At 35.1% G+C, this 72,089-nt stretch overlaps 1 protein-coding gene across 1 annotated transcript; it reads right to left on the bottom strand.

The window, feature by feature from the left end:
* Positions 1-33,194: 33,194 nt before the first annotated feature.
* LOC141509778 (vomeronasal type-2 receptor 26-like) lies at positions 33,195-64,907 on the bottom strand. Its single transcript, XM_074219567.1, has 6 exons — positions 64,828-64,907; positions 58,265-58,559; positions 56,060-56,863; positions 43,449-43,676; positions 40,512-40,635; positions 33,195-34,138 (listed from the first exon to the last, which is right to left on the bottom strand). Exons 1-6 carry the CDS (start codon positions 64,890-64,892, stop codon positions 33,195-33,197), a joined length of 2,460 nt encoding a protein of 819 aa, XP_074075668.1. The 5' UTR covers positions 64,893-64,907.
* Positions 64,908-72,089: the final 7,182 nt, after the last annotated feature.

Here is a 72,089-nt window from a genome sequence, read left to right as displayed (position 1 = left end):
AGACTCAGCTATCTTTGACATGTCAGCACCAATTGAGTCAAACTTTTGTTTATTCAAGATCCTAGCAACATACTGAAAATAGCAATCTGAAACTCGATGCCTCAACATCCATGTAGCCTGAGCCAAAGTCTATAAAAAGATAGGAGCAAGTGATGATTGAGAGAATAAATGATTCCAACTTGGGGACGGATCTAGAGGAAACATAATTTGTTACTCCTCTGGTATCCCCCCCAATGAAAGATTTGATTGAGAAAGTTTAGCAAGCAGATAAAGGTTTTTTTAATTGCAAGAACAGGATGTAATATGTACACAAGGAACAACATGCAAAATTTGCAAAATTACTTGCTATAATACCTGCCAAAAATAGTCATAGTATATTCCCCTATCTGTAAAGGAAGAGTTCAGTAACCACCTGAATGACGATCTCATCATATTCTACAATAAGTGTTACCTATTGTGGTGGCATGGAAGAAACTAGAGAAGATGTAAATGTATGCAGACTATTAAACATCAAATAAGAGAAATAAAGTAAACCAAGAATTCAAGATGCCCTGGTCTTCTTCCTGGACAATCTGAGGTTATTGGTGTTGGATTTAAGCTGTGAACACTCCTAGATTCAGATAGCATAAAAAGATTAATTGCTTCGAGACAAAAATTATGTTTCCTCTAGATCCGTCCCCAAGTTGGAATCATTTATTCTCTCAATCATCACTTGCTCCTATCTTTTTAATAGACTGGCTCAGGCTACATGGATGTTGAGGCATCGAGTTTCAGGTTACTTTAAATATTGGAAAAGGTCACGTGAAAGATAACCTTAATGAAAATGTTGATATACCAGTTGATTTCATTGTCTTCAGAACACAAGGAATAGTGAGAAAAGATTGATGAAAATATTGGATCAGTTAGGAGACTTTCTTAATCTTTTTTGGGTCATGGACCTCTTGGATGGTTAATATAGTTAAAATTACTGATCCCCTCTTTAAAAAAGTGTTCTTAAGAATTTAAGGGAAAATACATAAGACTACAATGGAAACCAATTATATTGAAATTATTAAAACATTTAAAAAATAAGTTTATATATCTTGCATTAGGAACTACCCAAGTTATAGGAAGATGATTAAAGCTGTCCATTGACATTGGAGACTCAATTTGTTTCATTTGAGAGGTAAGTCAAGGGAGGATTATCAATTAAATATCTGTGACCTCAGCTCCAATAAGCTGACAGAAACAATGGTCATATGACACATTAGTTTCTACCATTTTCTCCCTGTAACAGAGTTCTTTCATTTCTTAAAGTGGATTTCTTCTAAGATATCTTGTGCATGGAACAAACTAGTTAGCTGATTGACAGAAACTTATCCCATAACAAGCCTGAGCAACTTGTCTGTTTATAAAATAGTCCCAAAGAACGGTCCGGGTCTTATAAAAGACATATCAAAACTGCTAAGTACCTGTTGGGGAATTGGTTGGATTTTCTTCATTCATTGAAAAATAATGGACTATGAAGTTAGCAGATCGAGGAGAGGAGTCTTAGCTAGCTGTAGAGAGACTATCAGAGCTAGATAAGAATTCAGAAGATGATGCTTCCAGGGACTGCAGACTTGTCTGTTGTAACCAACAAAGGAATTAGAGAACTCAAATAAATATATTTCCATTCTAGAAGACCTTGCAAAATTGTGAAGCCAAAAGCAAAGCCCAACTGGTAGTCCGGATATGGAGGTTGCTATGAGACTTCAGGAGACAGATTGAATTCATGAGTCGTATAACCAGGGCTGCAGATTAATACAAAGTCACCTCTTCCCCAACCTTAGTAGTCCAATTACAGAGGCTCCTAATGGAACAGTAGTTTGTGATGTACAGCCTGAGACATCTATAAGATACACATCCAATCCAGATTCTAGGTTGGCAGACCTTTGCATTTTGATAGAGGCAGTGCTATATTTGGTCAATTAAACTCCTGATTATTCAGGAAAAATAGAATCGATGGTTATTTACAGTCAGATGAAACCCAATGAAAGATTTTTTTCCCCACTGCTTGGGAGTCATGTTTCACAAATGTGAATGCAGTATTGATAAGTGATACTTTGCAACATACATATAAGTAACCTATGGGAGTCAATTAAGTGGCATATTGAATAAAGTAGCAGATGTGAGGATAATCTGAATTTGAATTTTAATTCAGACATTTAGTAGCCAAGTGACTGTAGTCAAGTTACTTAAGCTCTCAGCATCAGTTTCCTCTATCACAAGGTTGTTGTGATATTAATAAAAGTATATAAACTATGATTTTGCTTGTGATATTGAAGAATAGACATACTTCTCAGAACTGCAAGGTACCTTTACAAAAACAGACCATGTGCTATGCAAATATAAGAAAAGAAAAAAAAAACCTAGTATTTAAAAAATGTCTTTTAATCATAAACAAGAGATAATTAACCCAGGAAATAAGAGCAAATTCTATAGACTTAAATAGGGTTTTAATAATTCCGTGATAATAACTGATTTAAGAGGCAGAAAAGAGGCATGTTTGTGAATTTGGATTTAAGGGAGAAAGGATAAGTCAAAATGAACAAATTAAGTGGAATACATAAAACTTTAAAATTTTATACAATAACACAATATCATAAAGATGGATAACTTTGAAAACAAGGGATGAGGGAGAAGAATTTATTAAATACTACTGAACTTTGCAAATACTATATTTCTCAACAATTCTGTGAGGAAAATGCTCTTATTATCCATATCTTATAGCTAGTCTGTGTCTCAAGCACGATTTGAACTCAGGTCTTTCTGACTCCAGTTCAAGGGTTCTTTTCTACTGAACTGAATCTAAGGAATTCTGCTTAAAACAATGACCAACTACAATGCATAGGACTCATGTGGAAATATAGTATCTTCATTCAGATAGATAGCTGATGTACTCTTCCCCCCTTCCATTTGTCTTTTTATGTATTTCTTGAGTCTTGTATTTGAAAATGGAATTCTCTGTTCAATCCTGGTCTTTTTATCAGGAAATTTCAGAAGTCTTCAATTTCACTGAATATCAATCATTTCCCTTGACAGAATATGCTGAATTTTGCAGGGTAGCAAATTCTTGGTTATAATTCAAGGTCCTTTTCCCTCTAAAATATCATATTCCAGGTCCTTCCATTCTGTAATGTTGAAACTGGTAAGTCCCATGTAGTTCTGACTGTGTTTCCTCTGAATATAAATTGTTTATTTCTGGGTGCTTTTAGTATTGCCTCCTTTATCTGAGAATTCTGGAATTTAGATGTGATGGTCCTTGGAGTTTTTATCCTAGGTGCTCTTTCTGGAGCACTTGTGCTGTCCTCCTGTGATGATGATGATGTCCATCTGTTTAGACATATATCTGCATTATAATGGAGAAGGAAGGTCCCCCCCCCCCCCGCCATAGACATGAGTAATGAGATTTGTTTGTTTTTTTTTTTTTGACTATATATTTAGAATGGTTTTTTCCTTGCTTTTTCAATAGGTGAAGGAATTGGAGGTAGGAGAGAGAATTCAGAAATTCTGAAAATAAGAAGAAATTGAATTTTTAAAGTTTTTCAATTTAATTTCAAAAATAACTCAGCATTTGTGAATGGAACAAAATTCTCTGAGAATCTGTACATTTGGTCAAAGGTACATTAATATCCCAACTCTCCCACAATCTCTCCAATGATCAGTTTCCCTTTTTGTCATTTTAGCCAATTTGAGAGGTGTGAGGCAGTACTTCAGATGTTTTAATTTGCATTTCTCTTAATGATTTGGAGAATTTTCTCATTTGATTATATAAAGCTTTAATTTCTTCATCTGAAAAATGCCTGTTCATATCTTTTGATCATTTATCATTTGGGAAACATCTTTTAACCTCATAAAACAGATGCAATTCTCTTTATATATGCTTTAGAAATGAGACCTTTATCAGAGCACCTAGCTGTGAAAATTGTTTCTCAGCTTTCTGTTCTCCTTATGATCTTAGGAACATTGGTTTAATAAGTACAAAATAATTTAAATTTAATATAGTCAAAATCATCATTTCGCAATTTATAATGTACCCAATTTCTTGTTTGACTATAAACTTCTCCCCTTTCCACAGCTCTGACAGAGACTATTTCTTAATCTGTTAATTTGTCTATGGTATCACCCTTTAGGTCCAAATCCTGTACCTATTTTGAATTTATTTTGCTATAGGGTATGAGATGTGGGTCTATGCCTAATTTTTGCTATTCTATTTTTCAGTTTTCAAAATTTTTGTTGAATAGCGAGTTCTTAACCCAGAGGCTAGAGTCTTTGGGTCTGTCCAAATAATAGATTATAATAATCATTTACTACTGTTTCTTAACCAGTACCAGGCAGTTTTGATGACTGCCACTTTATAGCATAGTTTTAGATCTGATAGAGCTAACCTACATTACTCGACATATTTTTCATCAATTCCCTTGATATTCTTGATCCTCCATTGCTCCAGATGAATTTTGTGACTTTTTTCTAACTCTGTAAAATAGTTATTTGGTAGTTTGATTCTTATAGCACTCAAATAATTTAGGCAGAACTGTCATTTTTTATTAGCTTGGCTTAAACATGAAGAATTGACATTTTTTCCTAGTTGTTTAGATCTGATTTGTGTGAAGTATTTTTTTTTTTAGTTTAAGGCAATGGGTTAAGTGACTTGCCCAAAGTCACACAGCTAGGCAATTATAAAGTAGCTGAGGCCAGATTTGAACTCAGGTACTCTTCTATCCATTGCATCACTTAGCTGCCCTGTGATAAGGGTTTTGTAATTGCGTTCAGTTTCTCAGTTTGTCTTAAGATGGAGATTCCAAGGTATTTTATGTTGTCTGCAGTTACCTTAAATGTAACTTCTTTTTCTATTTTTTGCCCTTGAATTTTATTATGCATATATGGAAATGCTGATAATTTATGTGGGTATATTTTATATCCTACTACTTTGCTGAATTTAATTGTTTCAAGTAATATTTTATATGATTTTCTATGTCATCATCTTCAAGGAGTAAAAATGTTGCCTCCTCATTGCCAATTCTAATTTCTTGACTTTCTTTTTATATTGATAAAGCTCAAATTTCTAATACTATATTGAATGATAGTGGTGATAATGGACTTCCTTGTTTCACTGTGATCTTATTGGAAATGTTCCTAGTTTATCCCCATTACATATAGCATTTGTTGATGGTTTTAGATAGACACTGCTTACCATTTTAAGGAAAACTCGATTTATTCCTCCATCCTGTAGTGTTTAAAAGGAACCGATATTGTATTTTTGACAAAGGCTTTTTCAGAATCTATTGAGATATTCCTATGATTTCTGTTGGTTTTGTTCTTGATATGCTCAATCATGTTGAGGGTTTTCCTAATATTGAACCATTCCCTGCCTGCCTGGTATAAATCCTATCTCATCATGATGTATTATCCTACTAATCACTTGCTATAATCTCTTCGCTAAAATTTTATTGAAGATTTTTGCAACAATATTCATTAGGGAGAATAGTCTATGAATTTTTTGTTTTGACTCTTCCTGGTTTAGGAATTGGCGCCATATTGGTATAATAAAGGAATGTGGCAGAACTCCTTGTACTAGTTTTAAAAACTATTCATGTAGAATTGGAATGCATTGTTCCTTAAATGTTTGGCAAAATGCACTAAATTATCTGAACTTGGATATGTTTTCCTTAGGGATTTTATTGATGGTTTCTTCTATTTCTTTTTCTGAAATGGGGTTGAGTATTTTATTTTCTCTTGTGTTAACCTGAATGAAATGGATGAATATTTACAAAAATGCAAACTCCCCAGATTATCAAATTCATTGACATACAGTTGGGCAAAATAGCTCTGAATTCTTTTTAATTTCCTCCTCATTGGTGGTGAGTTTACCCTTCTCATTTTTGATACTGGTAATTTGGTATTCTCTCTTTTTTTCAATGAACTTATAAAAAAATTAGATAAATCTTTGGGTAAATTTTTTTTAGTTGTTTTTTTTTTTTTTTTTGCAAGGCAATGGGGTTAAGTGGCTTGCCCAAGGCCACACAGCTAGGTAATTATTAAGTGTCTGAGGCCAGAGTTGAACTCAGGTACTCCTAACTCCAGGGCTGGTGCTCTATCCACTGTGCCACCTAGCTGCCCCTTTTGGATAAGTTTTACAAGATTTTATTCACCTTAGCTTCCTTGTTTATTTTATGATTAAACTGAGGGAGGTTGTAGTCTCCCACTATTATAGTTTCTCTGCTTGCTTCATTGTATGCTACTCAGATGCTCCTATGAGAATTTGGATGCATACACTTGATCATGTTATAATTTCATTGCCTTTGGTGCCTTTTAGGAAGATGTAGTTTCCTACCTTGTACCTTTTAATGAAATCTATTTTTGCTTTTCTTCTGTCTGAGATCAGGATCACTACCCCTTCATGTTTTCTGCTTCTGCTGAAGCTTAATATATTTTACTCCACTCTTTTACTTTGAGCCCTGTGTATCTCTCAGCTCCAAATGTGCTTCCTTTAAACAACATATTTCAGAATTATGGTTTTTAATCCATTCTTTTTTGCTTCCATTTTATGGCAGAGTTCATCCTATTCACATTGATAGCTAAGATCACCAACTCTTTTCCAGTTATTTCCCCCCATCTGTATTTTCTGACCTTTCCTTTTGTTTCTCTTCACCAATGTTTTGCTCTCTTTCCCCTTTAACTTTGCTTTTAAATTTTAACTTTAAATTTACTTTTACTTACACCATTGCCTTCCTTTTTATCAGTCCCTTCTTATTCTTTCTTTCCTTCTTCCTCCCCCTTCCCTTTAGGGTAGAATACTCTACAGATTAGGATTTATTCAGTGTTCACACCTTCACTTCCTTCTGTCTACTGAAGTAGGTCTTTCATCCTCTTCACCAGGTTTCATTTATCCACTAAAGCCTAGTCTTTCCCTAGCATACTCCTTTGTTTCTTTATTTTACCCATGTTATATTCACATTCTCTTAGTCAAAATACATTCCTTTTGTCTGACCTGATTGATGTACTATTCTCAAAAAATGACTGACTGATAAGCAGCATTGCTCTTGATAATATTTTAATGAAGGACAAGAACCAAGCACACCCATTTCTAAGGACAATTTCCTCAACTATATTCAACCCATTAATGATCCTTAGAGAAATACAGTCCTCAAGAGGCACAAGTGTTAGCCACCTCCCTTGTAAGATGGTAGGCCAGTTAATGTCATTGACTCATGTGTTTTCTCCTTCCTCTTTATACTTTTAGGTATCTCTTGGGTCTTGTATTCAAACATAGAATTCTACCCTTTTTATCAGGAAATCTCTCAAGTCCTCTATATCAATGAACATCAAATGTTCCAACCATCAGAATAGGCCAAATTTTGCAGGTCAGCAAGTTCTTGGCTGTAATCCAAGGTCTTTTGCCCTCTAATCCCATAATGCTAAAAGTGATTAAGTCCCTTTGCAATTCTGATATCACTCCCCTTGAACCTAAGTGGCATTTGTGTTGAGTGCCTGCAATATTTTCTCTTCTATCTGGGAATTCTGGAATTTGGCTGAGATACACGTGAGCTTTTATTCCCTTCCCCCATGATGCACAGATGCACAGAATAGAGCCCAACTAGGTATGTATCTGATATTGTACACATTTAAACTGGAGTTCATATGCCATCTGACCTGAGATGGCCAACCCAAGACAGTTCATTTAACCTGTTAGCTGCAATTTCCTAATCTGTACATATTATATATATATATATATATATATATATATATATATATATATATATATGTATATATATACATATATATATATATAATTTTATAACACATATATTAATATGACAATAATATAACCAAATAGCATTTCTAACAATTTAGGTGACTCAAATCACTTTGATAATAGTTAACAATGACAGTTTCTTTTGAGCCTCATAATAAGCAGGGGAGTTGAGTCCCATTATTATCTTTTTACTAGTCAAGAAACTCAGGCAGATCAGAGGACTGAATTGGTCAGGGTCATATGAATAGTATAATTAGTAGGTGACTTAGTTGGCCTTAGAACTCAATTCTTCCCTACATCAGGTCTAGTGTTTTGACCCTTGTTTTAGTTGACTGATTTGCATCACATGAGTTTTCACTTAAAACATGATTCTGAGATGCAGTTAATGAGTACCCCCACCTACTAACAAGTCAGTGACACATTAAAGGATTCCTAAACATACAACTTCAGGATCATCATAGCCAATTCTCTAACCTTGAACATTTCCAATTATCCCTTGGAGATTTCCAGCAGCAAACCCATCATGTTCAAAATCAAACTCTCATGTTCTTTCCCTGAATCTTAACTTCTTTACTTTGGATTGAAACCACTAAACTTCCTATCACTCAAGTTTTTAAACTCCAAGTTTAAGTTAACTCCACTCTCACCATCTCACTTTTCAGGAGCTATCAGTTTTAACAGTGTTTCTTCCTTGGTTTCTATACTCCCAGAACCTCCATCATGATGTATGCTTTCTTTAGAATCTCAATTGGACAATATCAATAGTTGTTTCAATAGTTTCTTGACTGGTTTTCTGAACTCAAGTCTCTTCCTTTGACCAATCTGTCTTCCACATAGCAGTCAAATCATATTTCTGAAGCACCACTTCAAATATTTTCTTGGTCAAAAATGCCTCCTTAAGCCCTCTAGGATTAAAAAAGCAAAACTCCTCCATTTGATGTTTAAAGTTGTATATAATATGAAGCTAAGCTCTGTATTGCATAGACTCACTTACCCAGAAGATTGGGTCTCCAGAAGTCAGATGCTGTTTCTCCCCTCAGGTTCCTCAAGGAGAAGGAAGTAGAGTATTTTCCAGCACAAGAGCAATACTACAGATAAATAGACAAAAAAATACTCTCTGATCCATGTATGGAAAGGGGATACATTTATGACCAAACAAGAATGAGAGCACATTATTGATCAATGGTCAAAGGATATGAACAATTTTCAAACAAAGAAATTAAAGCTATATTAGTCATATGAAAAAATGCTCCAGGTTGTTATTGTTTAGAGAAATGCAAATTAAAACAATGAGGTATCATCTCACACCTATTAGATTAGCCAAGATGAGAAAAAGGGGACATGATTAGTGTTGGAGAGGCTGTGGGAGGATTGGGACATTGACGCATTGTTAGTAGAGTTGTGAACAGATCCAACTATTCTGGAGAAAAATAAGTAACTATGCCCAGAAAGCAATAAAACTGTTCATACCCTTTGACCCAGCAATTCTGATTCTAGATTATATCTAAAAGAAATTATACGAAAAAGGGAAAAGCCCTAGATGTTCCAAAATATTCACAGCAGCTCTTTATGTAGGGGCAAAGAATTGGAAATTAAGGGGATGCTCATCATTTGGGGAATGGCTATACAAATTATGGCACATGCATACTATGGAATATTATTGTTCTATGAGAAATCAAATGGTCAGACTCTAGAGAAGCATGGAATGATTTATGGGATCTGATGCTGAGTGAAGGGAGTAGAACCAAGAGAACAATGTATACAATGTTGTGAGATGAACAAACTTGATGAAAGCAACTCTTCTCATCAGCCCAGAGAGTTAGGGCAAATGTCTTCAACTGGCTATGGCCTATATTATCCCCATCCACAGTAAGAAAAAGAAAACAAAAACAAGCATTCTGAATCTGATGAACACCTTACAAAAATTCTCTTATGTATCTCCCTTAATCCTAATTCCTCATATCAAAAACTGCTGATTTGTAAACCTGCTTATCAAAATACATTATATACATATATACATATATATGTATAATAATGCTTACCTGTTTGCCCTGGGGGGGGGAGGGGTGGAAGAATTGTGTCACTTAAAATACACATGTGCATTTGCATGAAAATAAGTTTTTAAAAAGTTTTTTAAAAAGGAAAAAAGAAAAGGCTGGTTAGAATGGGGGAACCATAGGCATGAGGACTTCAGGTAGCTTGTCTACAAGAAATGAAGATGAATTACCTTTACAAACTGCAGGGAAGTATTCCTAGCACAAACCATTTTTCAATATGATCCAAAGCCATAAACCTTCATTATGATTTTATTCTTCATTGAAGAAAATCTTTGAGAGTAGAGTATAATAGAGATGGATGTGTCACCTACAGCACCTCATCTGCTAGCTAGCCTGAATAAGAATAATTAATACAGTGTTATCAGGAATCAGTGCATGCAGATAGACTATTCAGCAATAGTGAACTCGTTTTTCATTTGAATTTTAAACAGAATCACTGTTCACCATCATATTGCTCAGCATATATCTCAGATAACTACTAAACAATGTTTTCTCTGTATTGATATCTTGTTCCATAAATCAAATCCTATTCTAAAATCAATAAACATTAGGCACAACAAAATAGTGTATTTTCTATATTTGTAATGTGAGTACCTTTCTAGGAGAGAGAGAGAGAGAGAGAGAGAGAGAGAGAGAGAGAGAGAGAGAGAGAGAGAGAGAGAGAGAGAGAGCGCAATAATGGGAGGAAGGGGAATAGAGTGAAGGATAAAAACGGAAATCAGAAAAAACAGAAAAACTTATGTTATAAACTGATTTGAATAAATGAATATTTTGTATACATGTGAGATTTGTAGTTCATGGAAAGCCATACTGAGACACTTAGGAGTTTCTGCTTTTGTATCTTTTCGACATTGTAAAGTACCATATAAGTCGTGGTGATTTAATAAGTAGTGAATGACTAATAAGAGATATGGTTAACAGACTGGATGAAGAATCTGGGTGAAAAGTGGGGGGGGGGGGATCACAATAAACCAGACCACTGGACCAAATTGAATTAGATATAATGTAATAGGGACAAGTGAAGAATGTTAGTGTTGGGTTAAAAAAAAATTAAGTGTAAGGTGGGGAAGAAATGGCAAGAAAAAGCTCATTTCAGCAAGATTTTGGAATTATTTGAGTCAATCATTTAGTATCAGCAATACTAAATTAAAAATAATTATCTAAAAAACAGGTTAAATTGAGTATTAGTGAGAAAGATTATCTATACCTTTATCTCTTTCCATCTATATCACTATCTTATGTGTGTGTGGTGGGGGGCAGCAAGCATGAGACTACTGTGCCAACTTGATTTCTAGGCTCTGTCCTTTCCGTATCTACAGTGCCAGTATCTTAAAGGAAGATAAAAAGAAAATTAGACTTTCTATCTTCTGTTGTGTCATTTCCTGCTTAATCCTCAGCCTTTGTGTAGAAAGAAACAAACAAAGCCTTTCATTTGAAAATCTGACTATTCCTTTCTAACCTGAGCTAGGTATGGCTACTCAAGCAGTCCTGTTCCATTTTTCCTTCAGGCTAAAATCTGAATCAATCAAACTATATCTGGACTTATAAATTCTTAACTCCTTGTATCTATCCTCCACTTTTCTTTGATCACAGACTGACCTCTAAAAAAACAGAGCAATACAAAAGAAAAAGCCTTTTTTCTACAGTTTTTAATTGAAGCCAAGATACCTATTTAATTAGTAATTCTCTAATACAGAATTGAAATCTTTAAAAAAAACAATGTCAGAATAGAATTTTCAGCTTCCATCCTTTATTCTGAAGCCAAACACTTGATTCTTTCATGAGAACTCACCCACACAGTACTATGCTCACCTTTATAATGCTAGGATTTAATACATGAACACATCTAAATCATTTCAAATCTGGGTTACACACTCCCAGAAAGATTTCATAACTTCTCTTTTGAATTACAGTTCTAAGACACTCACATATATGCTCACACATACACATCATTTTTCAAACTCCACATGCCCAAGACCATCTTATTATTTTTAATATAATATATCCATTTAATCATATTTCAGACTATCCATTCTTTCTAATCATCATTCCTTTTTATGTTTTAGTATATATGGTCATTAACAGTTTTTTTTACATCTACAGCCAAACAGGAATCAGAGACAGAACAGCAAACCTGACCAGGCAGAGACAGCTGAGAGTTCGATTCTGCCTGTCCCACATAGAATACAGAATTCAAACACTTAAAAAACACATAAACTGAGTCAGAGCACTTCAAAACAAATTTTCATTCGAGAGAGGTTACAGAGACTTCAGGGAAAACCCACTTTGCTCTCACACTAGAGGGGCCCAAAAACACAACACAGGCAAAGGCAATGGGGTACCAGACAGGGTACCTAAATTCCAGATGCTCTCTGAGGTGCCAAAAACAGACCTAGTATGCTACTTTCCAAAACAAATATGCCCCACTTAGGTCTAGGGACAAGTCCTCAACACCCATCAAAAGACAATAATGCCTAAAACCAGAAGTAAAATCCAGAGAATATTTGATTTCAAAATAAAGCAATTGAGTTGAAAATGTAGTATTTCACTTATTTCAAGACCAGTTTTGGCTAGGCTCAAAATCTGCCTTAGTTTTTTTAGGGATTCCATATCCAGCATTATTAAAAGGTGCCTCATTTCTAAATCAAAATTGTCTAAACCCACATCTGTGACCTAAAACACTGGTTCAGAACAGAGCTAGGATTTGATAAGTTACAGACCTCTCTCCTTCAAAGGAACATGTCTGAATGTAGCCTGAAGACCTGTCCCTTCTCAAAATTCCCACCCATCCTGTCACAGTCATTTTTAAACTTTAGTCTCTAACATCTCTCCAAACCTTAAGGTTGAGGTCATTAAGAAAATGATCACTATGAACTGGGAAAGAATTGGATTTTTATGCAAAAAACAGAAAATAGGGGAAATTAGTCATGTACTTTGTGGCCTAACCATGAAAGTTGTACAATATCCCTGCCCAAAACTGCTCGCCAAAGAGTACCATCCTTGTACAATAGTCTCTTGTCTCTTCCTGGCAAGACCAGCCTCCCAGCATCCTGATCATTGTGCTTCTGCGTTTATAATTAAGATAAGAGTCACAATTTCTTATTAGTTTGGATGAAGTCTGAATATTCTTTTTATCAGAATTATAGTTTTGAGAATCTTATACTCTGACAGGACTTAATTCAATTTGACAAGGCGGGTTGAGATTAGGCTGGGTACCTCCTGAAGCAAGTCGGGATCATTGCCAATATTTGGAGTGAGGGGGTACCGGAAGATAATGGGACATTTCTAAGATGTGACAACTTTTAAATCTAGTATTCTGTTGGATTAGAACCCATGCCTTTCATCCTGCCTGCCAAAGTGAGATAGCCTTACACATCTTGTCCTTCAGAGAGGTATTTATGCTTAGGAATGCTGCTGTTAATGATGCATGGAATTTCTGCAGTTGCTGGGAAGAGGAAATTACTTCAGGGAGCTAAAGAAAAGCAGAACTTATCCATTGAATCTGAAAAACAGAAACTTAACCTTTAGGCAAAGCATCCTAGCATTTAGCTTAATGCAATGATTAATTCTACAAATAGTTTAAATTATCCACTATTAAGTAACCATGGCTAATAAAAGCCTCATTAATCGATTAATTTTTTCACTTCTGATTCCCAAGTTATGAGTTATAGGCTAAATGAATTTTTTTAGGGTTTTTTTTTTCTTCCCAAGGCAATGGAGTTAAGTAGCTTGCCCAAGGCCACACATCTAGGCAATTATTAAGTGTCTGAGGCCAGATGTGAACTCAGGTACTCCTGACTCCACTGTACTACCTAGCTGCCCCTATAATTTTTTTCTATATCTTGCTAGAGTCCAGCCATTCATGGTTTCTTACTGAACAATAGTACTCCACAATATTCATATACTTGCTCAGTCATTCTCCAATCAACAGGCATTCCCTCAATTTCCAATTCTTTGCTACTACAAAATGAATTGCTATGAATATTTTGGAACATATGTGGAACTTTTCCTATTTTTCATGAATTCTTCTGGTCATAAGCTAGTATTGGTATTGATGGGTCAAAGGGTATGATCAACTGTTTTGCTCTTTGAGCATAGTTCCTTATTACTCTCCAGAATGGTTGCATCAATTCACAACTCCACCAACAATGCATCAATGTCCCAATCCTTCCACAACCTTTCCAACATTGATCATAATCCTCTTAGTTGTTTTAATTTGTAATCAGTAATATTTCATATCATTTTGTCATATGATTATATATAACTTTTACTTATTCATTTGAAAACTGGTCACATCCTTTGACCATTTATCAATTGGGGAATGACTTGTGGCCTTATAAATTTGATGCAATTCTCTACATATTTTAGAAATGAGACTTTTATCAGAATCCCTAACTGTGAAAATTATTTCCCAGATTTCTGTTTTCCTTCTAATTTTGGCAGCATTAGTTTTATTAGTGCAAAAACTTTTAATTTTATATAACCCAAATCATCCATTTTGTAATTTATAATGTAGAATATTTCTTGCTTGGTCATTAAATATGTCCTCCATATATCTCTAGATAAATCTAATTTTCATGGCACTAGATTATTCTGGCAATTTATATTCTCCAACCAACTGACCCTAGGTTTTTTGTTTTGGTATTTATCCAATGATACTGGTAGGAATGTTTTTGTATAGGCAAGGTGAGGAGGCAGGACTGGTGAGAGTTAGACAACTCCATCACAGGATATGGTTCCACACAAACAAATGAAGGAGTCCTTACCTTCCTTCCTTGTAGCAATCAGCAGATCTCCTAGCATGCCTTCACTCAAATCTAATTCATGTGCTTGTCATGGCATGTGACATGGTCTTCTTTGATAATGAAGGACAAACATCAGCCAGATCTCTGGTGTCATTATGACCCATGTGTCCTGGTTTCACATCTCAGACGATGAGCTCAAATTGACTGACCTAAACTCCAGCCCTGTGACTGAGAGTGCTTCATCCACAGTACTTGATTGTCTTTCTCCATTTGATTTTCATATACCTATTCAATTTTACTTTTTTTTTTATCAACCTCAGATAATCTTTCTGCTTTTCTTTGCTGATCAGTTTTTTACAATATCAAATGATTATTCTTTTTTTTTTTAGGTTTTTACAAGGCAAATGGGGTTAAGTGGCTTGCCCCAAGGCCACACAGCTAGGTAATTATTAAGTGTTTGAGACCGGATTTGAACCCAGGTACTCCTGACTCCAAGGCCGGCGCTTTATCCACTACGACACCTAGCTGCCCCCACATGGTTATTCTTTAGAAATTTCCTTTTCTAAAATGAGAAATAAGTTTATTCTTTTTAACTGTTATGTAATAATACACATCAATACTATTCAATGTATATGTAACTTTACTTAGAGTCTATGAGGACTGGCTGATATTTGCCAATTGCTGCACATATACTAAATGTTCATATTATTTGATTATTAATTAAATCATTAAGTATAGCAATTTTCCTGGTGAACCTTTTCATTCTTAATTTTTCTGTTGTTAGACTTGAGATCATAACCTGACTGGCAGTCCTATTTTTTTGATTCCGCTGTGGCATAAACTGTATTTTTAAAGGTTTTTTTTTTTTTTGCAAGGCAAACAGGGTTAAGTGGCTTGCCCAAGGCCACACAGCTAGGTAATTATTAAGTGTTTGAGGCCAGATTTGAACTCAGGTACTCCTGACTCCAGGGCTGGTGCTCTATCCACTGTGCCACTTAGCCACCCCTATGTGGCATAGATTGTTAAGATAGTCATTATTCACATATTTTTTAAATGTGTGAATAACTCCAAACTGCCATCATATGGCATAGAAAGATTTTGGTGCTTATTCGGTAATTATATGAAAGACAGTCTACGTCAGTCTATGTGCAACAAATGCCTTTAATTTCTCAACCTGACATCAAGTTGTTTACAAAATGCCACCATGTGGATCAAACAACTGCAAATCAGTTCCCAATGAATGGTCACATCCATGCACATATCTTGATTTACTTTTAGTACACTGCATCAAGTAGTCCTTTCATTTCAAGATTATTTTGTGATTTATGGTACAGGAGATAGAACACTCCCCTTGGTTTCAGGATGATGGGAGTTGGAATCCAGCCTCGGACACTTGACTCTTAATAGCTGTATGACCTTGGACAAGTCACTTCACCCTGATTGCTTGGCATCCAAGATCATCTCCAGTCATCCTGATTCATATCTGGCCACTGGACCAGATGGCTGTGGAGGAGAAAGTGATGCTGGTGACTTAACACAGCCTCCCTCACTCAAATCCAATTCATGTGCTTATGGCATCACCTCCTTGATGTTGGAGTCTTCTTCAAGAATGAAGGACAAACATTATTTTGTCATTTATATTTGTCATTATTTGCTGTAATCCTACATCAAGATGTTACAAAGGACTGTGTTCTTACAGAGCAGAAAGTAGACCCTGGAAACCATGATCACTAGCCAGGCACCTTACCAACCATCTTGAAACCATCATGAAGCATCCCAAACTTTGTAAAGAAAGAGATCTGACAGAGCCTCTTCTTGCAGTGTTAAGGCTATTTTCTGATTTGAACTTATTTTCTGTTTTATGTGATTCTTCTTCCATGTTATTCTGCTGTTATGTTATTCTTCTATTATGTTATTATTCTAGTCTATTCTTCTTCTAATCTAGTAGATTTTTTTTGTTTTGTTTGTTTTTAGGTTTTTGCAAAGCAAATGGAGTTAAGTGGCTTGCCCAAGGCCACACAGCTAGGTCATTATTAAGTGTCTGAGACCAGATTTGAACCCATTTACTTCTGAGTCCAAGGCCGGTGCTTTATCCACTATGCCACCTAGCCGCCCCTAATCTAGTAGATTTTTAAGAAAATAGTTTAGTAACATATCAGGCATTCCATAATGTTTTTATGAGACCATAAACAGTGGTAGAATGAAGAAAGTGATGTCTCAAGAGTTCTTCATTACAAAGGTTGCTAAATTCTGCCAACCAGATAAAACCCACCCCTCAACCTGCAGAGGAGTCCAAGCTTGGTTGAAAGAAGAAAAGTTTTATTAGGAGGAAAATCAGACATTATTGGCCAGGCCTCCAAGACAAGGTAGGAAAAAGAAGCCCAGAGTCCAGGAAAGGTTGATTTATGCCAGAAAACCACAAAGGGGGAGTTCCAGAAGGGTTAGGGAAAAGAATGGACAGTCTTTGCCAGGATCAGGTAGACATAGAAGCAGGAAGTTTTTCAGGAGTTTGGCCACAAAGCTGGTTTGCTCCAGTTTGGGGGAGCTCGGAACAACTCAGCAACATCAGCCAGTGAATAGCAGCAAAGACATGCGGGAGTGAGTAAGACTTTGGCTCCCTGAAGACTCAGTTCAACAAATAGGTTTCCTCTGTTTCCAGTGCAACTGTCATAAAGTAGCTCATAAAAAGTCCATAGAAAATCTCAGGGCTACTTCCACACCTGTCAAGTTCAAACTTTGTTCTACCTGCTCAGCCTCCTCCTAGTCCAGATGTGGGAAAGGTAGATGAAGCGATGTACTGAAAGTCCAGAGGTCACTTCATCCAGCCTGGGTTAGTCAAGTGCTGGGGTTCAGTGCTGCCAAGCTTGCACCAACAATGCAGAGATGTCTCCAAGCAAAGAGACCTCCTTCCAGACCTACTCCCTCCCCACATGGATCAGATTCAGGACTTCACAAAGAGAACTCAGTCATTCTTCTTTGGTTGGGAGAAGGAGACAAAGACCATTAGACTGCTACTCCCCACTTACCCATGTTCTCTTATTCCCTATAAAATAATGAATTGTAATCATTAACATTTATATTCCCCTTAAGTTTTTTAATAAACTTTCAACAAAAATTTCTTTTCATTTCAGTCCATCCTCCATTCAATCCCTTAGTCATTTTGCTCAAGTCTAGGTCTGACTGTGTCAGCCTTCTCCCCCACTCAACAAACACCCTATTGCTTCCAGGAAGAAATATAAAATGCTCTGTTTGGCACTCCAACCTTGTCTAATTCAGTCATCCCCTACTTTTGCAGTCTGCTGACATCCTTTTCTTCCACCTGTCCTCTTGGATCCAGTGACAAGGAATCCTGGAGTGATTTAGGACTGAACATGTTATGAATCTCTTCTCAAATTCATCAAATTCATAGTCACTCTTTAGATTTGCTGTTAGATTCATGGATTTCTCTCAAACTAAAGTCACAGGGACTATTATTCATAAAGCTTTGCAGGTTATGTCCTTCCACAAAGATTCCTAGCTTTGTAGTCATCTCATCTTCCATTACCAACTTAAATGCAACAAAACTCCTTGGATGTACTCTTACAGCAATCACTGGCATTCAATAGAATGTCATTGAAAAGATCATACCAGACAATATCAACAGATTAGAAGAATTCTCTATTAGAATAGTTTGTGGCTAACCAGGTGGGAAAGTTGGATCATCAGAATATGCAGTTTTTGATCAGAAAAAGAGTGGGTAGCTTTAAGAGATTTATTGTACAGTATATTTACTCATCTGGGCCATAATACTCAGAAATGTCTAAATTGGTTGGATGAAAATGTAGGAAAATTCAGAAGGTACTAAAGAAAAAATGACAATTGCACTGGACTTAGTAGTAAGTTACTCCATTCATCTCTAAGAAAGCAATCTTTAACTCTCCCAAAAGTTACCTGTAAGCAAAGTTTAGAGAGATGCAGGGTTTTGGACTCCATCCAAAGACAAATGAAATCCAGTTTCATGCTGGTAGTTACAATCCAAAGTGCTTTGATGAAACTCTAAAGCTTATTTAGGGGACAAATACCTCTGGAGTCACATTGATTAGAGTGATAAGGTTAGGATCTTGCAGAAATGGGCTAAACAATTCTAGCGTATTCTCAACAGACCATCCTCAAACATGCCTGAAGCCAGTGACGATTTACTAAATGTTGTACTCATTCTCTCACTAACTATTCCCTAATTGATGGGCATTTGTGAAATTACCAGTTCTTTATTTTTCTAAAAATATTTTAAAATATTAATTTTTTTTTCCATTTTCCTTAACCATCTTGGGAAATAGATCTAATGGGGTTTTGCTGAGTCAAAGGGTATACACATACTCTTTGGGTTAATTCCAGATTGCTTTTGACAATGCTGGGATCAGTTCACAATGCCACAAACAGTGAATAAGTATCTGAAATATTTCCTCTCCCTTTCCTCTTCTATAATTCTGTCATTTTAGCCTGATCATTATGAGATTGTGTCAGAGTACATTGATTTTCATTTTTCTAATCAAGAATGATTTAGAATATTTTTGTAAATGTAAAGAGTTTTAATTTCATCATCAGAAACTGCCTGTTTCCATCCTTTGAGCACTTGCCAATTCTTATACATTTGACAAATTTTTTTAATATAGTTGAGATATGAGATTTTTATCTAAGAAATTATCCTCAAAAATTTCTTCCCAAATTTCTGCTATCATTCTTCTCTTCGCTACATTGGTTTTATTTTTTACAAACCCTTTTTAATTTAATGTAATCCATCTTCAATCTCATCATACTTTGTATTTTGTTTATTCTTATATTATTCACTTATCTATAACTCTGGTGGTTAATGTACTCCAAAATTTAAAATTTTTTATGTCTCCCTTTATATCTGGATCTTGTATCCATTTTGACTTTATTCTGGTAAATGGGATAAGATATGGATCCATGCCCAATTTCTGCCAGACTGCTTTCAAGCTTTCCCCACAAATTTTACCAAATAATTCTTACCATAAAATATGACTTTTTATATTTTAGAAACACAAGATTACTATAATCATTTTCATTTTGTACTGTATGTCTACTCAGTTTCCCTGATCTACCTTTCTATCTCTTATCCAATACCAGATGGTTTTTAATTATCACTAACTTTTATTACTTTTGATTTACTTTATTTTTAATGTATAGAGTAAAATAAACACTTCCAAAATAGTGTAATAAAATATTATTATATGAAACAGCAAAATTATATAAAAAGAACTTTTGAATATAGAGTTGTAAGGTAAATTATTTTTCCTCTGGCTACCATTTTTCACACACATAAAATCATGCTTTACCTACTTCTATTTATGAGTTCTTTCTTTGATTGCATATAATGGTTTTTTCATATATTCTTATAGTTAATATGGGAATTTATGATAGTCAAAATAATATATTTGCTCAAAGCTGTTCATACAATATTGCTGTTTCTGAGTAAAATGTTCCCTTGATTCTGCTCATTTATCGTTTTTATTTGGTTCAAATCTATCCAATTTTATTTAAGTGCATCAATTCTTATAGCACAGTAGTACTCAGTCACTATCACATATCACAACTTGTCCAACCACAGCCCAAATTGATGAACATCGCTGAAATTTCCCTTTCTTTGTTACCATGATGAGAGCTGCTTTAAACAGTTTAGAACAAATATTTACTTTGCCTTTTCACCAATCCTGTCCAAGAAAAACAACTAAGAGTGTTATTGCTAGGTCAAAGGGTATGGGTAGTTTCATAGCTCTTTGGGTATAATCCATTTGAAGAAAATTGTTGGATCAGTTCACAATCCCCAAAACAATGAACTGTATATCTGGTTTGTTCCATTGCTCTTCCCTTTTGTTAGCCAGTATCATTTTTGATAATTATTGCCTCATAATAGAGTTTAAGAGATAATACAGCTAAACCTTTCCTTTATATGAATTTTCATTAGTGCTTCAATATTTATGACCTCTTGTTATTCCACATGAATTTTGTTATTTTTTCCAACTCAACAAAATAATTTTTTGATAATTTAATTGAAATGCCTTTGAATAAATGGAGTAGCCCAGATAAAATTGTCATTTTTATTATATTGTCCCTGTCAACTCACAAACAAGTAATATTTCTTAAATTGTAAATTTGATTTCATTTGCAATTTTTATAATTAATGTTCAGGTAATCCTTTTAATTTGTTTGTTTAGGCAAGTGCACTCCCAAGTATTTTACACTGGGATAATGGGATATGGCTTAGTATTTCTGCTTACAGGGATTTATTGCTGATATACAGGAATGCTGATGATTTACATGAGTTTATTTATATTCTGCTATTTTGCCAAAATAATATTTCAACTAACTTTTTAGTTGAGTCTTTTGGAGTTTCAAGTATTTTAATGTCTACAAAAAAGAGATGGTTTTGTCAGAATTACCTACAAAATTTTGATTAATATTGATGACAGTGGACATCCTTGTTTCTTACTAGGAAGGCTATTATATGAATACTTTTCAGGGTATTAAACCATCCCTACATTCCTGAGGTATATGGGAGGACACCACAGGCATCAATCCTTCCACTGCCATTTTCACAGAGCTCTGACTGAAGATCCAAACTTCTCTCTATCCCTGAGCCATGGTCAGGACCCCCAGCCACACTATAACAGCAAATGCTCCCACTACCTGTAGTCTGCAGGGGTAAACCTCAACTCACTTGTATCTAGGAACCACAATCAGGGACTCTTACTCTCTTCAAATGCCCACAGCTAGCAGGATCTCCACCCCCCTTTTACAGAACACACTCCTCCCTAGCCACAACCACAGCTGAGACCATATTTGCTCAGTACAACTGGACCTGGTGCCCAAGAACAAAGGGTCTTTCAAGTTTTCCCCTCAGGTGGCTGACCCCCACACACTGTTCTTGAGGCTCCTAGACAGAGGACACAGGCCAATGTACATGCCCACAGTGCTTGTCCCATATTGATTCAGCAAAGTCTTCTTCAACTGGAGCCAACCTTTGGGAGGTCAGATTCTTCCCAAAGTTGTCATAGGAGGACAATTTCTGGACTTTTAACCATTTCTGCTGCTCAAAATTCACTTTGGGGCAATAGTTCTTTTTTTGTTTTGGGAGATTCTTAAAGAGCCAAGTATTTCTTATCCCAGTCCTATTCTGCTACCTTTTCAGAATCCCTTCCCATACTTTCTAGCATGATGTTTTTAGAGAGATCAGAAAACCTATATAGCCACAAGAGGAGGGGAATAGAATATTCATAGCAAGAGTAGACAAAACCTTAAACTTGCCTGGAGACCATTCTATTATGAGATCTCAGGAACATTCTTCTACAAAGCTATTTTTCTTGAGGGAGGTAACTTCTGGGTCTTTGGGAATGTAGTTCCATTCTCTTAGAGATCAGGGTGAATACTTGTTTTTGAAGTCTAAAGGTTGGCTAAGTTCTTTTCTTGATTTAAGGTGGGTCAGACAAGATTTTCTTTTTAAATTGTGAAGGGATAAAAGAGGGCAGGACAAGTCTTCCTTTCCATGTCTAAAGAGGACACATTCCACTACTCACAATAGCTAAGAAAAACAACTTTTGACCAGGAAAATAGTTTATAAAAACTTAGGATAATTATTATAGTTAACAAGGGAAAAATAAAAAAAAAATTATAGATGGAAAATAGCATACTTTGGTCTGTATTCAGACTCCATGGTGTTTCCCTGGGTGGATGGTATTTTCCATCAAAAGATTTAGGAATATTTTAAGCAATGACCCTTGGATATAAAAAAACAAAATAAGCTTTATAAAATTTGTTATAAATTGCTCTTGATTACTTAGTCCAGAATGATTAAAATGTTTCTTTATTAAGACATCTTTATACTTGGCATACCTCTCTGGTGCAGAGGGGCCACAAATCCCAGAAATGTTAGGTCTTATATGCACTTTGAAAGGCCTCTATTACCTGCCCCTTCATGTCTATCATTGGTTGGGGTCACAAATCTAATTGATACATTCGTCCCCATATGTTTTCCCCTCCCTGCTCATTATACTAATGAGCAAGAGCAGCTACCTCCTTGGGCACACAGACCCTAAGGTTAACATAGAACTACATTGGAAAGACCTCAGCTAATCTCAGGTTTTGATCAGATTGAGGCTAAATCTTTTGTCTTAACTCACATACCTGCCCATAGGCAACAATACAGGCAGATCCCAGTCTTTGTAATGTAAACTACTAATTCTTCCTTCACATTCTGGAAGGACCCAAAACCCCCCATATTCTTCACAATTCCCCCTTTCTTTTTTTTTTGATAAAAATTTGGGTTCCACACCTTATTGTGATTTCTTAAATCACAATCCCTGTTATTGACATAACTACTGGCTTTTTCCTATCAAGATCTTACCTCTTCATTATCAGGCAAGGACCCATCCTATTTTCTAGGTTTGCCAACTTTCTGGTGTCCCTGCTTATTTCTTTTACTTCTTGCCTGTTGTCATCTATCTTTAGGCAACTACTTGATAGATTCTTACCACAACTCCTCCTTCTTCAATCAAAAGATTGTCTAATACAGCTCTATGCTGAATAACTCTCTCTCTCTCTCTCTCTCTCTCTCTCTCTCTCTCTCTCTCTGTCTCTCTTTCATTTGTATGGCTTAGCCAGACAGCAAGTCCAGTGTCCTAGCTGTCTATTTGGTAATTTTTTCCATTACAATTTAGAATCTGATCAGGATATAAATTGGTGATCCATAGCCCTAACTCCCATCCTGTGCCCAGATAGCAGAACCATAAGTCTGGACAACAACTCTCTAACCAATCCTTGACAGTTGGGTATATGCAGTGGTAATCACAATTTTCTTTACCATAATGCATCTTCACAAGGGATCCAGGTACTATCATTACATCTCACATGAGTCTCAGTTCAACTATCTCTGTAAATTGTCCAGTTCAGAAAATGTACCCTGCTTCTATACATAAGTCCACAGCCATTTGCTACTCCCCAGGGAAAATACCCCATCTAGACTGGTATAAACAATGGTTACCCTGAACTGACTCAGTCATATGCCATTGGTGCTTCTCTTCTCTGGACCAGAATCCTGTGCTACAGTGCACCCCTGACCAAGGATGGAGAATCTAGGCTGGACCCTGGGGGACTGGGACCCAAAGCCAACTGCTGTGGACCACCACAAGTCCAACAGTTAGCTACACCAAAAGATTTCTGTCAGTTGGATTCTCCTCCCAACATTATTAATAATCCATTTTCTAAATCAGAGATAAGACTCTCCCTAGATGGAATATACAGACTCACATAGGATATATTTTTCTCAGTGAAGAACAACTTCACCCTGCCTCTCCTCCTCCTTTTCATCAAAGCCTTCATTATCTATAAGGAGAGGGAAGGGGTATCAAACTTACAGAATCAAGGGGAAGTTACAGGTATCAAAAGGGGAAGATCTCCTGTCTAAACAATGTACATATAGGTGAGAGATGCTGGAGATGAATTGGTCCAGTGTCTCTCCTTTTCTTTTCTCTTCTCCCCCTTCTGCTTTTTCTGGTCCAAAAGGTCCTCCCCAACTCAGGTGATTTGCTGAAACCTTCTCTTCTGGTAAAAAAAAACAAAAACTGCCAAACATTTTACTCAGTTCAAACCACATGTTTTCATCACAAGACAATGAGATTTTGAAGTTTATTACAATTTTCATTTTGCCTTACTCACTGTCAATATTGACATACATAATACAATAAACTTCCACAACTGCTTTACTGCATGTGCAAACTTTAAGAATTATCACGTGAACTTAAGCTTGTAGCATATTCATTTAACAATTATCTTAGTTCAAAGAGTATCCAGCATATGGTTTAAAAATAAAAACAGTCATAACCTTTTTCTCTCATTACAATAGTGACTCAAACATCCTTAACAGAAATGAATTTTTTTCTAATATATAACCATAGTTTTTCCCCCTTTCCTGATGTATTTATCTGACACATTCTTTTCTTTAAACTAGACTTTGAAGCTATAATTATCCTAAAAATTTCTCATTCTTCTTACCTAAATATTCCCTGTAACATAAAAATTAAGGAATCTTAATTCCTATGTAAATATGTAAATGAAAAGAGTTGTCAGAGTCACATACCTAAGCTATCTGGCTATTAAATCCACTTGACCTAAAACTTCTTTTTTTTCTGATTTGCTTAGTTACTATAAAGATCCAGGACATCAAAGGAAAGTTACTTTATAGATATAACTTTTGAATGTTAGTGTCCAAGTAGAGGTCATGTGGATAGTCAAATGTCTTAGGTCAGATTTTTTTCTACCAGATGAGACGTTATTCAAATGTCACTTTTTAGGGGAATCAGCTCAAAAGGGTTCAATCTCAGGCTGCACTGAAAAGTAGCCCTGTCAACTGCTCATCTCTGTCACCTGAAATCTTCAGCCCATTGGCCTTCTTAGCTCCAAGAATACATTGACCTGTAACATTTCTTTTTTGCTGACCATCCTGGTATCATAGAGAAAACTGATTAAAAGTCCCATGATATAAAATAGTTGTTTTACCTAAGTAGAACTTTGAGTGAAGTCCAAGTCACTAAATTCTAATTATAGTCTTAATGTGGTTCCATTAAATGAATTCTCTACTTAAAGCTCTAAGTATTCTTCCTGGGTCTTTGCTAAAACCAAGAATTCTAACTATGACTGACCCTACATACATCATCTCCTACTTCTTACATGAGGCCTCTGATCTCCAGACCCACGTTCCTTTGTCTGAAATCATATCTACTCTATCTTTATATAAAGATGGTGTGTCAGATTCCCCTTGGCTAGGGACACCTCCTTCTAGCCTATTGTATTATACAAAAAATAATTTGGCTAGGAGATTGCCTGTCATTTCCTAAATTCTCACATAATAACCACAGAAACATCTCATATTATCTTTCCTCTGTTTCTCTTTCTCATATTACATAGGTGCTTTTATTTCTAAGCAAATAGTTTTGTAACATAATATATATATATATATATATATATATCCAAAATAGTCCCAGTTTACATATATAACTGAAAAATTTCTAAGCATAAATTTGTTTAACTATTAACCATGCTTGATCTAATTACTAGATTGTACAAAACAATCTTTCCATTATTACATTTTGCATGAACCTACAGATCTGTCCCAGGAGGGTCATAATTTTTGTTATTTCCCTTATTAACCCTTCAAAGCAATTTCATGTTAATTCAGTTACCATTAGAGAAGTCCAAATTCTTGACTATTTAAAATTAAACATCTTTACCCTGATCCTCCAAGAATCCAATCTCAAACATATGACACATTTAAAACCCCAATGTCATTCTTATTTATGCCATGGTTAATCCAATAGCAAAGGACTAAATCATTAGATGAAGCCTCCATTCATTTAATTTGCTATCAACAATACAACTTTAACTTCCCAACAATTTAGTCTGATAAAAGCTTTAGAATACCTTGTACAGAGAATCCTGACTCACATTCCAAAAACTCCATCTAAAATAAAAATAAAATTGTTATCATTATTAGGCTTAACATTAAAATGAATTAGAGCTTTTTCCCAAAAGAAATCAGTAAATATCCCTGATAACATAATTCTTCTTCTTCTTAGTAACACAATAACACTTTCTTTTAAGTCAAAGGTGCTTCAATAGAGTTTAAGATCCCAAACCACTTTAACAATCTAGGTTATTTAATTCCTCCCATTCTGTACAAATTTTGTCAGAATGTAACTACACTAATTTCCATCTTTTAAAATCCTCAGAATGATTCTGGAAACTGCAGTTCAGAAATGGAACAGCTTTAAAAATGGAGTGAGGATCAATACTTCTAAGGCACATGGCTTTGTGTGGATAGTTGACATGGTCAGACCTTTAATTTAAATATAATCTTATCAAAAGTGGAGTGATGAATGAATAGGAGAACAGGGTAACATATGAAAGGGAACCTAAGCAACTCTTCAATACTCTCAGTGAGAGGTTTTGAGTGTGATAGATAGTGTTACAATTGCAGATAGAGAAGTTAGGTGGAAAAAATTCAGTGGAAATATGAAGGGGATTAGGCCCAGATAAGATAACTGGGTGAAAGTAAGTGAGACTACCAGGAAAGAATTTCTAGGATTCAACCCTAGGTAGCATGAAGTTAGTAAATAACCATTTCTTGTTATGAATAGAACGGTGCTGTGGTGGGATTCCTTTTTGTTGAGAGTTTATTTGACTTGTACTTCCTGGTAAGATGGCAGAGAGAAGCTGGGTACTGTTTTATGTTCTCTTGGCTTTCCCTCAGTACTAATATGAACCAAGACTTTTTTTTTTTTAGTTTTTGCAAGGCAATGGGGTTAAGTGGCTTGCCCAAGGCCACACAGCTAGGTAATTATTATGTGTCTGAGGCCGGATTTGAACTCAGGTACTCCTGACTCCAGGGCCAGTGTTCTATCCACTGCGCCACCTAGCTGCCCCTGAACCAAGACTCTTACTAGATATTGGATCTATAGAAACAAGAGAAGAACTGAGGAGAACATCTAACAACAAGGCCTGACATAGGGGAGTTAGGGTGAGCCGGGTTGGAGAGCAGAGACCCAGTGCAGAAGTGGGAAGCTCACCTGAAACAACAGAAGCATTCTCTGTGTGCATGGTAGGCATGCAGGAGAGCTGCAGCCCTTCAGTCTAAGACATCTATCTGGTCAGCTTGGCTGGTCTGGAAGACCCAGGCATCGAGCCCCCACACCCCACCCCCTTGCCCATGTTTTCAGCAGAGTCCCTCTGTTTCCAGCTGAATCCCCATCACCAATTACTGTGGGAGGCTATGACTCTCTCCAGAACAAACAAAAAAACCCACTCAATTGAGTTTAGAAACTCATTTTACCTTTCTAGTATTAAGAGGGAAAAGAGGGAGAGGAAGGTAGGAGGAAAGAAGGAAGTGACAGAAGGAAGGGAAGGAAGAAGGGGCAAAGGGAAAGAGGAAAGAAAGGTGAAGGGGGTTGGATAGAAGGGGGAAACACATTGGTATTCAGAAGCAAAATACTGGGGAATAGGGATAAGGTGAAAAAAAGGGGAAAGATACAAATGGAGAGCATTTAAGGGTTAGTACTTATAACTTTGAATGTGAATGGGATGAACTCTCCCATAAAACATAAGTGGACAGCAGAGTGGATTAAAAACCAGAATCTCAAAATGTGCTGCCTACAAGAAATGCATTGAAGCAGAGAGATACATAAAGAGCAAAGGTAAAAGGCTGAAGTGAAAAAGACTGGGATAGCAATCCTTCTCGGACAGAGATCTCATTAAAAGAGAAGGAAGGGAACTATATCCTCCTAAAAGATACCATAGATAATCAAGTAATTTCAATTCTAAATATGTATGCAGTAAATAGTATAGCATCCAAATTCTTTTTTTAAAGAAAGATTTTATTTATTTTGAGTTTAAAAATTTTTCCTCTAATCTTGCTTTCTGCTCCCCACCCCCACAGAAGGTAGTCTGTTGGTCTTTATATTGTTCCCATGATATTCATTAATCTCAGTTGAATGTGATGAGAGAGAAATCATATCCTTAAGGAAGAAAAATATAGCATAAGAGATAGCAGAATTACATAATAAGATAGCAGTTATTTTTTTCTAAGTTAAAGGTCTTTAGTCTTTGTTTAAACTCCACAGTTCTTTTTCTAGATACAGATGGTATTCTCTATCACAGACAGCCCAAATTGTCCCTGACTGTTGCACTGCTGGAATGAGCAAGTCCATTAAGATTGATCATCATCCCCATGTTGCTGTTAGAGTGTACAATGGTTTTCTGTTTCTGCTTATCTTGCTCAGCATCAGTTCATGCAAATCCTTCCAGGCTTTCCTGAATTCCCATCCCTCCTGGTTTTTAATAGAACAATAGTATTCTATGACCTACATATATCACAGTTTGCTAAGCCGTTCCCCAATTGAAGGACATTTACTTAATTTCCAATTCTTTGCCACCACAAACAGGGCTGTTACGAATATTTTTGTACAAGTGATGTTTTTTACCCTTTTTCATAATCTCTTCAGGGTATAGACCTAGTAGTGGTATTGCTGGATCAAGGGGTATGCACATTTTTGTTGCCCTTTGGGCACAGTTCCAAACTAGCATCCACATTCTTAGAGGAGAAGTTGAATGAGTTACAGGAAAATATAGATAGAAAAACTCTACTGGTAGGAGACTTCAACCTCCCTCTCAGAATTAGTTAAATCTAACCATAAAATAAACAAGAAGGAAATTAAGGAGGTAAATACAATGTCAGAAAACTTAGACATGATAGACCTTTGGATAAAATTGAAAGGGGAAAGAAAGGAATATATATACCTTTTTTTCCTGCAGTGCATGGCACCTATATAAAAAGTGATCATGTCCTAGGACATTAATAACCTCATAATCAAATGCAGAAAGGCAGATATATTGAATACTTCCTTTTTAGACCATACTGCAATTAAAAATCATGTGCAATAATGGGCCATGGAGAGGTAGACTTAAAACAAATAGGAAACTAAATAACCAATAAATCATAGAAAGAATTAATGACTTCATTCAAGACAATGACAATAATGAGACAACATACCAGAACTTATAGGATTCAGCCAATGCATTTATTAGGGGATATGTTATATCCCCTAAATACTTACATGAATAAAATAGAGAAAGTGGAAATCAATGAAATGACTATGCAACTAAAAAAGTTAGAAAAAGCATAAAATAAACCCCCCAATTAAATACCAAATTAGAAATTCTAAAAATTAAAGGAGAAATTATTAAAATCAAAAGCAAGAAAACTATTGAACAAATAAATAAAACCAAGAGATGGTGTTATGAAAAAATCAATAAAATAGATAAACTTTCAGTTAATTTGATTTAAAAAAAGAAAGAAGAAAACCAGACAATAGTATCAAAAAATGAAAAAGGTGAATTCACCACCAATGACAAGGAAATTAAGGTAATGATTCAGAATTATTTTGCCCAACTGTATGGCAATAAATTTGATAACCTAAATGAAATGGATGAATATTTACTATAATATAAATTGCCCAGGTTAAATGAAGTAGAAATTAAATACCTAAATAACCTTATTTCAGAAAAAAGAAATTCAACAATCCTCCCTAGGAAAACTCTCTAGGACCAGATGGATTCACAAGTGAATTCTATTAAGCATTCAAGGAAGAATTGGTTCCAATTCTATATAAACTATTTGGAAAAATAGATGAAGACAAAACTCTGTCTAATTCCTTCTGTGACACCAAATATGCTGCTGATACTTAAGTGAGGAAGAGTCAAAACAGATAAAGAAAAATTTAGACCAATTTCACTTATGAATATGGATGCAAAAATCTTAAATAAAATTTTAAGGGAAGCAATTATAGCAAGTTATAACTCGGATAATACACTATGACCAAACAGGATTTATTCCAGGAATGCAGGGTTGGTTTAATATTAGACAAAAAGTGACAGTATAATTGACTTTATGAATAACAAACCTAACAGAAATCTTATGATCATCTCAATAGATGTTGAAAAAACCTTTGACAAAATACACCACCCATTCCTTCTAAAAATACTAGAGAACAAAGGAATAAATGGATTGTTCCCTGAAATGATAATCAGGATCTATCTGAAACTATCAACAAGCATTATGTGCAATAGGAATTAGCCAGTAGCATTCCCAATAAGAACAGGGGTGAAACAAGGATGCCCATTATCACCTGTACTATTCAGTATTGTATTAGAAATGCTACCATTAGCAATAAGAGAAGAAAGAGAAATTGAAGGAATTAGAATTGGGAAGGAAGAAACAAAACTCTTGCTCTTTACAGATGACATGATGATATACCTAGAGAACCATAAAAAATCATCAAAAAAACTATTGGAAAATATTAGCAACTTTTCCAAAATTGCAGGATATAAAATAAACTCACATAATCCTGAATATTTCTATATATATATATTGCTAGCAAGATACAGCAGCAAGAGATAAAAGAGAAATCTAATATAAAATAACTTCAGACAAAATAAAATACTTGGGAGTCTATCTGCCAAGGCAGACTCAGAAACCCCATGAAAACAACTATAAATAAAATGAAATAAAATCATATCTAAATAGGCAAATAAAAACTGCTCATAAAAAGGCTGAGCTAATATAAAAAATGACAATTCTATCTAAATTAAATTTTACTTATTTAGTGCCATAGCAATCAAACTTCCAAAAAAAATTACTTCAGTGAGCTAGAAAAAAAATGTCACTAAATTCATATGGAGAAACAAAAAGTGAAGAATATCTAGGGATTTAATGGGGAAAAAAAAAGCAAAATAAGAGAGCTGAGCCTTACCAGATCTAAAATTATATTATAAAGCATCCGTCATCAAAACTGTCTGATACTGACTAAGAAATAGAGTGGTGGAGCAGTGGAAGAGATTAGATGCAAAAGAGACAGCAGGAAATGGTTATAGTAATCTGCTGTTTGATAAACCCAAAGAGTCCAGTTTCTGCGATAAGAACTTACTTTTTGATAAAAACTGCTGGAACAATTGGAAGATAGTATGGCAGAAACTAGGATTAGACCAACATCTCATACCCTGTACTGATAAAATCAAAATGAGTGCAGGATTTAGACATTAAAAAATATTATAAGCTAGTTAGGAGAACAAAGAATAGTTTACTTCTCAGATCTATGGAAAGGGGATCAGTTTCTGACCAAGGAAGAGATAGAGTATATTATAAAAACCAAACTAGATAATTTTGATTACATTAAATTAAAAAGGTTTTGAACAAACAAAAGTACTGTAATGAAGATTTAAAGAAATGTAGTAAATTGGGAAAAATTTTTACTAGTAGTGTTTCTGAGTCACTTCTAAAGTATATAAAGAACTGAGTCAAATTTGCCAAAAAAAAGAAGCAATTCCCCAATTGAGAAATGGTCAAAGGACATATTTTTCAGGTGAGGAAATTAAAGCTCTCTATAGTCATATGAAAAATTGCTCTGAATCATTATTGATAAGAGAATTTCAAATTAAAGCATCTCTGAGGTACCACTTCACATCTCTGAGATTGGCTAATATGACCAGAAAGGATAATGATCAATGTTGGAGGGGAATGTGGGAAATCTAAGACACTAATGCATTGTTGCTGGAGCTGTGAACTGATCCAATCTTTCTGGAGAGCAAGTTGGAATTATGCCAAAAGGGCAATAAAAATGTGGATACCCTTTGATCTGGCAATAGAAATACAGGGCCTATATCCTGAAGAGATCAGGAAAGAGGGTAAAAATCTCACATGTACAAAAATATTCATAGCAACTGTAGAGGCAAATAATTGGTATTTGAGGGGAGGTCCATCAATTGGGGAATGACTGACCAAATTGTGATTATCTCTATCTCTATCATCTCTATCTCTATCTCTATCTCTATCTCTATCTCTATCTCTATCTCTCTCTCTCTCTCTCTCTCTCTCTCTCTCTCTACCTCTACCTCTCTCTCTCTCTCTCTATCTCTATCTATATAGCTGTATATATATATATATATATACTTTTCCTGAGCTACAGGACACTATATGGTTCTATTAGAAATCAGGAGGGATGGGATTTCAGAAAAGTCTGGAAAGACTTGTAGGTATTGATGATGAGCAGAACCAGAAGAACATTATGTACCTTAACAATAACATAGAGTGATGATCAACCTTGATGGACTTGCTTACTCCATCAGTGCAATCATCAGGGAAAATTTTAGGGGATTCATGATGGAGAACCCCATCTGTTTCCAGAGAACAAACTATGGAATTTAAACGAAGACTAAAGATTTTCTTCTTCAATTTTTAAAAAGTTGTCTTATGTATTATATAATTTTGCTATCTCTAATAACTTCTTTCTTCCTTATGGATATTTTTTCTCTCAACTAATTCAGTTTTGATCAATGAAAATTATAGAAAAATGTAAAGATTATATCAAATTGTCTGCTGTTGGGGAGGGGGGAAGAAAGGGTGAAAAAATCATAAAATTCAAAAATCTTGCAAAAAATGATTGGTAGAAACTATTATTGTGTATAACTGGAAAACAAATAAACCTTTATAAAAAAGAGATTTACTTCATTTTTAAACCACATTCCTAAATTCTCCTCCCTGTTTGCATGGTCAGTATTAAAGGACTAAAATAAAAGACAGTTGCTAATCCAAAGGTATAAACTTTAATCTTTCAGATCAAATTTCAGATCAGATTTTGTGTTACAGAATAAAGGGAAATGATGAAAGAAAAATTTTCCCATCAGTAGGAATTTATGAGAGCCAAATCTGAAGTAATTCCTGAAAAAAAAGGGTGATGGTAATGGTAGAAGGACCAGTAGCTATAGAAATAATAGTGGTGGGGTGGCAGAAATGAATACTGTTTAAAAGGATTAAGAATGTAAAACTGACAATGAAAATATGTAATTGAAAAATTGATGCAGCAACTGGCAAAAGGGTAGTGGTGATGATGGAGGTAAAGAAAAAGCCCTGAAAATGGACTTTTTCAGATAAGGAGATAATGGAGACTCTTACATAAACAGATATCTAACCTCAAAAAGGAGTTAGTTATTTTTTCCAGGATATACATAACATTTCTAGGAGACTGGAGGACCTGTTTTAGAATGATGGCATCCCCTGGCATAGGGTTTATGATTTACCCATTCCTGGGTGTTCCACTGTGGCCTCAAAAGGATCACATAGCATTTGGGAATGAAGATGCAGACAAGTAAGCCACCACTAGAGCTCAAGATGGAGAAGACTTCCACAGCTACCATCATTTTCCCCTTGGTGCTCTGGTATGTGGGCAAAAATGAAATCCAGACACTGCAGAACACCAGCATGCTAAAAGTGATCAACTTGGTTTCATTAAAGGTGTCAGGAAGGTTTCTGGCCAAAAAAGCTACAGTGAAAGTCCCCAGGGCCAAGAACCCCATGTAGCCCAGGACAGAGTAGAAGGCAATGAGTGAACCTTCATTGCACTTCAGGAGGATGTGCTCAGGTTCTGAGTGTAGGTCTGTATCTGGGAACGGGGGAGAAACTAACAGCCAAATACCACAGAGAATCACTTGGATTAGGGAACATATAAGAATAATAGAAATGGGTGTCTTGGAGCCCATCCATTTTCTCCTGTGGCTCCCTGGTCTAATGGCTTTGAAGGCTAAAACGACTGTGATGGTTTTAGCCAAAATAGAGGAGATGGCCATTGTGAATGTGATTCCAAATACTGTCTGTTGAAGAAGACATGTGGCTAAGGTAGGCTTTCCAATGAAGAGCAGTGAAGACAGGAAACATTGGCTTAGGGAGAAGAGCAAGATGTAGCTGATAGTAATATTGTTGGCTTTCACTATGGGAGTGTCCTGATACTTCACAAAGATCCCAATGATCAGAACTGTCACGAGACAGATCACCAGAGTTGTGCAGGTCAGAGTCATGCCCAGAGGTTCCTCAAATTTCAGAAAGATCTCCACCTTGGGGAGGCAACGATTTCTCTCCTTGTTTGAATATTCATCTTCAGGACAAGCAATGCACTGTTCCATATCTATAAAGAATCAAAACATTCTCAGTGTTTGAATTTGAGACAAATTTTATGAACCTTGGCAGGAGAAAAAATGAAATTTCTCAAACTGAGAAAGGAAGGAAGGGCCCCTCATAATCTGATTTAATTCTTCAAGAAATATCAGTCTCTCTCTAAATGAGTGACTTGAATTCATTATCACTAACAATTTAGACATATTTCATATTGAGACAATAATTTTTGGTCATAAATAGATCTATTTTTAAAAAATCTTCTCTCAGATTGCATGGCCATGAAGATAACAGCTTCTCATAAAATAAGCATGATGTGGGTAGCTAGGTGGTGCAGTGGATAGAGCACCAGCCCTGGAGTCAGGAGGACCTGAGTTCAAATCTGACCTCAGACAATAATTACCTAGCTGTGTGGCCTTGGGCAAGCCACTTAACTCCATTGCCTTGCAAAAAAACTAAAAAAAAACTAAAAAAATTAACCATGATGTGATGGGAGGCGGTCAAGAAACATTTATTAAATATTTACTTGGTAGATACTGTGCTAAGCTACCTGCATATCAGCAAACTGATAAAAATCCTTCACTTCAAGTTACTCCCTCCTAATGTGAAGGGTAAGGGAGACAGCACACAAGGTAGTTGAAAAGTAAAAGTTGGGGAGAGGGAAAGTAAAGGGAAGGAGGTGGCATGGTGTCATGCCACCCCTTGGTGGTATGGGCTCAAAACCTTTAGAGTCAGAAGCAAAGTCCTAAGGAGAAGGAATCATGGATAAGAAAGACACAAATTGAGATCCTGAATGCAATTCATCTGTGGGAGCATGTGACTAGCATACCAGAAATTACAGAGAATAGATGTAGAAGCTGTCCTAGTCAACCTCTTTAAAGACTCATGTATGGTAATAATATTGGCACCATGCAAGTCTTCTTGGATGGAGGGCTAATCATTTTATCTCCTTCATAGGACCTCACAGACATCTCCACAGTAATTATTGTTTGCAAGCTATAAAAATCATTTCCATTCTCTTAACTCATCAGGACAGAAGACCTGTAAAAATCTTGAATGTAACCAGATAAAAACTTCAGCAAAAGAAGTAAAAATACAACATTTATAATGCATATTTATAATGTTCTAAGTAAATACACATCACAAAACGATCTATTTCTACATCAAATGAAACCCACTGGACCAAGACATACCTTGACAAAATGAAAATGTGTTGAATGAGGAGTAAACAATCCCTCATTTCTAAAGTGCATCCCCAAGTCCTCTTCCCCCATTTTGGTCAAATGTACTTTTGCCCTAATTATCCATTTTTATTAGAACATTTTTTTTCCTGTTTCCCAATAGAGCTAGGTATGCACACACTAGCTGTGTGGTTCTGGGAATGTCACTTAACTTTTTTGCCTCATTTCCCTCAATCTGTTCAATTTCAAAATGAAATTGAAAGTCAAAGATTCCATAAAGTATTTTGAAGAAAAGCAAAACAAATGAGTTAAATCATGTTTTGTTGTAAACTCAAGGACAAACACTGGTAAAATTTTAAAGTTTCCATGACCAACTGAATGTTCATAAATGTCCAATAAAAATATTGTCAAATATAAAGGAAAGGGCTCTACTGATATCAGAGAGGGACAACTTTTTTTAATGACTCAACTTTCAAATTTAATGGCTCTTAAATTTTCTATCAGTGACTTTTTTAGTAACTTATGGGCAAGAGGGACTTTCTTCCTGACATATAAAGATTTTTGTTATCATTTTATGATAATTTATCTGCAGCAACATCTCCACCACCATCACCACCAATCATCACTTAATCTTCAGCATCATGAAAAATAGGGAAGAAATGACCATAAGATTGACAGGATATAAAACTGATGAAGTTAGAGAATGAAGAAATTTTCCATCATATTCTTAAATTTACACCTCTATCTCCTGAAAGAATTCAGGAAAGTGGATCATAATTTAAAAAAAAGATCAGGTGGTCAAAAATCTAAAAGAAAATAACAGCAATATTTTAAAAGAGGAGAATCAAAATATGGGCATTATCAATTTTGACTCTGTTAAGAACCTGAAGACTTAAAAAGGAATAAACAAGTAGAAAGACAATGTTTCTATAAAAAAATTTTACAATAAAGGAAAAAGGAGATTTCAAAAAGAGAATAAAAATCTTATTTAGTAAAAATACAGAGATGATAAAATATAAACAATTCCCATCATTGATGGGCATAATTTTCAGTGAAATTTTATTAAATGCTTTACTGAATGAGAGAAATAAAGAGCTAAATACATACTTAGGAAAAGGATAGAAATGATATTGACTTAATTAATAAAACTCAAAAATCATTGGAAACTTTCAGAAACTGGTTCAGGTGCTTAGAAGGGAAGGGTAGGAAGCCCTTGGCAATAAGGATGCCTTAACATGTCTACATAAAATGAATTGACAGACTAAAGTTCTATCTTTAATGAGTCAGTGTTTTTTAAAAATCCTCATTGGGAAAAGAAAAGTATTAGAAACCAATGAATCATGATATAAATAAGAAATCTCCTAACTTAAAATAGGAATAGATTAAATAATCAAATTTTCTATTCATATTAACTTACACTCCTTTTATCTGTTTTACATATAATATATGCTATATTATATTTTTATAATGTATTATACACATCAAATTACCTTGTAACATTATTTTCATCATCATATCATACCATAGCATCTTATATCATATCATATTACATTATATATTTTAAATTATATTATGAATTACCTTATTGTAATTAAATGAGCTTAATGAATTTTTACTCAGAAAAAAAGAATAGCATATTGAATAAGAAAAAAATCTCTCAATTTCTTACAAATAAACAAATACCAACACATAATAAAAATGAAGACCTACAAAATGTATTATACAACAAACAAATGAAAAATTAGCTACTATAGAAGAGGCTAGGTGGCGCAGTGGATAGAACATCGGCCCTGGAGGCAGGGGTACCTGAGTTCAAATCCAGTCTCAGACACATAAATAATTGCCTAGCCGTGTGGCCTTGAACAAGCCACTTAACCCCATTGCCTTGCAAAAAAAACCCCTAAAAAAATTAGTTACTATAATGATGTAAATTTAAGTAAATATTTGATATAAATTTTGGTGAGGAAAGAAACACTGTTATTCTAAAAAATGGACAATAGAGCAAGTTCAATAGTCAGTATAAATGTACTAAATATTTTTGTTTCTATGTTCATGAAGGAAATTGATCTGAATAATAGAGAAATGGACAGTGTTGCAGAAATGATGAAAGAATTAAAATGATTTCCTCTGTTTTGGAAATATGAAACAGAATGATGAAACCAAATGGTGAAAGGATATAACAAAATTCTGAATAATCTAGAAGAAAAAGATTTATTTTCAATCATGCTGTTAAGGTATGCATTTTTTCAAGGTGAAATTGGGAAAAATATCCTGAATCAGGGCAGAGAGATTTTCCAAATAAATATGAAATGTAGAATTAGCAATCATTGACATTTCCCAGTTGGCTGATCACCTAGACTTCATCACATTCTCCATGACTTAGTGGCCCACTGAATAGAACTGGAATCCGGTAGGACTGTACCAAGGAATACCCAAGATCAAACCCTCCTTCAGAAACTTCTTAATTATGTAACCTTGATAAGTTAATTAATTTCCATTTGCCTCAGTTTCATTATCTGTCAATTGGAGATACTAATAGTACCTACCTTTGAGAGTTGTGAGGATCAAATGAAATCACAATTGAAAAGTGCTTAGCAAAGTGCATAACTTTATAAATGTATGATTCTGCAATGTTCTTCCTGAATGATCGCATTAACTCTAACACCCATACCCTATTAGGACTCCTTGTCCTTGGGCCTCTCTCTCCCTTTAGACAGAGAGATTGGTGGGTGGACCTCAGAGAACTTGAAGATCCTTCATTTCAAGAAGATTCCTGTAGTGGACACCTCATTACTTCTCACCCAGTTGAAGGACTTCAACATTCCAACCTCTCTCAATGTCTTTTCCTATCTTCTTTCCCCTACAGGTTTTACCTTTTGCTTAGGACAATCTCTAAAACCCTGCAGGCACTTTGTAAAGCTTTATTAATTGATTTTATTAACTTGATTATTAGTTTTGAAAATATTCATCAATTGAAGAATTTAGGAACTACAGAGATAGTGACCTAAATTGAGGAAACAATGAAATAAATAACAAACGTGTCGATAACAAATAATATAATTATCAATACAAAATAATTATATATATACTTAAGTTATATGTATGTTATTTATATATATATATATATATAATATACATTAACATAATAACATAAAATACCAAAGCTAACATTCTCAAATGGCAATTTTGAGAGTTTGAGTATTCTAAACCACTAAAAAAGAAATTTTAAAGTGAAATGAAAACTTTCTAAATTTTCTTACCTGTCCCCCAGACCTGAAACACTCCCTGTTACTGTTTTGATTACCAACCTCTGGGGAATCTTTTAAGATTCAACTAAAATTCTGTCTTCTATGATGTGATGTACTTTTACTTATCATACATCTCAGTAAAACATAGAATATTTACAAAACAATTGCCAAAAAATAGCAAAAAAAATCCCAAACAGAAATTATTTTAAAAATGAATGTTTTATAGGGGCAGCTAGGTGGCATAGTGGATAAAGCACCGGCCTTGGAGTCAGGAGTACCTGGGTTCAAATCCTGTCTCAGACGCTTAATAATTACCTAGCTGTGTGGCCTTGGGCAAGCCTCTTAACCCCATCTGCCTTGCAAAAACCTAAAAAAAAATGAATGTTTTAAAATTTCAAAGTACAAATGTATGTTCCTAATGAAGAAATATGAGATAAGAGTCAGAACCTGTCTTTTGGCAGAGTGATGAGGCCCAAAGAACAAAAAAAGAAAATAGCATTCATTTTCTGCTTTATTTGGCCTCAAAAAGAACTCAATGAGTTCTTTTACTGATTTCTCTGTATTTCTCATTTTCTCTCTCTCTCTTTTTTTTACAATATTTCCCTGAAAATAAGCCCTAGTATAATTTTTTTCCAGATGCACATAATGTAAGTCCTACACTGAAATTAGGCTGTAATTAAGATCCTTAGATAGATGGAAGGATTGTTATGTCCATTGCAACACACAATGGACAGATTGAATGATAAAATAACAATATTAATATATAATTATATATAAATAAATGATATTATTTACATTATTATAACAAATGATAATAAAATAATAATTATTTATAAATACCCAAGTGTACATGTTGCAGAGACTGATTTCAGTAGGAATGATTGCCTAACTCCAACCTCATCCTATTGCAATAAAGACTCCAAAGACCATTTGTGCATGGAAATCAATTACATGGAAAAACAGAATAGAGAGAAATCGCCATGAAAACTTCCTAGTCTGCATAAAGTTGTGACTTAGGTGAAGAATCTATGGGATAAAATCACTGACAGCTGTGTTGCCTATGCAGGATGAGTGGGCTACATGGACAAGAAGTGGTCATTTAAGAAGAACTCTGTTGCTGGTTAGGAGAGATTGGGGCCAATGGCTCTATAAGCAGTAGATTCACAAGAAATTCAGGCTGGAATCTGGAATTTGGAGAGTTATAACAATGTTCCAGAAACAGATGAAATGACTGTATTTGAAGAAATTATAGATTTTTGTAGATGGGGGAAAATAATGTCATCCTAATGCACCCTTTGGAGCAAAAATTATTATAAAACCCAGTCTTATTTTTGAGGAAATACAGTGCCTTAAAAATTAATCTTGTTATACTGAATGACCCACTGGAAAGGAAAAAAAGCGATGGATAATGGGAGAAATTCAGTTAATGATTAAATAAAATTATTAATACATCTAAACAGTTGATGAAGTTTAAAAAATCATTATTACTCACTTAAATGAAATTTACATCCACATATCTGCCTATCTATCCTTCTATCTATCTATCTATCCATCCATCTATTTATCTAACAATCTATATCTATATCAACTATTGTTTTTTTTCACTTTGGGTGAAAATTTTTGCATTCATGTATAATTACTTTTATTTTACTTGGGCTTAGTGTTTTCATCTTTCCCCTAAATCTCTCCCAGAACATTAGGGCCATAAACATACATTAAAGGCTTTCATTTTTTTCCCCAAAGTCTCAGGGTCCATATCCAATATTATGTTGACACTGACCACTTTGTTCTCCTAGCCTGATTTTCCCTATCTCTGGTATTCTTCCACTCATGTCCTCACATTTGCTTCAATTGATTTCCTTCCACAAAATCTATGTGTCCTTAAGAATCTATTCCAATTTTATGTCAAATCTTCTAGAAAAGACTCTTGTAAAGTTGTTTCTCTTCACATACTTACCTGTCTGGTTGGAAATCTCCCCCTCTGGGCAGGGGATACAGTCAAAGCAACAGATGGCTTTTCCCTGGAGGAAAGATTTCCGAAATCCAGAGCCACAGCTCTCACTGCACACAGAACGGGGAATCTGGACAAGAAGAAATTCTTTAAAAGGTCTTGGCATTTAAATAGGTCCATGGAGGTATGAGAATTGAGGATGTTCTAAGGCATTAAATATTGTAGAATTTCTAGTGAAGTAATACCTGCTCCAGATTTCGGAGGATATAGTCAATTAACAAACTTTCTTAAATTACTTTATGTAAATCACATACTGTACTAAGTTTTAGAAAATACTAAATTAGGGACAGCTAAGTGGCTCAGTGGCCCTGGAGTCAGGAGGAGCTGAGTTCAAATGTACCCTCAAATACCTGATACTTCCTAGCTGTCTAGCCTTGGACAAGTCACTTCAAGCCACTGATCCACATTAAGAGAGAGAGAGAGAGAGAGAGAGAGAGAGAGAGAGAGAGAGAGAGAGAGAGAGAGAAGAAATGAAAATACTAAGTGAATGAATTGCAATTGTACATTAGAAAACACAGTCAGAAAGCCAAATGGCAATTAATCAAGAATTATTAAATTAATTTAAATACAAACTACAGACATGCTAACACAAATAATAAATATATATCTTTTTTTGCATTTAAGTAACCACATATTTCTATTTCTTAGTACACAGGTACAGGATGTTTGACTAACTAGAGATTTTCTTCTAAATGATTCCTATAAGATACTACAGAGCTGGCCATTTTCTGAAGCCACTGCTTTAAGACTAATTACAACCACTTAGTAACAAAAAAAAAATGATAGCTTTACTCAAGTAACAAATTGTCCTGGTCTTACATAGATTATTTTAAAATACTAATTTTAAATAGTTTTATGTAGCACAGTTAGGTTTCTAAATGCTTTCCAAACATTAAATCACTTTATCCTTACAGCAAACTTGAGAGGTAGGTGTTGTTCTCATTTCTGATGCAGTTAATGGGAGTTCTAATGCCAAAGAATTATGAGATCCAACAAAGAGAATTCATTGTGAAACAATTAAAGATAAAGATGATTGGAAAAGTAAAAAATGGACAATCATGAAGAGTGTCTTTGTTTTGCCTCATAATCATTGGAAATGTAACAGATTTTTAAATATCTTTTTGAAATAATGAAAAAACAAGATGTTTATATAGGGAAAGTTTAAGTAAGTGAACCCAACAGTGTAGAGTAGTACAGCTATGGTAAAAATTGTCATTAAATGACTCAAAAGGAGGATCGAATAGACATCTCTAGAGTCTTGCCCCAATCTAACTTTAAGAGAGACCTTAATTCCTTCAGGAGGGGAAGCAGGAAGTTGGGCTGGGGCCACTTTGCTTTCCTTAATATAAAAAAATGCCATGCTGCAGCCTTACTAGACAAGATGATCACATTCAATCAAAATTCTTAGTACCTGAAGTCTCCTTAAATGTCTCCTTTGCTTCATCCTTTTCCAAAATGTACTTTTTATCTATTAGACAAATCCTCAGGGATTAGTCTTGGGTCTACTTCTCTTCTCTCTCTGTACTAATCCCTTGGTGACCCCCATCAGCTTCCATAAATTTCATTATCATCTCTATACTGAATTTGATCCAATCTAACTGTTCTGCACCAATTCTATTGCTGATCTTCAGTCTTTGATCTCCTTTTGCCTTTCAGATAACTCAAACCAATTGCCCAATAGATCTTAAACTCATTATGGGAAAAACTATGATTACTATCTTTCCCCCTAAACTTAACCCTCCTATCCCTGAACCTTTTGTCACTTGGGAGAAGGAAAGGGCGTCTAACCTCTATATCCAAGACTTGAATTCTTTCATACTATAAATCAGTTCCACCATGACCTCCTAGAATATGAAGCATGAAAACGTAACAAAACAGAAATCAGAGAATGTATACAGAAGAGAATCCATGTTAGACAAGAGAGAATGAAAGAGCTTTCCCATTAAGAATGAGATAATAATGTTTGTCCTTCATTTATGAAGACATCAGGGAGGTGATGTCATGACAAGCATATGACTTGGATTTGAGTGAGGGAGAGTTGTGCTAGGTCACCAGCTTCACTTTCTCCTCCAGAATCATCTGGGTCCAATGGCCAGATGAAAATAAGGATGATTGGAGATGACTCTGCATGTGAGGCAATCAGGATTAAGTGACTTGCCCAGGGTCACACAGCTAAAGTGGCCAGTGTCTGAGGCTATATTCAAATATTCCAATCCTCTAGACTCCAAGGCCAGTGTCCTGGCCACTGTACCACCTAGCTGCCCCAGAATGAGATAACAAAATTTAATCAGAGGAGACTGTTCTTTATCTCATGCAAGAGGTAATTCCCTATCTTCTCTCAAGTACTAAGATGAATAGGGACATTGTGTAGAACTACAGTTCCTCTAATGTCTTCAAAGAAAATTTTTATTTCCACAACTTGAACAAGGGTTTGCATCTTCCACCTTCTTTCTTAAAGCTGGGAACCAGATGCCCTGGAATCTCCATATCACTTAAGTCCTAAAGTTTGAGGACTCCTAAAGAAGAAAATTCTATTTATAGATAATTTTTCCCTAAAGGGGAGGTATAGACAAAGACAGAGAGACAGATAGACTGAGCTAGACTAATAGAGAAATTCCAATTATTTGTCACCCCTCCCACAAAAGAACAAATCTGACTATTTCAGTGACAGTGTAAAAACAGAGGAATTTCAATGCTCTCCAAATTAATTTACAGAGGTTCCCCCCCCCCCATTTATATTAACATTTAAGGTAGAATGCAATGAAAAATGTTAGTGGGAAGAATTTCAATACTCAAGAAAATGTCTCCTAGAGGTAAAAAGGAAGTGAAACCAACTATTTGTTAACAGAGTCACAAAAAACTTCCATGTGAGTTGCTACTAACCTCTTTATCAAATTGAGTCCATGTTATGGCATTCCCACGGATGGAAAAATCTTCACCAAGGGGAGCTTGGGGAATAAACTCTCCCACTTTCACCAGAACTTCTGTACCATTATAGTAGTCCACAAAGTTGTTGATATCATAGTTTGCCAGAGGGATGCTTTTCTCATTCAAGAACACCTGGTCACCCACACTGTTGTTAAATTGGATATTTCTAAGAGGGGAGTGCAGCTGAATGGGAAGTGAAGTCAGAAGTTATTCTTCAGTGCATTGACACCCAAAAGATTTTGAACTGTCAAGATAAACTTTTCCTCTACCTGAGCCATATATACAGATAATTCTATTTTGCATCTCATGCTAACCAACCCTTTAAGGATAGTGATCCCTTAATCAAAGTTTTTCAATTCATTTATTTGATCAAAATATTTACTGCTCAATTTCTCACCATGCCTCACCATCCTAAACCTATTTGTCCCCTTTGCTTGAAATCTAATTCTTTCATACCTCAATACCTTTGCAGTATACTAAAGCAATGTTGATTATTTTTACTTTCCTCCATTTCCAATTTTGCCTCCATTGTTAATATTTTCACCACTACATCATACTATACTCCCAAATAATTTTATTCCTTGCCTTTTTGGAACTTATTTTTTGTCAAACCTCAGTACAATGAAATTCTCCTCCCAAAGCACCTGGAGTCCAATTCACATCCTCCTGATCAGAGTTGGTAGAAGTCACATACATCATTGTACTAATTACATTATAAATTTATATAAACGAATTCCATATGGAAACCCAGAGCAAGAAATTTCTTTAATTCATCTATAATGAATGTCTCATTCCCCAAATCAATGTTCTGCTCTTCTTAAGCCACCTATGCTTCCTATGTTCTATCTTCTTCATCTCAGCACCACAATTCAATATTAAGAAGAATGAGGGCAGAAAATAGGAAATATTTCTTCTCTTAGTCAGAGAATCATAGACTGCTCTCTAGAGAAGACCTTGTAAACTATCCAGTGCAACCACAAGATTTTATTACTGAGCTGAGTGAAAGTCAAAATAGAAATTTACTATGTTTACACAGCAAACAAATTTCATTCCTCACCTCCTTTAAATAGATACATAATTCAATTATTTTTCTCTTTTTTAATTATGTACTTTCTCACATCTCTTGCATTTTTCCCATTTTTCTTAAACATTTATGCTATGTCAATCATTGAACCTATATCATGTTACCATCTCCAATCTGTTTTCCTTTATTTCACTTGTCTTTTTCATTCAAAATTTTAAGAGAAGGGGGGAGCAAACAAACTCTCTGAACCCACTATAACAAAATCACTCCTTTCCCACATTTGATAGGTTTTGTGGATTCTAATGGTGTCACTGAACCTTAAAAACTCTCTCCAAAGTTTCCAGCAGAAAACCTTTCTCTATGCAAAATTAACTCATCTTCTCCAAATAGATTCCTATTTCGGTTGTTTTTCTTTCCTTTTTCTTTTTTAGGGTCTTTTTTGCAAGGAAAATGGCGTTAAGTGGCTTGCCCAAGGCCACACAGCTCCGTAATTATTAAATGTCTGAGACCAGATTTGAACCCAGGTACTCCTGACTCCAAGGCCGGTGCTTTATCCACTACGCCACCTAGCCACCCCCTTGTTTTTCTTTTTTTTACATCTTTTACTTTTCCATATATTATGATGCTTTTCCTACTTCCTCCAAATATACCTCATCCATTTCAATTCTTTAGGAAACTTTCACCAAATTCTGCTGGTGACCAATCCCAATATTGTACTATATCTTTCTTGTCTTTATCATTTAAATATCTATGAAACAAGAAAAAACTCAATGTGTCTCCATTGATCATCACAACTTATGTTCTCACCAGTCAAAACTTCCTAACTGGATTGTGAAATCACTGAAGAGTAAATGTTTGTTCCAAAGTTATCAATGTTCTCTTAGTGAGCAAATGTGATAATGTTAGTGTCCACCCCTCTTGAAATTTCTGATATATTTCCAAATGTCAGCATTCCAGTCCTCTTGGATTCTTGCTCATCTCTTGGGGTTTTTTTTGTGGTATTACTTCTTCTTTAGGTCTCTTTCTACTCATTTTTCTGCTTTTCTGATACATTACCAATGACCACACCCCAGGAAAACCAAATCAGCAAGTAGACTAAGCCAGTGGACAGTAATTAACAGTCCTCAAAGTCATAAGTGAGGTAAGGGGATTTCTACCTCAAGTATGTGAAGACTTTTCCTTGATGAAATGGGTGACTGAGAATAATGTGTTCCAGTGGCCATGAAGGTAGTATGAGTACTCACTGTGGAGTAGGGAGAGTTGAGTTCAGGCAACAAAGATGGCAAGGTCATCTTTTATATCCCAGGCCGTGGCCATTTATCCTAACTTTTGCCTTGTTACTTTACTGATATGACTTTGGGAAGAGAGTGAGTCTGATGACTTTGGTACTACTCTGTCTTACTTAAATCTCATCAGTATGCAGGTAAAGATATCATGCTCTGATAATCCTTGGTCTTCATTGAATCTAAAGATGAATGGATGAACTAAAACCTATTGTTTTGTTTCTTAACTATTTACATCGTGGTAAATTCTTGAGGTCTAGTGGCATGATATTCATTTCTGAAAATCTTTCATTTGTCTATGTATCCAGACCTTAGTTGATTTCTTATTAAAAATACCAGAGAGCCTTGGAATAAATGGAGTATTCCTTAAAACAATGTCAGTATATAGCTAAAACCATCAACAAGCATTATATGTAATTAGAAGCTAGAAGCATTCCCAATGCTTCTAGGAGCAGGAGAGAACCAAAGATGTCTGTCATCACCCTTATTATTCAATATTATATTAGAATTGTTAGACTCAGGAATAAGGAAAGAAAAAATTGAAGGAATTAGAATAGGCAAGGAAGAAATAAAACTCACTCTTTGAAGATGATATTAGAACTATAGAAAATCAACTAAAAACTACTTGAAGCAATTAGCAACTTCAGCAAAATTGCAAAATGTAAAATAAACCCAGAAAAATCATAAGCATATATACATACGTATATAGATATACATTTACACACACACACATATATTACTAGCATTGCACAGCAGCAAGAAACAGAAAAACTTCATTGATAACACAAGTAGACAACATAAAATACTTTAGAGTCTACTTGCCAAGACAGCCTTAGAATCTATATGAAAAGAACTACAAAACATTTCACAGAAATAAAATGATATCTAAAGAAATGGGCAAATTTTTGATAAAAACTGCTGGGAAAACTGGAAGATTGTATGGCAGAAACCAGGCATAGACCAACATTTCACACCCTAGAGCAAGATAAGGTCAACATGGGTATGGAATTTTGACATAAAAGGCAATATCCTTAGCCAGTCCAGAGAGCAAGGAATAGCTTATCTGTAAGATTTGTGGAAATGGGAGGAGTTTAGGATCAAAGAAGCCAGAACATTTTAAAAGACAAAATGGATAATTGTGCTTATATTAAATTGGAAAGTTATTACACAAATAAAACCAACTCAAACAAGGTTAAAAGGAATGCCTTAAATTTTGAAACAATTTTTACTAGTGTATCTGAAAAAGGAATCATTTTTAAAATATTTACAGAACTAAGTCAAATTTATAAGAAAACAAGTCATTCTGCAGTTGATAAATGGTCAAAGGATATGGAAAGGCAGATGAAGAAATTAAAACTATCTAAAGTCATATGGAAAAATTATCTAAATCCTTGTTAATTAGAGAAAGGTAAATTAATACAACTCTGAGATAACTACCTTGGACCTGTCAGATTGGTCAATCTGATTAAAGGAAAATAACCAGTGTTGCTGGGGATATGGGAATCCTAGCACACATGTATTGTTGGTGGATTTTCAAAGTGATTCAACCTTTCCAATGTGGAACTATTTCCAAATAACACTAAAACTGATCATACTCTTTGACCTAGAAATATCACTATTGTGTCTGTACCTTGAAGAGATTATTGAAAAGGGTAAAAACATCACTTGTACACAAATTTCATAGCAGTTCTGTTTCTGGTTTCAAAGAATTGGAAATCAAGGGGATACCCAACAATTGGGGAATGGCTAAGCAAATTATAGTATATGTATGTTAGGGAACACTATTGTTCTATTAGAAACTAGCATGGTTGGGATTTCAGAGAAGCCTGGAAGTACTTGTATGAATTGATGCTAAGTGAGATGAGCAGAACCAGAATAACATTATACACCCTAATAGTAACCTTGGTGTGTTGATCAACCTTAATAGACTTGTTCATTCTATCAGTGAAATAATCAGGGACAATTTTAGGATATCTGGGATGGAGAATACCAATTGTATCCAGAGAAAGAACTGTGAAGTTCAAACAGATACCAAAGAGTATTACCTTCAATCTTTTTTAAAAAAGTTGTCTTATGGGTGTCAGAGCCCAAAAGGTGGCATGAAGGCAGCATTTCCCGGGAACTCCTTCCCCAGGGAACTTCAAAAGCTATCAAATTATGATCCTAGCCAAAATTTAGAGGGGAAGAACCCACAGAAAAATTGAGTGATACATTTTCCCAGTCCAAGATAACTTGGAAGTTCTGCAGGAAGGTGTGATTCACCAGGACCAGGAATTGGAAAAGCCCAAGTCCCAGGGTAGCCCTGAAACAGCTTGAAGGGGTGGGGAAAGAATTCTGCTAGACCAGAATGAGTGCAGAGTGAAGAGCACAGGCCGCAGAACCTGTAGCAAGAATTGGGGAAAACCAGCCTGTACTTCCAAAGCACTGTCCACAGACGGTGATGGGGTAAGGGGAGACTGCAGAAATTTCTCTAATCTCCCTGTGGACAGGACTCTGTTGTTTGCCCATGCTCAGATCCAGGTTGCAGTTTGGGCTTCCATACCAAGATAGTTGAGCAGGACCCCTCCCTACAGCTCCAGGGCAGAGGGGAGTGCTATGGTCAACTACACATCAAAGTATAGGCAAAAGAGCATAAAACCTTGGAGGAATAAAGGTCCCAGTGGGGTGTCCCCCCAAAAAAACCAAAACCCCAAAGACTTGGAAGTGCTGTAAATTGGTCTTGGGCTGAGGAAATGAGTAAACACAGAAAATCAAGTATCTGACCATAGAGAATTACTTTAGTCCCATAGAAGATCAAAACACATACTCAGATGATGACAAAATCGAAGCTTCCATATCCCAAACCTCCAAGATAAATAGAAAATGGGATAAGACTATGGATGAGCTCAAAAATACTTTGAAAAGCAATTAAAGGAAGGGGAGGAAAAACTAGGAGGAGAAATGAGAGAGATGCAGAAAAATCATGAAAAACTAAATCAACAGCTTGGTGAAAGAAATACAAAAAAATACTGAAGAAAATAATGTGTTAAAAAACAGTTTAGGCCTAATGGAAAAAGCAAAACAAAAGGAAAATGAGGAGAAGAATGTCTTAAAAAGCAGAATTGGTCAACTGGAAAAGGAGATTAAAAAAGCTCTCTGAAGAAAATAACCCCTTCAAATGTAGAATGGAACTAAAAGAAGGTCATGACTTTGCAAGAAATCAGGAAGAAATAAAACTCTTCCAAAAAAAGCTAAAAATTAGAAGAAAATGTAAAATGTTTCATTGGAAAAACAACCATCCTCAAAAACAGATCCAGAAGAAATAATTAAAAATTATTGGACTACCTGAAAGTCATGACCAGGAAAAGAGCCTACACTTCATTTTTTAAGAAATAATACAGCAAAATTGCCCTGAGATCCTAGAAGCAGAGGATAAAAATAGAAATTGAGGGAATTCACTGATCATCTCCTGAAAGAGATCCCAAAAGAAAAACTTCCAGGAATATTATAGCCAAATTCCAAAACTTCCAAGGAAAAGAGAAAATATTAAAAGCTGCCAGAAACAAACAATTCAATTACTGTGGCTCTATAGTCAAGATTACACAGTATCTGGTAGCATTTACATTAAGGACTCATAGGGCTTGGAATATAATATTCCGGAAGGCAAAAGATCTTGGTTTACAACCAATAATCGATTTTCCAGCAAAATTGAACATCCTCTTAAAAGGGAGAAGATGAATTTTCAATGAAACAAGGGACTTTCAAACTTTCCTATTGAAACAACCAGAGCTGAACAGAAAGTTTGATCTCCAAGTACAGGACTTGGGGAAACCATAGAGAGGGTGGACGAGAAGGACTAACTATAAGGAACGTAATGGTGTTGAACTGTTTGTATTCCTACATGGGAAGAAGATATTGAAAACTCATATGAACTTTAAGAGCTGTTAGAAGGAGCATATACAGACAAGGCACAGGAAAGAGTGGAATATAATGGTATAATATAGTAAAAGGATGGAGTCAATAGGTGATAAAGTACTGAGAAGAAGGGAAAAGAGATAAAGATGAAGCTAAGAAATTTCACATAAGAGTCAAGAAAAAGCTTTTTCAATCGAGTGAAATGGGGGAAGGCAAGGGGGGATGAGTGAGCCTTCATTCTCATCAGAAATGGCTCAGAGGAAATAACATACACACTTAATAGGGTATAGAAATCTATCTTACCCTAGAGAAAAATGAGAAGAAAGGGATGGGATAAAGGGGAATGGGGGGAGGGAAGGAGGGAATGGGTGATAGAAAAGAGGGAAGATTGAGGGAGAGGGTACTCAGATACAACACACTTTTGAACAGGGCCAGGATGAAAGGAGAGAGAGTACAGAATTAATGAGAGTGGGGAGGAATAGAGTGGAGGGGAAATACAGCTAGTAATAGCAATTGTGGGAAAAAATATTGAAGCAATTTTTCTGGTGGACTTAAGATAAAGAAGGCAACTCACCCCAGAGACAGAGCCATTGGAATCTGAACACAAACTGAAGTACATTTTTTTTTTCTCTCTCTCACTATTCTTGAGGTTTCTCATCTTCTTGGGGGGGGGGTGTTTAAGTTTACTCACAACAAAATTATTGTAATAATATAAAATAAATCTAGAAAAGAATTTAAAAAGTTGTCTTATGTGATACATAATTTTATTATCTCTAATATTTTATTTCTTCCCCAAGGATTTGTTCTTTTTCTCTCAACACATTCAATTTTGATCAATGCATAGCATGAAAAATAAAGATTATCAGATTGCCTTCTGTAGGGTGAAGGGGGAGGGATGGGAGTGTGAGGAAAAATTATAAAATTCACTACCTTACAAAAATAATAAATAGGAACTACTAATGCATACAATTGGAAAATAAATAAAATATTTACATAATAAAAAAGAAATGATTGCTGAAAACTATTGGTGTATGTAGTTGGATAAATAAATCAATAAAAATTTTTTGAAAATTGTAGTAGAAATGTTATCTGTAGCTATAACAAATGAAAGAGAAATGGAAAGAATTAGAATGGACAACAAGAAACCAAAATACACTTTGTAAATGATATGTTGGCATGCTAAAAGATGTACCACTTGAAACAATTAATACATTATCCAAATTACAAAATGTAAGATAAAGCCCCATATATTATCACTATTTCTGTAGATTACCAACAAAGCAGAGCAGCAAGAGAAAGAAAAACTCATTTAAAGCAATTGTAGTCGACATAAAATGTTTCTGAGTCTATCTGCCAACACACACCCCCAGAAATTACATAAAGCTTTTATAAAACACCTTTTACTCATAAAAAAATCTGATTATATATAATGTTAATTGTTCATGAATAAAGGTAATACAATAAAAATGACAATTTTACCAACAATTAATTACTAATTCAGTGCCATACCAATCTAACTACCAAAAAATAATTTTACACAACTAGAAAAAAATAGTATCACAATTGAAGTGGAAGGATAAAAGATAAAAAATATGAAAGGAATTATTGAAATAAAATGGACAGGCAGGTGGCCAAGCTCTGTTAGATGAAAAATTATAATATAAAGTAACAGTCATCAAATCTATTTGTTACTAGCTAAGAAATAGAGAAGTAGATTGGGGAATAGATTAGGCACAAAACAATAAATGAATATAAAAATCAGTCTCCTCTTTGTTAAACCCAGTGACCCTCACGCTCTTATCTAAAAACTCACTATTTCACAAAAACTGCTTGAATACTGGAAAATAGTATGGCAGTCACTGGGCCTTTAATCTTACACTTTATACCAAGATAAGATCAAAATGAGTAAAGGACTTAGACAAAGAGTAATACCAAAAATCAATGAATAGGAAAAAAACGGATAGTACATGGATCATAATGTTGGAGAGGGGAGGAATTTTTGACCAAGCAAGAATTACAGAACATTAAAAAATACACAATGGTCATTAATTATATTAAATTAAAAAATTTTTTTTACAAAATATTAATCAGTATAAGAAAGATTAGAAGAAATGCAGAAAGCTGGGGAAACAATTTTTTGTAGTCATTGTTTCCCATTAATTGGTGAATAGCTGAACAAATATCATCCTATATGAATAACAATAGGAATACTTATTGTGTAGGAAACCTTTAAGGGTCAAACATCAGAAAAATCTAAAAAAACTTACAGAAAGTGATGCTGAATTAAGTGAACTGAATCAGGAAAATAGAGTTCACTTTCAGTTTTTGTTTCTGTTTTTTGGCAAGGCAATGGGGTTAACTGATTTGCCCAAGTTCACACAGTTAGGTGATTATTAAGTATCTGAGGTGGAATTTGAACTCCGGTCCTCCTGACTCCAGGGCTGGTGCTCCATCCATGCACCACTTAGTTGCCCTCCCTTTTATTTTGGTTTTTTCAAGGCTATGGTGTTAAGTGACTTGCCCAAGGTCACAGAGCTAGGCAATTATTAAGTATCTGAGGCCAGATTTGAACACAGGTACTCCGGACTCCAGGGCTGGAGCTCTATCCACTTGGCAACCTAGCTGCCCCAAAATATAGTTCACTTTAATAGCAATCTTGTGTTATGATCAGCTATGCTTGACTTAGCTCTTTTCAGGAGTACAATCATCAAATACAATTCAAATAGTAATTATGATGGAAAACATCAGACAAGCCAGAGAAAGAACAAAGGAGTCTGAATGAAGACCAAAACTTAATATTTTCAAATTTTGAAAATTGTTGTTTTATATTTTTCCCTTTCATGTTTTTTTCTGATTCTTTTTACAATACATGATTAATATGGAATTATGTTTAACATATAATACAGCTTAAGATCATTACTTCTTGTTAAGTGGAGGGAGAAGGCCAAGTAGGGAGGGAGAAAAATGTGGAGCTCAAGATCTGAGAAAAAATGAATCTTGACAACTATTTTTGCATATACTTGGAAAAATGAACAAATAATTTTATAAAAATAATACTTCAGGGGACTTCTAGCCAAGATGGTAGAGGAAAACAAGGCATTGTTTTAAGCTCCCCTGGCATTCCCTCAGAACTGACAGGAATCAAGCCTCTTAAAAGACATTGGTTAGACAAAAGAACAAGGCCTGTCACTGGGAGATGGGACTTCAGAAAAGCTTGGAATGACTCACATGGACTAATGCTGAGAGAAGTAAAAAGAATGAGAACGTTGTACACACTAACAGCAAAACTGAGTGATGAACAAATATGATGGGCTTGTTCATCACATTATACAATATCAAAGACAATTGTATTACTTGTGATGGAACATGTGAGCAGAAGCCTTTGTGGTGTGCACATAGCATAGAATGGGAGAATTCCAGAGCTTGCATTAGGAGAGCTTCAGCCGAGCTGCCCAGGACAACCATTCTGCCAGCAGTGCTGTGCTGGAAGACCAGTTATTAGGGATATATTATAACTCAAAATATATAAATAAAATGGAGAACCTGGTGATTAATGAACTCAGCATACAACTAAGAAGTTAGAGAGAGAACAAATTAAAAATCCCCAATTAGATACCAAATTACAAATTCTGAAAATTAAAATAAAATGAATAAAATTGAAAGCAAAAGAGCTATTAAACTAATAAATGAATCCAATGGATAAACCTTTTGTTAATTTGATTTAAAGACAGAAAAGAAAATATGAAATCACTAGTGTCAAAAATGAATAAGGTGAATTCATCACCAATAAGGAGGAAAGTAAAATTATAATTCAGACTTATTTTGCCCAACCGTATGCCAATAAATTTGATAATCTTAGTGAAATGATGAATATTTAGAAAAATATAAATTGCCCAGGATAAAAGATGAGGAAATTGAATATTTAAATAGCCCCATTTCAAAAAAAGAAATTCATCAAGTCATCAGTAAACTCCCTAAGAAAAAAATCTCTAGGGGCAGATGAATTCACAACTGAATGCTATCAAACCTTCAAGGAAGAATTGGTCCCATATCAATATCAACTAGTTTTTCAAAGCTAGAAATGGGTGCAGGATATTATAAACTCCATAAAAGAACAAGGAATAGTTTATCTGTCAGTTCTTTGGAAAGGGGAGCAATTTATGACCAAAGAAGAGCTAGAAAACATTATTACAACAAACTGGATAATTTTTATTAAATTAAAATAAAAAGATTTTGCACAAACAAAACCTTTGCAAATAAGATGAAAAGAAATGTAGTAAGTTGGGAAACAATTTTTACAACTAGTGTTTCTGACAAAGGACTAATTTCTAATATATATATATATACATATATATGTATATATATATATATATATATATATATATACAGATAGAGAGAGAGAGAACTGAGTCAAATTTATAAAAACAATAAGTCATTCTCCAAATGATAAGCGGTCGAAGGATGTGGAAAGGCAATTCTCAAACAAAGAAAAGAAAGATATCTATAGTCATATGAAAAATGGCTCTAAATCTCTATTGATTAGAAAAATATATATTAAAATGTTTCTTAAGTACCACCTCACACCTTTCAAACTGGCCAATGTGACTAAAAAGGAAAATGATTAATGTTGGATGGGATGTGGGAACACTAGGACCCTAATATATTGTTGGTGGAGTTGTGAACTGATCCAACCTTCTTGGAGAGCAATTTGGAATTATGCACAAAGGGCGATAAAAAATGTGCATATTCTTTGACTCAGCAATGCAACTATTGGACCTGTATCCAGAAGAGATCATAAAAAAAGTAAAAATCACACATATACAGAAATATTGATGGCAGTTCTTTTTGTAGTGGCAAAGATTTGGAAATTGAGACAATGCTTATCATTAGGGAATGGCTAAACAAATTGTGATATATATATAATATCTCTGTGTGTGTATTTGTGCATGTGTGTGTGTGACAGAAAACTATTTTCTATAACAAATTATTTGGAAAGGGATTTCAGAAAAATCTGGAAAGACTTGCATAAATTGAAGTTGAGTAAAGTGAACAGACCAGAAGAAGATTATACACTATATACTAATGGCACATTGGGTGATGATTGAATGATAGATTTGTTCACTTCAGCAGTACAATAAGCAAAGACAGTTTTAGAAGACCCATGATGGAAAATACCATCCATATGCAGAAAAGGAACTTATTATCTTATTATCTTTAATTTTTAATAGTTGTCTTATGTGTTATGTCATTTTTTTCTGTCATGTCATTTTCTTCCATTTGGATCTTTCTTCCATTTGTCTTTCTTCCATTTGGAACTGATTTTTCTGTCACAACATATTCAGTACTGATTGATGTTTAGCATAATTATAAATACTGAGATTATATCAGATTGTTTTCTGTCAGGAGGTGGGGGGGACAAAGGAGGGAGGGAAAAATGTATAACTCAAAACTAAGCAAAAAAATGATTGGTAAAAACTACCATTGTATGTACATGGAAAAACAAATGAATAAAACTTTTTAATTTAAAAAAAAAACTTCTATGTAATTACCATGCATCTTCTCCTAATTACTTTTTTAAATCTCCTTTCAAGCTAAAAATGCCCAGTACATTCATTGGAGTCTAATAAATAATGAATTCAAGACTTTTTATAATCTCCTTTAATTCTCTTCTGGACAGAATATATGTTATTTATATTCATCTTTATGAGTATGAGAACTGAACACTATGTTCCCTTCTTAGCCTTCTAAGTTAAGGGATAGATTTGACCCTGAAGCCTTTCAGTGCTGTCCCTGCCTAACCTGGGTCTTCTCACAGGATTTATCCTTAGTCCCATCAACTAAATCCTATACATATTACTGTCACGAAATTCTTCTGTCACAGATGAAGTCATGTCAAAGATTACTTTGGCCACCCAGTGAAACCTATGATAGCCATCTGGGGTAGCTATGGCACAAGTAATGAATGGGAACTATCTAGGGCTTGAGTCTTTTCAATTTGAAAACTACAAGATGTGGTTAAAGTAATAGATACTCTGCACAGGCTTTAGAATTCCTTTTCTAAACTCACTATGTCATCTCTCTGGATCAATCTAGGAACTAAAACTAAAGATATATAATCCAGAGTTCAATTTCCCATCAGTTCCTGTTGACTTTGCTATGATTGAGACCAACCTTTGGAACAGCTGTGACTCATCATTATTAATGAAGAAAAATATAGACCTGGTTCTCAAGGGATTATAGTTCAGAAGTCGTTTCGCTGAGTGAATCACTCATTTCTTGCTTTCTACACACAACTCTTTTTCCTAACCTATACAGCAGAGAAGTTGGGACATGTGAACTCTCTAGCGCTCTAAGTGGAAACTTACCTTCCAGGGATATAGAACTAGGCTGCCTTCATCTTTCAGATATTCCGTTTCTGATCTAGCTATGAGTAGCTGATGGAGAGCCCATGCCACAGCATACACAGCATTGTAGACATTGTAACTCTGACTTGACATAGACATGTCAAAATACCGCAAAGGGAGCATCTCTAAGGAAGCATTGTGTGAACAGACATCTTGCTCCCATTTTGAAGTATCAAATGGACATTGAAATGCTGAATGCCAAAAACTTTTAAGGAACATATCTTCTGGATATTTAGCAGGTTTAACTGTTCTTAAGAAAGTTTTGAAACTTGGAATTTCTTTTCTCCGCCCAGAAAATATCAGAGCTCCATTGAAACTACTAACATCCATGCCATGGGGTCTGATGGTGAAATCCCAATGGGAAGTGGTAATCCACACTTTGCTCCATATCACGTAGGGAAGTTGTGCATATTGCAATGTCCTTAGTGAATTGGTATCCCCATAAACAACGATTACATTGGCAGAAAATCCATCGATTTTTTGCATGATTTCATAATTGGAATTAATAGTGTATTTCTCACTGGGAGGAACCCTCTCTATAGAGGCCACACAGACACCCTTCTTGGCCATCTCTTCTCTCATCTCTAGGAGGAATGATTCACCCCTGGTATTATCTGTGATAACCATTCCCACCCATGTCCAGTTGAAATGCACCATTAATTGGACCATTCCCAGGGCAAGGGTGGAATCCTTGGGTGACAGTTGATAAACACTTGGAAAATGAACCTTGTCAGTCAGGATCGAATCAAATGGGCCATAGCTGATCTGAATGGGAAAGAAAAATTTTTCTCTGTTGAAATTGAAGTATGGATCAGACAAAACCATATAATACCAGACCAGGAATCTACCTATTATCCTAAGATGCCATCATTTTTTCCATATGTTTGCAAAGACCAAGCTGCAGTCTCAGAATTTGGGCCTCCACCTTCTCTCTTTGCTATTGTATCCCTTGGCATTTATAAGATCTCATCCAGTTTCCAAGGAAGTTTCTGTTACCTGTGCCTAGGTTCCACATCCTCCAAAAATGTGCTCTAATGCAACCTCCAGAGATTCTTTCTTTTTTTGATCCACATTACTATCGTGAGGTAACTTTTTCTTACTATCTCAGAGTTTCCTTTTTTCACTTGAGATTTTATGAAAATTTTTCTGATTTTTTTAACAACTATGTCGCTGTGACATCAGCTTGCTAATTCCTTTTCTGTACCCAATTGGGTAATATTCATTTCATGTTTAAGAATTTGATAAGTGCTCATTCATTTTGGTTGAATTACATTTCTTTTTTTTTTGCAAGGCAATGCGATTAAGTGTTTTGCCCAAGGTCACCCAGTTAGGTAATTATTAAGTGTCTGAGGCCAGATTTGAACTCAGGTCCTCCTGACTCCAGGGCCGGTGCTCTATCCACTGTGCCACCTTAGCTGCCCCTTGAATTACATTTCTATGTACACATTAATACATCTAAATATACATATAAATTCATGTGTAAATACACCCACAAATGGATGTATGTATGCATAATTGTAACTGATAGTAAGTTGCAATGATTACAATAGTCTATACATTCCTATTGTTCTTTTTCAGTCATTTCAGTCAAGTCCCAATCATTTGGGATTTTCTTGTCAACGATACTGGCTGATTTGTCATTTCTTCCTCCAGTCTATTTTACTGATGAGAAATTAGGGGCATGTGACCAAAGCTAATAAGGGTATGAAGCCAAATTTGAACTCATGATTATGAGTATTCATGATTCTTAATCCAAATATTTATCAATTGTGCCATCTAGCTTTCCATTCCTATTTTTGTCTACATGTAAAATACACATGTAAAATATAGAACATATAAATACTAAGATGAATGTAATCATTTCAATGTAATGTAATAGAAGGTTTACATTAATGAAATAGAATGTGAGATAGATGGACAGACAGACAGATAGATAAAGTAGTTGTACACATCAGTGCATTCTAATAAAGCAGCAATGATAACTGATATCAAAAACTTATCTCTGTATATTCCTAGCCCTAAGCACGAGCTGAAGAATATTTCCCAGAGACAGGATTTCCCAATGCTTACCATGTCAATATCTAGCTTAAAATCCCTGGGGGATTGCCCTGACAGTCATCAGTATCTTCCTAACAATGCTGACTGTTTTTTATCATGATTCTTTACCTGTGGAAACTTGTAGAGTTCAAGGAGGGAAGCCATTTGGACTGACAAATCAGAATGGGCTCCTCCAATAACAGCCAATGATTTGCCCTTCTTCTGAATACAATGGTAATTTGGAATGGCCACTTCTTTTCCTGACAGCCACATTAAGGAGCTCTCCAAGGTACTGACATCATTGGGATAGGAGTTATAAATGTGGAAACCTAGAGTATTATTGGGTAACAGATTGGGGTCCCTATTGATTTCCTCTACAGCAAACACCAAAGCCAAGACTTGATTGTAGTGTTTTTCTTGATACCTCAAATGAGACCAATAATGTCACGACTAAGAAAACTTTTATGTTCAAATAAGGTAGTTGGTTCCTAAAGATAATTTCAAATCATGCTTTTAATTTTAGAGTACAAAGTTCATTGTACTTGGGTGCTATACCAATCAACCTACCAAAAGTTCCTTTCTCAAGGTAGAAAAATATAATTAAATCAAGGGAATTCATGAAAAAATACAAAAGAAGATGATGTAGCCAAATCAGATCTAAAATTATATTATAAAGCATCAGTCATCAAAACTATTTGGTGGATCAGTGGAATTGATTAGGAACAAAATAAACAGTAGCTACTGACTATAGTAATCTGCTGTTTGATAAACCCAAATGTTGTGGCTTGCTTCCTTGGGGCCCACAGCAGCAAACTCCCTCCCGGAAGGGAGCTGAGAATAAGGAGTCAAGCCACTACTGCCTTATGCCTCCAGCTCAATTTTATTACTGCTTAGCTATTACATATATCCTGTTAGGTCTTCTGGGGTAGAACAAAGAATAATGAGGTAATTGGGTGGATACAAGGAGGGTGTAGTGCAGCGTCTTGCATTACAGGATAAGGGGGCATATTAGGGGGGTAGGTGGTAAAACACAGCTGTGTCTAGCACCCTTGGTCAGTTGGGCAGAATGTCCAGCTCCCAAGGACTCCAGCTCCCAAGGACTACAGCACACCTTTATCTCTAAGGGTGGCTTGCCAGCTCCTCAGATTGTCCAGGTGGCAGTTTAATTGGAGATGATTTGTGTCATGGCTGTTAGAATAGCCTGTGTACCCACACCCAAAGATTCCAGATAATGGGATAAAAAAACTCATTCTTTGAAAGAAAGAATGGAAATGCTGGAAAACTGAAACTGAAAACTGAAAGCTAGCATGACCAATTAGATACAGATCAATATCTCATATATGGAGAGATATGGTTGAGATGGGTTCAAGATTTAGACATAAAAATGTGATATAGGGGGCAGCTAGGTGGCACAGTGGATAGAGCACCAGCCCTGGAGTCAGGAGGACCTGAGGTCAAATCTGGTCTCAGACATTTAATAATTACCTAGCTGTGTGGCCTTGGGCAAGCCACTTAACCCCATTTGCCTTGCAAAAACCTAAAAAAAAAGTGATATCATAAGCCAATTAGGAGAACATGGAATAGTTTACCTATCAGATCTATGAAAAGAAGAAATTTTTCTGAACCAAAAATTATAGAAAATATTATAAAATGCATAATGGATAATTTTGTTACATTAAATTGAAAAGTTTTTACACCAAAAAACCCCCAGAGCAACCAAGATTAAAAGGAAGGCAGTACATTGGGAAACAATTTTTACAACTAGTGTTTCTGACAGAGGACAAATTTCTAAAGTATAGAGAAAGCTGAGTCTAATTTATAATAAATCATTCCCCAAATCATAAATGATCCAAAGATATGAACAGGCAATTCTCAGATAAGGATATCAAAACTATCAAGGGGACATGAAAAAAATGCTCTAAATCATTATTGATTCAAGAAAAGCAAATTTAAACAACTCTGAGGTACCACCTCATTTTTTATCAGATTGATCAATATGACTAAAAAGGAAAATGGTCGATGTTGGAGGGAATGTAGGAAACCTAGAACAGTAATGGATTCTTGGTGGTTTTGTGAACTGATTCAAACTTTCTGGAAAGCAATTTAGAATTATGCCCCCAGGGTACTAAAACTTTTGATACAGAAAAAAACACTTCTAGATCTGAATCCCAAAGAGATCACAAAGAAAGGGTTAAAAAATCCCATATGTACAGCAATATTTGCAGCAACTCTTTCATTGTGGTAAAGAATTCGGAATTGGGGGAATGTTGATCATTTGGGAAATGAGTGAACAAATTCTGGTATATGAATGTGGTGAAATTCTATTGTTGTAAAGGAAAGCATGATGAATGAAACTTCTAATAGCCTGGAAGGACTTCTGCTGAGTGAAGAGAGAAGAAACTAAAAATTTTTATATACCAACAGCAATTTTGGGTAATGATCACCTAGGATGTCAGCAGTACATAATTAACAATATTTCTTAAAAACTTATGATGGAAAATATAATCCATAACCAGAGAAGGACTTGTGGAGTTCAAATGCAGAGAAAAGCTTACTATCTTCAATTTTTTTAATTGCCTTAAGGATTATGTTTTTTCTCTCTAAATCTGTTTTTTTTTTTCATTTCAATTGGAGTCCTTTTTCACAGCATGATTAATATGAATCTTTACTTAACAAGGTTATATATGTATAATCTATTGCTTTCTGTCAGGGGAGGGGGAGAAAAAAGTAAAACTCAAAACTTTGAAAAAATAGTGTTGAAAACTACTATTGTGTATATTGGGAAAGATAAATAAAGTTAAGTAGCCATTATTCAATCAATTCTTAACATACAGACAATGAAAAGATATCATTAATTCAAATCACAGCTTCTGGCCTTATTCCTAGTAAGATAGGGTAAATTTGGTGTGTTATATGAAGCCATAACTGGGGTAACAGAAAAGGTATGAAATGAGTTTGATTTATTTCATTATTCCCCTAATCTCTAAAACTCACAAGATGGTTACATTAATGTTTATTTTTGGGTTTTTTGATGTCTTTGGGATTGGTAACTTATTTATTTTAAAAATTTCTTAAATCATTTCAAATCTACACCTGATAGATCCAGACATCTTCCAAGGCACTGGCAAATTAAGTGATTTGCCCATTGCCATAAAGTGAGTTAGCCGTGGTAGAACTGATTCTAAGTCATAACTTCCCTCCTTCTCTCTCTCTTTTTTTTAGGGTTTTGCAAGGCAAATGGGGTTAAGTGACTTGCCCAAGTCCACACTTTTATAGGCACTAGGACCCCAGTTCTACCAGTCCACATGATGTTCCTCATACAAGACTTTCCATTTCACTAGTCCTCTCTTTTCACTGATTGCTTCTCATTCTCAGGAAAGCTCTCTCTTCTCATTCCAATGTTTTGAATTCAGAGTTTTGTCTGAGTGTCTGAGATCAGATTTGAACTCAGGTCCTCCTGACTCCAGGGCCGGTGCTTTATCCACTGCACCACCTAGCCACCCCATCTCTCTCTCTCTTTTCTTTCCCTCTTTTGCTCTCATTCTCTCTCACCCCTTCCTTTTCCTCTTTATTACTCTTCTTAGGTGTTTTTCTTTCATCCTTTTATATCTGATTCTCACTGTCTCTCTCTCTCTCTCTCTCTCTCTCTCTCTCTCTATATATATATATATATATATATATATATATATATATATATATACACATACATAATTATACTGCTGCTCACTCATTTGAGTTGTGTCTGATTCTTTTAAACCCAGATGGTCTTTTCTTGACAGAGATATTGGAGTGGTTTGCCATTTCTTTCTTCAGATCATTTTATAATTGAGGAACTGAAGTAATTGGGTCACATATCTATTAATTGTCTGGGATCAGAATTGAACTCAGGAAGATGAACCATCCTGACTTTAGACTCCACAATCTATCTGCTATGCCACCTAATTGCCTCAGTACTGATATAGAGTGAATCAAAATCAATAGCTCTCCATACAGGTACTCAATATATTAAATATAATAATATAATAAATTGCTTTTCTAAATAAAATTAAGTAAATGATATGTATTTAATAAGTTTTAATAGAGGACTGTGGAGTTACAGCCCAAATGTATCTATACCATTGTACTCATTTAACATAAAGGGAAAGTGAAATCTATAAAATGGCTTGGCTTGGCTTGTCACGGTGAAATCTAGAGAATTTTGAAAAACAGCAAATACAAAAGAATGAACCACTCTTTCAAATAATAGTGAAAACAGAGAAATTGGACTACAATAGAAAGAACTTAAAAGTCTATAAAATATAAATATTTCAAAAGAGACCAAGAGCCAATCATTTAAACAACAAAAAGCTTATACTTATTTCCTATGGGCCAAGAATTGCAGGAAACTCGAGTTATAAAGCAAAATAAAGATAAAAAAAGTAAGGTTCTGAATCCAAGGAGCTCACAACATAAGGGAAATATAATAAGAAAAATATAAAGTACAAAATTATGTGCAATATTATAATAAAATAATCCCTTAGGGACACCACTAACATTAAGCTGGCTAGCAAAATATTTTTTGCTGAAGGCTAGATTTTAGGTGGAGCAGGACAAAACTCTGAATTCAAAACATTGGAATGAGAAGGGAGAGCTTTCCTGAGAATGAGAAGCAATCAGTGAAAAGAGAGGACTAGTGAAATGGAAAGTCTTGTATGAGGAACATCATGTGGACTGGTAGAACTGGGCTCCTAGCGCCTATAAAAGTGAATAAAGAATGAGAAACCTCTAAAGATGGTAACCTCATGAGTAGTGATGGGCTTTTCAATGCAGGTAAAATATTTTATGTTTGATCTTAGACCTAAGAAGGAGGCATAGGAATCCGTACAGCAGGTGTGTGACATATATATACGACTTTGATCATTTTAGGAACTGAGAGGAGGATTTACCAGAATAGGGAAAGAGACCACCCTTAGAAACTTTCATTAAATCTAATTAGAAAGAAGGTGGACAAATAAAATATAAAAATAAATGATAAATTTACAGCCAAATGAAAATAATGAATAAGGAATGATCAGCAGAGATTGGGGAAGCTAAGCTGCACAGAGCATATACTTTTGAACATAAACACAGAACTAGAATTAAAATATCATTTCAGACATTAGTTTTATGGAATAAAGCAAATTATGCTTCCTGCCTCAGTTTCCTCATCTGTATAAGATGGGGTATAATAACATTTCTGCCCAGAAAAGTTGTGGAAATTAAGTAAAATAAAATAAAGTAATTCAAAAAGCTGATCCAGGTGGCTTATGGGAAAATTCTGTCTTATATTTTATATGAAAAACAATAGCATTAAAAACATTAAATATGAAGAATGAATTCAATCTACCAAACTAATTATATGAAACAATTAATTTCCTTAACCATTATAATAGAAACATAAGTGAGAAAGAGGGATATACATACATCTATACAAACGTATGTGTGTCTATGGATATATATGAATACGTAAATATAGATAATATATATTATATGTATATATTGAGACAGACAGAAACAGAGAGACAGAGACAGAGACAGACATAGATATCAATCTGAACAGAGAATCAGGATAATTTGGGCTAAAAGTCTTGAGTGGGACTTGACTGAAAAAGCCCAGTTGTACAATCATCAGCAAGTCATTTATTCTCTTGATTCACTGGGCAACACTGTAAGAGATTGCTATTATTATGCTGATAGAAATATGTATTTTAATTTTTCCTCTGAGACATGAATTTAGTGACACTATTGTATCATATAAAATTATATACATTAAAAGCTATATGTTCACAATGATGATATCTAAAATATGTAACATAACAATCACATATTATAATTGAATAACACATGTGAGACGTGAACTCTAACAATTATATTTTTATGCATATACACATAAGATAAAATGCATATACATATAACTCATAAGTGGCTCTGGGTGTATATTATAGAGATCAGACATAATGATGCAGCCATAAGGAAAGTCATATCTGATGCCTTCCTCAAAAAGGGTCCATGTGGGGCTGAAATATAGTTAAATGATATATTCAGAGGGACATGCCAGAACTTCTTTTTTTAAATTTCTTTTTAGGTTTTTGCAAGGCAATGGGGTTAAATGGAGTGCTCAAGGCCACACAGCCAGGTAATTATTAAGTGTCTGAGGTCTGATACGAACTCAGGTCCTCCTGACTCCAGGGCCGGTGCTCTATCCACTGCGCCACCTAGCTGCCCCCAGATTTTCTTTCAAAGCCTTTTCATTAAACAAAAGGTAAGCAAGAAACCTGTTTAATTATACTGGGGTTCAGAATGTGTTTATATGTGTGGTTGATTGGAGAGAGGTTGCTCCTTATATAGGGTTTTAAAGAGAAACATTGAGACATTAAAGGCAAAGGTATAAAAAAAAGGACAAGAAAATATATTCTGCCCAGGCAAACGTGTCAAAAGTGACTTTAAATTTTTTTTTTTATTTTTGCAAGGCAATGGGGTCAAGTGACTTGCCCAAGTCCACACAGCTAGGTAATTATTAAGTGTCTGAGGTCAGATTTGAACCTAGGTACTCCTGACTCCAGGGCCAGCGCTCTATCCACTGTGCCACCTAGTCACCCCTAAAAGTGACATTTTAATTAGCCTCTCCCCCCCAAAAAATTACTTCTTAAAAATACAATAAAACAAAAACTTACTGAAAGTCATTCAGAGCTTTCTCAGGATGAATGCGGAAATATTTCCACAAATGTGCAATGGTCATTTCATATATAATTAAAGGGAAAAATCCTCCCACAATAAGATCCCCATCTCTGTGATGGGTGGGACTGAACTTTCTTTTGAGGAAGCAGAGAGAAGTTTCTTTATGCTCCACAGACTGGAGAAGATTTGGCATCAGGAAGAGGAAAAGATGTAAGAACATAAGAAACATCTCTCTGAAATTTTTAACGCATGGACAAATAACAGCAAGAGAAAAGTAGGGGTACACTGAAAATCAAACCTGGCCACAGTCAAACTAGGATTGTGAAGAACATCTAAGGTGAAACTGTTCTGCAGGCAAATGGTGATTTCTGCTGCAAAATCTGAATTCCACTTTTCTTCCTTAACACCTGTGAAGACAAATAGAAAATGATTCAAACCCTTGCCCTAAACAAGGATAATGAGGGAGAATCAGGGGACATTTATAAGGATTTGATATTGCTTAATTATTGCTATAGGAATATTTATTTTGAGGTTTCTAACCACCTCCAACCCTCTCATCCCAAATGGAATAAGACTGTGCCAAGTCACTGGGTGCTCTGAGATCATCTCTCTTTGGGACTTGCCAACTGCACCTGAGTTCCCATGTCTAAGTGATAAACATATTTTTCTATTTTCTCTTTTCCTGTTCAGGTATTCTCAGCAGAGTAGATTAGAGAAGGAGGGAAGGGTGCCAAGGGCTTTATCTTGAGTTGTACTTGTGCTCAGGACTGTGTGACCCTAGGCCAACAATCAATATTCCTACAACTGTGGAGTTGAGAGAGTTTTCATCAGATAAAAGTCAGTGAGAGATGACAATGTCAGAATGTCAATGACTATGACAAAGTGGAGGATTTGCTCAGCCCATGCTTCACACATTGTTGCACCAGGAAGCATGGAAGTCTTCATGCACCTGGGTCCAAGGTGTTCACCAGCGAAGTCCTATCCTCAATCGAGATCAAATACAGGGACCTTTACACAGTTTGTCCATCAACACACATAGACTGTTCAAAATGAGGCTTTTCTTATACGGAGTAGAAAATAGCAGATGGTATGAATAGGCCTTTCTCATGATACTTGGATGAGCAGAAGCAGCTATGTATTGACTTTGTCTTATTATTTTTTGTGTTTTAGCATCATTAGCTTCCCCTTTTCCAATTTTAATTTATAAGCAGATAATTCTTAACTTTTAGAATCTCCTCTCTCATTTTATTGACTTTCTCTTCATAAGTTTATTTATCTCTATTTTTTCTCAGTCTCTCATTTCATTTTTAAAATCCTTTTTAAGCTCTTCTAAATTTCTTTTGGAGATTGAGATCATTTGAAATATTTATTTAGGCAAAAAGTGATTTTTTTAACTTTACAAACTTCTTCAGAATATGAACCCAGATCTCTATCCCAGTTGGTCTAACTTTGGCAGATTCCTTCTCCTTTCTTTAATAACAATATAAAATTATTTAATAACAATATAATTGTTATAATTGTTATAATCCAATAACAATATAACAATTTAATAACAATATAAAATTAATCTTTCCCGAGGTGTGGGAAATGATTTCTCAGGCTCTAAATTTTTCTCATTGTGGCTTTCTGAGCTCTGTCTGTGGTAAGAATTCTATCTCTGAGCATGACTAGGGCTTGCAATCATGCTATCCCTGCTAACCCTCTGGCTACAAATTTCAATTCACTCTTATCTGAAAACAAAACCAGGGGGTCTACTCTCCAACAAGTGGCCACAGCCAGAAGGGTTTTGCTCTCTTCTGCTACAGTACTTACTGGGAATGTGTTCACTCATCCTTGCCCACACCACAACTCAGGACTCCATCTTTTCAGAATAACTGGCTCTGGAATCTGCTTCCTTGCCAGGGGAGAATCCTTCGTTCTAGCTCTGCACAGCAGTAGCCAGAGAATCATGACTGGGAGATGAGAGGATGATAAATGTTTGCAAAGAGATGTCAGAATGGATTACATTTACTCATTTGCTGTTCTACTCAGGTCATTGTATATGTAAATGACATTCTTCAGAATTTTCAGATTGCCACTAGTTATTAAATTTTTATTATATTATTTATTTTAATTTCTAAACTGAGGGCATTATTCTGGGAAGATGACAAGGTAATAGATCATTTTAATAGCTATTCTCTTAAACAAGAGAAATAACCATTAAAACTATGTTGCAATGGGAATTATTTTTGTAAGAGGAAACTTCAAAGAATCCTCCAGGATATAAATACTTGAAAATAAACATTTAAAGGCCATCTCACCAACATAGTGATTCTAATGACCTTCACCCATCCTTTTCTTAGTGACTCAAGTGAGCCTTGAAAATTTTGTTCTGTTTATTTCAGGTATTTATAAGTTTTGTTTTTATTAGAGAAAGAATGAAATGTCGTTTCTTTATGAAAAATGTAGTAAAGAGGGAGCCCAACTCCTCGTATCTCAAATAATACTTGAAAGCAGTAATCATAAAAACATAATGGTATAGATGAATAAAACAGGTGCTTGTCATTCCAAAGTTCCAATCCTGTAAGCAACAAAAAGATACTAAGGCTCTCCAAGTCTTTGCTATTTATTAAGGATTCTGGGTTCTCTCATTGATGGGGTCCAACATCTTTCTCAGAATCAGTAATGCTTCTCCTTGGATGAAATCAATTTCTATGCCTTTGGGAGAGCACTAAAAATAGGGTGAGGCAGTACAAGTCCATGACTGATTGAGACTAGAAATAGGGAAACTCTAATGTTTGATTTAGCAAATGTTCATAGGTCATCAATTTCCATATCATTTTAAGTCATTAATTCTGTCAGGTTTTGTGAAGGCAAAGAAAAAAAGGATTCCACTTGCCATCTCAATAGATGTTTTCCAAGGAGGCCAACTATCTGTTGATTTGGTCAGCAATATCATAGGAATTAAATAAATGGTGATCAAAAGGAAATACCAAATGTAGCAATGATAATGATGCATAGGATTGAGGGGTGTTTATAGTACTGCCATAAAACTCCAGGTTTAATTCAACACAATTCTATATAAAATCATATTAATATATTCTGTAATCCACAATGATATCACCAATATATAGAACCAATGACACTAATATATAGCAGTTATTTGGTGCTATCATATAAAACACTTTTTAAAAAATATATTTAGATTCATTTTTCTTCTGAAAAAGGGCAAAATGACTTCTCAAGTCAAGAGATAATGGAGAGTCTTCCAAAAATGTCTGTCTCTTCTGAGGGAAAGGAAACTATGGCCCAGGGAAGGCAGGTCTGCTGGAAAGACAATGGGAGGCTCTTAGTCACAGCACAGCTCTGGTCCCCACTCAGCAAGTTAGTGGTGCAGCAGGACAGCATTTGAGGTTCCTACAACAGATCAGAAGACAAAGACTGAGCCCTGGGAATGCTGTGCAGATGGGACTGGATCGGGAATGAAGATCTGCATAGGCAAAGCCTTGGCATAAAGGAGGAAACAATTCTCTGCATAGGCAATGCCTGGGAGTCATAGGCCACATTTTGGCAAGCAATAAGGCCAAGGACCCGATGCTAGTCCCAGCAAAAAAGTTTGGACTATGCCTCCTGTACCTGTGGTAGAGAGCTTACCTACATAAATGAACAAAAATAAGCCAGAAGAATGCCAATGAAAGAAAGGTACTATTCAGATAGGGTCAATAAAAATGCTACCTCAGGAGAGAAAAGTAATGACAAATTGACTTCTTGTGAAGCCTAAAGAAGTTTGTGAAATGGTCTCAAATCAGAACCCCTTGGAAGAACTCAGAAAAGATTTTAAAGACCAGAGAAGAAAAACTGAGAAAAGAAATGAGAGCACAATAAACACAAATGTATATGTACAATGTTCATTAGATAGTCCACTGCTTGGTGGGGCAGGGGAAAGGTTCAAGAAAATTATGTCCGTGAAATATTGGGGAATATAAATAAAGTGAAAAAAGGAGAAAAATACAGATGGAAGATAGAATGGAGGGCAATAAAGAGTTAGTAATTGTAACTTTGAATGTGATTGGGGTAAACTCTCCCATAAAATGTAAGCAAAAGGCAGAGTGGATCAAAAACCAGAATGCTACAAAACGTTGCTTACAAGAAACTCATTCGAAGTAGAAAGATACTTAAAGAGTAAAGGTGAAAGGTTGGAGCAGATTACATTTTGCTTCACCCAAAGTGAAAAAGGCAGGGGTAGCAATCCTTATCTCAGACAAAGCAGCTGCTAAAAGATAAGAGATAAGGATGGAAACTACATCTTCTTAAAAGGTACCATAGACAATAAAGCAATTTCAGTACTAAATATGGATACACCAAGTGGTATAGCATCCATATTCTTGGAGGAGAAGCTGAAGGAGTTGCAGGAAGACACAAAGAGCAAAACTCTACTGGTGGGAGATCTCAACCTCCCTCTCTCCTTTTTAGATAAATCTAACCATACCATAAACAAGAAGGAAGGTAAGAAGGTAAATAGAATGTTAGAAAACCTAGACATGATAGATTTATGGAGGAAATTGAATGGAGATAGAAAGGAATATACTTTCTTTTCTGCAGTACATGGGACTTACACAAAAATTGACCATGTACTGGGCCTAAAATCCTTATAATAAAATGCAGAAATGCAGAAATAGTGAATACATCCTTCTCAGATTATAATGCAATAAAAATCACGTGCAATAATAGACCATAGAGAGACAGCCCTAAAACTAATTGGAAACTAAATAACCTCATTTTTAAAGAATGAGTGGAACAAACAAGAAATTATAGAAAGAATTAATAATTTCATCCTAGATGATGACATATCAAAACTTATGGGATACAGCCAAGAGAGTTATTAGGGGATACTTTAAAAGTTTGCATGATTAAAATAGAGAAAGAGGCAATCCATGACCTAATCATGCAAGTAAAAATATTAGAGAAAGAACAAATTTACAACCCCCCAATTAAATGCAAAATCAGAAATTCTAAAAATTTAAGGAGAAATAAATAAAATTGAAACCAAGAAAACTATTGAACTAATAAATGAAATAGTTGGTTTTATAAAAAACAATATAATTGATAAACCTTTGGTTATTTTGATTAAAAAAACATCAAATTATTAGTATCATAAATGAAAAGGGTGAACTCACCACCAATGAAGAGGAAATTATAATAATTCAGAATTATTTTGCGCAACTGTATGCTAATAAATTTGATAATCTAAGTGAAATAGATGAATATTTGCAAAACTATAAGTTACCCAGATTAAATGAAGAAGAAATCACATACCTAAATAATCCTATCTCAGGAAAAAAAATCAACAAGCTATTACTGAATTTCCTAAGAAAAAATCTCCAAGGCCAGATGGATTCACGAGTGAATTCGATCAAGCATTTAAGGAACAATTGGTTCCAATTTTATAAACTCCCCAATTGACAAATGGTCAGAGAATATGCAAAGACAATTTACAGATGGGGAGATCAAAGCAATCCATAGTCAAATGAAAAACTGCTCTAAATCATTACTTATTAAAGAAATGAAAATTAAATCCTTTCTGAGGTACCACCTCATACCCCTCAGACTGGCCAATATGAACAGAAAGGACAATGATCATTGTTGGAAGGGTTGTGGGAAATCTGGGACACTAATACATTATTAGTGGAGCTGTGAACTCATCTAACCTTTCTGGAGAGCAGTCTGGAACTACGCCCAAAGGCTAACAAAAGTGTGCATTCCCTTTGATCCAGCAATAACACTACCGGGTCTATACCCTGAAGAGATGATGAAAAAGGGTAAAAACATCACTTGCACAAAAACATTCATAGCAGCCCTATTTGTGGTGGCAAAGAACTGGAAATCAAGTAAATGTCCTTCAATTGGGGAATGGCTTAACAAACTGTGGTATATGTATGTCATGGAACACTATTGTTCTATTAGAAACCAGGAGGGATGGGAATTCAGGGAAGCCTGGAGGGATTTGCATGAACTGATGCTGAGTGAAATGAGCAGAACCAGAAAAACATTGTATACCCTAACAGCAACATGGGGGCAATGATCAACCTTGATGGGCATGCTCATTCCATCTGTGCAACAACCAGGGACTATTCAGAGCTGTCTACGATGGAGAATACCATTTGTATCCAGAAAAAGAACTGTGGAGTTTGAACAAAGACCAAGGACTATTACCTTTAATTTAGGGGGGGAAAAGTGATATATTCTCTGATCTTGCTATCTCTTATGCTTTATGTTTCTTGCTTAAGGCTGTGATTTCTCTCTGGTCACATTCAATTTGGATCATTGTACACCACAGAAACAATGTAAAGATTGGCAAATTTCCAATTCTATATAAACTCTCTGGAAAAATAGATGAAGATGGAACTCTGCTTAACTCTTTCTATGACACTATTATGGTGCTGATACTTCAACCAGGAAGAGTCAAAACAGAGAAAGAAAATTATAGACCAATTTCCCTAATGAATATGGATGCAAAAATCTTAAATAAAATCTTACCAAAGCAATTACAGAAAGTTATCATTAAGATAATACATTTTGACCAAGCAGAATTTATCCCAGGAACACAGGATTGCTTCAAAATTAGGAAAACTGGTAGTACAATTGACTATATCAATAACAAACCCAACAGAAATCATATGATTATCTCAATAGATGCTCAAAAAAACCTTTGACAAAATATAGTACCCATTCCTACTAAAAATACTAGCGAGCATAGGAATAAATGGATTGTTCCTTAGAATGATAAGAAGTATTTATCTGAAACCATCAACAAGCATTATATGCAATGGGGATAAGCTAGAAGGATTCCCAATAAGATTGGAGACAAAACAAGGATGCCCATTATCACCACTACTATTCAATATTGTATTAGAAATGCTAACTTCAGCAATAAGAGAAGAAAATAAATGGAAGGAATTAGAATATGGAAAGAAGAGACAAAAATCTCACTCTTGGCAGATGACATGATAATATACCTAGAGAATCTTCAAAAATCATTTAGAAAACTACTTGAAACAATTAGCAATTTGAGCAAAGTCTCAGGATATAAAATAAACCCACATTAATCCTCAACATTTATACATACATATATATATATATATATATATATATATATATATATATATATATATATCTTACTAGCAAGATATAGCAGCAAAGAGATAGAATGAGAAATTCCATTCAAATTAACTTCAGACAATATAAAATACTTGGGGGCCTACCTGCCAAGGCAGATTCA

This window comes from Macrotis lagotis, chromosome 1 (assembly GCF_037893015.1).
Source record: "Macrotis lagotis isolate mMagLag1 chromosome 1, bilby.v1.9.chrom.fasta, whole genome shotgun sequence".
Lineage (NCBI taxonomy): Eukaryota > Metazoa > Chordata > Mammalia > Peramelemorphia > Peramelidae > Macrotis > Macrotis lagotis.
This window is presented reverse-complemented; position numbering and strand designations above follow the sequence as displayed.

Coding starts and splice junctions, on each gene's coding strand:
- LOC141509778 (XM_074219567.1), bottom strand. CDS start 64,892: ATGACCATTGCACATTTGTGGAAATATTTCCGCATTCATCCTGAGAAA. Junction 56,864..58,264: donor AACTCTACAAGTTTCCACAG/GTAAAGAATCAT, acceptor TTTCCCATTCAG/ATCAGCTATGGCCCATTTGA. Junction 40,636..43,448: donor GGACTCAATTTGATAAAGAG/GTTAGTAGCAAC, acceptor CTTCTTGTCCAG/ATTCCCCGTTCTGTGTGCAG.